The sequence below is a fragment of the Takifugu rubripes genome, chromosome 18 (assembly GCF_901000725.2).
Source record: "Takifugu rubripes chromosome 18, fTakRub1.2, whole genome shotgun sequence".
Classification (NCBI taxonomy): domain Eukaryota; kingdom Metazoa; phylum Chordata; class Actinopteri; order Tetraodontiformes; family Tetraodontidae; genus Takifugu; species Takifugu rubripes.
Window position 1 is genome coordinate 2183548 of NC_042302.1, and position 60948 is coordinate 2244495.

General features: G+C 46.0%; 8 protein-coding genes and 1 non-coding gene across 12 annotated transcripts in view; 6 read left to right on the forward strand and 3 right to left on the reverse strand.

Annotated features, from left to right (window-relative positions):
- The window catches only part of il22 (interleukin 22), a 2038-nt gene extending 132 nt beyond the window's left edge, over positions 1–1906 (forward strand). The window contains exons 1-5 of the mRNA XM_011613185.2: positions 1–234; positions 387–446; positions 516–671; positions 1106–1165; positions 1314–1906. The exon at positions 1–234 is cut by the window's left edge and continues 132 nt beyond it. Coding sequence (XP_011611487.1) covers positions 64–234; positions 387–446; positions 516–671; positions 1106–1165; positions 1314–1415 — 549 coding nt within the window. The 5' untranslated portion in view covers positions 1–63 and the 3' untranslated portion in view covers positions 1416–1906. The remainder of the gene's footprint in view (positions 235–386; positions 447–515; positions 672–1105; positions 1166–1313) is intronic.
- Positions 1907–8150: 6244 nt separating this feature from the next.
- il26 (interleukin 26) lies at positions 8151–9859 on the forward strand. Its single transcript, XM_029825618.1, has 5 exons — positions 8151–8577; positions 8856–8912; positions 9063–9203; positions 9326–9391; positions 9477–9859. Exons 1-5 carry the CDS (start codon positions 8290–8292, stop codon positions 9558–9560), a joined length of 636 nt encoding a protein of 211 aa, XP_029681478.1. The 5' UTR covers positions 8151–8289; the 3' UTR covers positions 9561–9859.
- Positions 9860–13469: 3610 nt separating this feature from the next.
- Positions 13470–16747, forward strand: LOC115246621 (uncharacterized). The gene is made up of 4 exons (XM_029825554.1): positions 13470–13839; positions 14226–14285; positions 14425–14673; positions 15922–16747. The coding sequence occupies exons 1-4, from the start codon at positions 13714–13716 to the stop codon at positions 16030–16032; spliced, it is 546 nt and encodes a 181-aa protein (XP_029681414.1). The 5' UTR covers positions 13470–13713; the 3' UTR covers positions 16033–16747.
- Positions 16748–18534: 1787 nt separating this feature from the next.
- ifng1 (interferon gamma 1) lies at positions 18535–21525 on the forward strand. 2 transcript variants are annotated; one of them, XM_029825482.1, is made up of 5 exons: positions 18535–18746; positions 18862–19173; positions 19408–19479; positions 20308–20544; positions 20962–21525. In XM_029825482.1, exons 2-5 carry the CDS (start codon positions 19054–19056, stop codon positions 21100–21102), a joined length of 570 nt encoding a protein of 189 aa, XP_029681342.1. In that variant the 5' UTR covers positions 18535–18746; positions 18862–19053; the 3' UTR covers positions 21103–21525. The 2 variants fall into 2 exon arrangements, with proteins under 2 accessions (XP_029681342.1, XP_029681341.1); XM_029825481.1 differs by having other exon boundaries at positions 18885–19173.
- Positions 21526–29209: 7684 nt separating this feature from the next.
- Positions 29210–37201, reverse strand: dyrk2 (dual-specificity tyrosine-(Y)-phosphorylation regulated kinase 2). The gene is made up of 7 exons (XM_003972673.3): positions 36940–37201; positions 34620–34720; positions 33734–34064; positions 33486–33649; positions 33020–33409; positions 32860–32950; positions 29210–32782 (listed from the first exon to the last, which is right to left on the reverse strand). The coding sequence occupies exons 1-7, from the start codon at positions 37121–37123 to the stop codon at positions 32133–32135; spliced, it is 1911 nt and encodes a 636-aa protein (XP_003972722.2). The 5' UTR covers positions 37124–37201; the 3' UTR covers positions 29210–32132.
- A 1959-nt stretch (positions 37202–39160) lies between these two features.
- Positions 39161–42178, reverse strand: LOC101074141 (E3 ubiquitin-protein ligase TRIM21-like). Of its 3 annotated transcripts, none has more exons than XM_011613186.2 (4): positions 42041–42178; positions 41894–41953; positions 41282–41552; positions 39161–41081 (listed from the first exon to the last, which is right to left on the reverse strand). In XM_011613186.2, the coding sequence occupies exons 3-4, from the start codon at positions 41550–41552 to the stop codon at positions 40030–40032; spliced, it is 1323 nt and encodes a 440-aa protein (XP_011611488.2). In that variant the 5' UTR covers positions 41894–41953; positions 42041–42178; the 3' UTR covers positions 39161–40029. The 3 variants fall into 3 exon arrangements, with proteins under 3 accessions (XP_011611488.2, XP_029681315.1, XP_029681316.1); XM_029825455.1 differs by having other exon boundaries at positions 41282–41556; XM_029825456.1 differs by having other exon boundaries at positions 41282–41556; positions 41894–42178.
- A 2780-nt stretch (positions 42179–44958) lies between these two features.
- LOC101074366 (tetraspanin-8) lies at positions 44959–51460 on the forward strand. Its single transcript, XM_003972675.3, has 8 exons — positions 44959–45110; positions 48285–48347; positions 48558–48677; positions 48777–48851; positions 50025–50123; positions 50238–50348; positions 50431–50514; positions 51034–51460. Exons 1-8 carry the CDS (start codon positions 45054–45056, stop codon positions 51103–51105), a joined length of 681 nt encoding a protein of 226 aa, XP_003972724.2. The 5' UTR covers positions 44959–45053; the 3' UTR covers positions 51106–51460.
- Positions 50462–52125, reverse strand: LOC115246686 (protein FAM169B-like). The gene is made up of 3 exons (XM_029825783.1): positions 51987–52125; positions 51724–51894; positions 50462–50582 (listed from the first exon to the last, which is right to left on the reverse strand). Exons 1-3 carry the CDS (start codon positions 52002–52004, stop codon positions 50529–50531), a joined length of 243 nt encoding a protein of 80 aa, XP_029681643.1. The 5' UTR covers positions 52005–52125; the 3' UTR covers positions 50462–50528.
- Positions 52126–53687: 1562 nt separating this feature from the next.
- trnag-gcc (transfer RNA glycine (anticodon GCC)) lies at positions 53688–53758 on the forward strand. Its single transcript has one exon. It is a non-coding gene; the product is annotated as a tRNA-Gly (tRNA).
- Positions 53759–60948: the final 7190 nt, after the last annotated feature.

Here is a 60948-nt window from a genome sequence, read left to right on the forward strand (position 1 = left end):
CTCCTCTAGAAGCTCCTCACGAACCTTCTCATCTCTACATCTGAAGATTAGCTGATCTCCGCCATGCTCGCCTCCACACTCCGCTGCTCCCGCTGTCCGGCCGTCGCCCTGCTCGCCCTCTCACTCCTGATTGGCTGGAGCGAGCAGGCGGCGGTGCAGCATCTCCACAGGGTGCTCAGCCCGCCGCTGGTGGATGAGGACACGTACGTGGCGGTCGACGAGGTGGCCAAACAGGTGAGCTTTTTCAATGGGGACCTTTCCAAACACAACCTGAAGAACCCCAACTCCTCTGGTGGAGTTCCACACAGATCCACACCCAGACCTCTTTTGTTTGCCTCCTAATGACCTTTCTATGGATCGTTGATGGTTTGTTTCTCCGTGTTCAGGCTCAGCGGGAGCAGGATGACCCCAGCGTCCGTCTGCTGCCCAACATCAAGCCAAATCAGGTGAGTGTCAGTCCCACCATCACTGAAACGCCACAGCAGACCCCTGCTCTGACCTCTGACCTTCTCCAGGAGACACGAGACTTGGAGATCTGCTGCATCCACGCCAACATCCTCGACTTCTACCTGAACAACGTGCTGCCTCATCACAGCAGCAACAATGCGCACGCGCACAGACTGCAGACCGACCTGAGCCGGATCAGCCAGGACCTGGAGACGCACGGCTGCGTAAGTGTTCTGCTGCTGCTGTGCGTTAGCCTGTCTATGCTAGCCTCCCAGAGAGCGGGACGTTTTCGCTTTAACGCCTCAGTCGCTTCGATATTTTCCTTTGATCTGAAATTTAAGAGCTTTTTGCTCTGTCAAGATTTAGCCAGCCAGTCACTGATGATGTAAAAGTCGAAAACATATCAACAAGATCTTATAATGACGCATTTTTAAATGATTGATTTAAATAATTTAGCTTTGCTTCCTTTTTTTTTTTTTTTCATTATTAGTATTGTGTGTAAAGATACAGAGTCTCTGTGGTTGATGCAACAATCGATAACAACTTTCTGTGGTTTCACACACACATGCACGCGTGCGTGCGTGCACACACACACACACACACACGCACACACACACACTTTCTCACAGCAGTTAACGCTTCTTCTTTGCTTCTCCAGAGCATTAATCGGTACCGAGACCATCAGCACGCAGAGGAGTTCAGTCGGAGGTTCTTCGCGGTGAGATTATGATTTTAAACTTTAGAATAAAGAAAAAAAATTGTCATCTGAAACTTGTTTTAAGAAAATGCCCAGTGGAACGGGGCATAATTAATACCAACAACAACAACAACAACAATAATAATAATTATTATTATTTCCTTTCCAGCTGGACGGCCGACACCGTTTGAACAAAGCTTTGGGCGAGATTGACATCCTGTTCTCGTACCTGCAGGATTACTGCATCCAGACCAACGTTACCGTGGCCTGAGGAACGCCCTCACTTTTCTATCCAACTTTTATACCTTTATTTATCTATTTAATTTGACAAGCTATTTAACATTTTTTATTCAAAGCTGATATTTATATGGACCCATGTGACTGATGTATTATTGATCTATTTATTGATCAGAATGTTGAACACTTTGGTGTCTTCACAGTTGCCATTTTATGGCTCCTTTATTTTTTAAATTGTTATATTTAAATTTGACGTGTTATAAAAACTTGAAAATAAATAAAGTTTGGTTTGAAAGCAGAAATTCACTTATCTGTCTTTACTGTGCATTGTGGGTAATTTCAAGGCGCTCTTATTATTTAGCATAGATTAGCATTAACATGTCAACATTTATACAGTTAGCATCATCAGTTATTCTGAGCTAAAAGATATCATACATGTTGTCCAATGCTAAAGTTAATCATTTTCATACTAACAAAATAAATTCCAATGATAATGAATGATAATGCACACACACACACACACACACACACACACACACACGCATGCACACGAGTGCGCAGACTATGATGCAGTGCTGTTCAGGTTGTGTTTTCTAGGCTCTGTATTCTCCAGGACCTCTGTTCTCCAGGCCCTGTGTTCTCCAGGCTCTGTATTCTCCAGGACCTCTGTTCTCCAGGCCCTGTGTTCTCCAGGCTCTGTATTCTCCAGGCCCTCTGTTCTCCAGGTCCTGTGTTCTCCAGGCTCTGTATTTTCCAGGCCCTCTGTTCTCCAGGCCCTCTGTTCTCCAGGCCCTGTGTTATCCAGGCCCTGTGTTATCCAGGCTCTGTATTCTCCAGGACCTCTGTTCTCCAGGCTCTGTATTCTCCAGGACCTCTGTTCTCCAGGCCCTCTGTTCTCCAGGTCCTGTGTTCTCCAGGCTCTGTATTCTCCAGGACCTCTGTTCTCCAGGCCCTGTGTTCTCTAGGCTCTGTATTCTCCAGGACCTCTGTTCTCCATGCTCTGTATTCTCCTGGCCCTGTGTTCTCTATGCCCTCTGTTCTCCAGGCCCTGTGTTCTCCAGGCCCTGTGTTCTGCAGGCTCTGTATTCCCCAGGACCTCTGTATTCTCCAGGCCCTGTGTTCTCCAGGCCCTGTGTTCTCTAGGCCCTGTGTTCTCCAGGCCCTGTGTTCTCTAGGCCCTGTGTTCTCTAGGCCCTGTGTTCTCCAGGCCCTGTGTTCTCCAGGCCCTGTGTTCTCCAGGCTCTGTATTCTCCAGGCCCTGTGTTCTCCAGGCCCTCTGTTCTCCAGGCCCTGTGTTCTCCAGGCTCTATATTCTCCAGGACCTCTGTTCTCCAGGCCCTCTGTTCTCCAGGTCCTGTGTTCTCTAGGCTCTGTATTGTCCAGGACCTCTGTTCTCCAGGCCCTGTGTTCTCCAGGCTCTGTATTCTCCAGGACCTCTGTTCTCCAGGCCCTCTGTTCTCCAGGTCCTGTGTTCTCCAGGCTCTGTATTCTCCAGGCCCTCTGTTCTCCAGGTCCTGTGTTCTCCAGGCTCTGTATTCTCCAGGCCCTCTGTTCTCCAGGCCCTCTGTTCTCCAGGCCCTGTGTTCTCCAGGTTCTATGTTCCCCAGCCTTCGTTGACATAACCTTTGAGGCTGCGCAACCAGACACCGTGACCCAGCTCAGTTCCACACATGGAAGGATTCGGGCCAGGCGACCCTCACCTCCCGTCATGGGGCGGCTGTCCCAGGCACATGCCAGACCACAGATGCTGCTGCCTACATTGCAGCAGTGAGGTTGCGCCTGACCCGGGCCCAGGGTGACTTCTTCCCTAGAGAGCTAAAGGTGCTCAAGGTGGCCAGTGAATCAGTTCCTTGATCGGGCTGTAGCCCAAATACGACAAGGAGCCAAGTCTACTCTGCGTTGGAGGGAGGCTGTGTCACGCAGACATGGAGGCAGGGATGACCCAGCCCATCATCCTCGACCAGACTTCAACAGGGAGCTGCATCGTCCGGCGCCGGAGCAGGTGCTGGCCGAGATCCAACATCAGTACTGGATCCTCCATGTCCAGATTGTATGGAGGCACCAGCATGGCTGCCACGATTGCCAACTCCTGTTCTCCAGGCTCTGTGTTCTCCAGGCCCTGTGTTCTCCAGGCCCTGTGTTCTCCAGGCTCTGTGTTCTCCAGGCTCTGTGTTCTCCAGGCTCTGTGTTCTCCAGGCTCTGTGTTCTCCAGGCCCTGTGTTCTCCAGGCTCTGTATTCTCCAGGACCTCTGTTCTCCAGGCCCTCTGTTCTCCAGGTCCTGTGTTCTCTAGGCTCTGTATTGTCCAGGACCTCTGTTCTCCAGGTCCTGTGTTCTCCAGGCTCTGTATTCTCCAGGCCCTCTGTTCTCCAGGCTCTGTGTTCTCCAGGCTCTGTGTTCTCCAGGCCCTGTGTTCTCCAGGCTCTGTATTCTCCAGGACCTCTGTTCTCCAGGCCCTCTGTTCCCCAGGTCCTGTGTTCTCCAGGCTCTGTATTCTCCAGGCCCTCTGTTCTCCAGGTCCTGTGTTCTCCAGGCCCTCTGTTCTCCAGGTCTTGTGTTCTCCAGGCTCTGTGTTCTCCAGGCCCTGTGTTCTCCAGGCCCTGTGTTCTCCAGGCTCTGTGTTCTCCAGGCCCTGTGTTCTCCAGGCTCTGTGTTCTCCAGGCTCTGTGTTCTCCAGGCTCTGTGTTCTCCAGGCCCTGTGTTCTCCAGGCCCTGTGTTCTCCAGGCTCTGTATTCTCCAGGACCTCTGTTCTCCAGGCCCTCTGTTCTCCAGGTCCTGTGTTCTCTAGGCTCTGTATTGTCCAGGACCTCTGTTCTCCAGGCCCTGTGTTCTCCAGGCTCTGTATTCTCCAGGACCTCTGTTCTCCAGGCCCTCTGTTCCCCAGGTCCTGTGTTCTCCAGGCTCTGTATTCTCCAGGCCCTCTGTTCTCCAGGTCCTGTGTTCTCCAGGCTCTGTATTTTCCAGGCCCTCTGTTCTCCAGGCCCTCTGTTCTCCAGGCCCTGTGTTATCCAGGCCCTGTGTTATCCAGGCTCTGTATTCTCCAGGACCTCTGTTCTCCAGGCTCTGTATTCTCCAGGACCTCTGTTCTCCAGGTCCTGTGTTCTCCAGGCTCTGTATTCTCCAGGACCTCTGTTCTCCAGGCCCTGTGTTCTCTAGGCTCTGTATTCTCCAGGCCCTCTGTTCTCCAGGTCCTGTGTTCTCTAGGCTCTGTATTCTCCAGGACCTCTGTTCTCCAGGCTCTGTATTCTCCTGGCCCTGTGTTCTCTATGCCCTGTGTTCTCCAGGCCCTGTGTTCTCCAGGCCCTGTGTTCTGCAGGCTCTGTATTCCCCAGGACCTCTGTATTCTCCAGGCCCTGTGTTCTCCAGGCCCTGTGTTCTCTAGGCCCTGTGTTCTCTAGGCCCTGTGTTCTCCAGGCCCTGTGTTCTCCAGGCCCTGTGTTCTCCAGGCTCTGTATTCTCCAGGCCCTGTGTTCTCCAGGCCCTCTGTTCTCCAGGCCCTGTGTTCTCCAGGCTCTATATTCTCCAGGACCTCTGTTCTCCAGGCCCTCTGTTCTCCAGGTCCTGTGTTCTCTAGGCTCTGTATTGTCCAGGCCCTCTGTTCTCCAGGCCCTGTGTTCTCCAGGCTCTATATTCTCCAGGACCTCTGTTCTCCAGGCCCTCTGTTCTCCAGGTCCTGTGTTCTCTAGGCTCTGTATTGTCCAGGACCTCTGTTCTCCAGGCCCTGTGTTCTCCAGGCTCTGTATTCTCCAGGACCTCTGTTCTCCAGGCCCTCTGTTCTCCAGGTCCTGTGTTCTCCAGGCTCTGTATTCTCCAGGCCCTCTGTTCTTCAGGTCCTGTGTTCTCCAGGCTCTGTATTCTCCAGGCCCTCTGTTCTCCAGGCCCTCTGTTCTCCAGGCCCTGTGTTCTCCAGGTTCTATGTTCCCCAGCCTTCGTTGACATAACCTTTGAGGCTGCGCAACCAGACACCGTGACCCAGCTCAGTTCCACACATGGAAGGATTCGGGCCAGGCGACCCTCACCTCCCGTCATGGGGCGGCTGTCCCAGGCACATGCCAGACCACAGATGCTGCTGCCTACATTGCAGCAGTGAGGTTGCGCCTGACCCGGGCCCAGGGTGACTTCTTCCCTAGAGAGCTAAAGGTGCTCAAGGTGGCCAGTGAATCAGTTCCTTGATCGGGCTGTAGCCCAAATACGACAAGGAGCCAAGTCTACTCTGCGTTGGAGGGAGGCTGTGTCACGCAGACATGGAGGCAGGGATGACCCAGCCCATCATCCTCGACCAGACTTCAACAGGGAGCTGCATCGTCCGGCGCCGGAGCAGGTGCTGGCCGAGATCCAACATCAGTACTGGATCCTCCATGTCCAGATTGTATGGAGGCACCAGCATGGCTGCCACGATTGCCAACTCCTGTTCTCCAGGCCCTGTGTTCTCCAGGCCCTCCTTTCTCCAGGCCCTGTGTTCTCCAGGCTCTGTATTCTCCAGGCCCTGTGTTCTCCAGGCCCTGTGTTCTCCAGGCCCTCCTTTCTCCAGGCCCTGTGTTCTCCAGGCTCTGTATTCTCCAAGCCCTGTGCTCTCCAGGCTCTGTGTTCTCCAGGCCCTGTGTTCTCCAAGCCCTGTGTTCTCCAAGCCCTGTGTTCTCCAGGCTCTGTATTCTCCAGGCCCTCCTTTCTCCAGGCCCTGTGTTCTCCAGGCCCTCCGTTCTCCAGGCCCTGTGTTCTCCAGGCCCTGTGTTCTCCAGGCTCTGTGTTCTCCAGGCTCTGTATTCTCCAGGCTCTGTGTTCTCCAGGCTCTGTGTTCTCCAGGCCCTCTGTTCTCCAGGCCCGGTTTTCTCCATGCACTGTGTTTTCCAGGCCTCCCTCCTTTGTCCTACACACACACACACACACACACACACACACACACACACACACACACACACACACACACACACCTCAAAGCAAGGGGGTGTGGTCAGCTGGGCTTTACCTGTGTGATGACATCAGGGGGATTTCTCAAATTAGTGATTCCAGGAAGTCGAGACAGCTGTAAACTTCCGTGAGTGTGTTTGTGTGTTTGACCAGCAGGAAGTCTGTCCACCTACTTTTGACCGCATGACACACATTTCTAATCTCTATTTGCATTAAAGGTAATCAAACTATAAAAAAATGTTTTTTTTTAGCATATTTGTCTGCTGCTCTGGCAGATTAGAATGTTCAGGCTAATTTATTAGTATTTTCTTTTCTGTTAGCATTTCTGTTAGCATTTATTAGCCTCTGCTGCAAAACACAGTATTACCTTTTATTTAGGTTTTGTGCTCACGTTTAAGTGATGATGCAACCACAGAGAGGACTTTCCTGAAAAGTCAAGTCACATGACCTCTGGAGAACCCTGAGGATCTGCTTTACTTCCTCTGAAGCATCATTGTTTTAACGTCCTGCAAGAATAATCCTGGAATCGTCGCCTGGATCCTTTAATGCATCCGTGTTAGAATTTCTTCTGGAATTTACCCACAATCCAACAGAACCTTTATTTTAGTTTACAGAACAACATAAACATATTATCATTTTGGCAGTTAACAGGATGGGCGGCTAACAGATTTATCCTTGCTGGTTGCGTTTGCTAGCTTGGTTAAAATGCTTTCCAATGTTAAATTAGCAGTTCTCAGCTAAATTCCCTGGAGTTTTGTTTCTGTCCTTTGAAATTTCTTAATAAACCAGATTCGGGTGGTTTGAGCCTCGGAAACAAGTGGTTGACCAGAAGAAATAAAGGCTTCAGCTTTGGGGTCAAACGGTGGCTCCAAAATCGCCGTGTGGGAATCGAAGCTGCGTCATCACTGTTTCTCGTAAGATCGACCCAACCACAACCTACATTTTTTCCGACTACGTCTTGCAAATATAATTGATTTTCGGGGGGGGGATATTATCAGAGAAAAAAAACCTTTTTGTCAAATTTGACAAATTATTTACTTTTTATTTTTTGCATCCTGACTAACCAGCAGTGACATTTTCTGCAAAATCAGGCAAAAACTTTTTATTGGTTAAGTTCAAACTGTAAAACTTTACATTTAGAAATAATCCAAGCATTTTATTTACAGAAATAAAGTGACAAATAAAAAGCTGGGTTTGAAGCTGAAACACGATCAGACAAAGATTTCAACGCAAACCTTGTTAGCATGTTCACAGTTGTTGACATTTGCATTTAAAAAAACAATTTAAATTATTCAATCATTTCGCTTTGTGTTCAGATCTTTTATTTCTTGTGGTATTCCTTCTTGAAAGACATGCAGTGATGAACTTGGTCGACCTGGTTAATTTTTGACTTCCAAGAACAATTGTTTCTCTGTCGGCTGTGTTGTTGTGTTATTTTGTCTTAAATCTGGGTCAAGTCATCATTTTCAGAAACCTGCTGAGGTGGATTCTAAACATGCGTTGCATCTCCTCACTGGCTTTGCTGCCTTCGCTGTGATGTGGCGACCTGTTTTAATATGACTGTGCATCTAAACACCAACAAAGCTTCAGGAAGTGATGTCATCTGCTGTGAAGAACAGTTTTACCGCAAAATGTGAACGACTTTAACGGGAAATTAGAGAAATGTTTTAGCTTTAGCAGTACGCTTCCTTTGTGTTTGCGCAGTTACTTTAGCAACCGGACTAGCGCCAGCTAGTGTTGGTCACATTGTTATTATTGCCTCTGCAGCCCCCTACTGGCCAAATCTTCAGGATTTTAAATCCGAAGCTTTTTAAGCCAACGCTAAATTAAGTCGTATTGGCTTTTTATTATTTTATTTTTTTTCCAGAGGTTTGTATTGACACTTTATTAAAACGGTTGAAACTATCGGCCAAAAGAAAAAAGAATCGAAGAAAAGAAAAATGAGAAAATGATATAAAGAATGAAAATTTTGAAGGAAAAAGGAGGACGAGGAAGTAGCGATGACGTCAGCCGTGAGATTCCAGGGAAAATTCAATGATGAAAGAGGAGAAAACAAAGTGGAGCGAGGGAGTGTCGATGGAGGGTGGGGGAGGACATATAAGAGCAGCAGAGATGAGCTCCATCTGCACTCAAACATGACCCTCCTCCTCTTCAGGACGGCTGCTCTCCCTCTTCTCATGGCTGCTGCTGTGGCGTCCCAACGAGGCATCACCTGCAGGGAGGAGATCCCCGCGGGGCTGATCCGGGATCTGTGGAGCCGCACCACAGAGCTGATCGACAGGCTGCCGGTAAGATCGACAACTGATCCCAAAAGAGATCCATTCAGTGGTCAATAACAGGAAACTTCGATCTGAGCTCAGTCAACCAAAACACTACAGTTCAGAGGTCAAATAGGCCTGGTGTTGCCATAGCGACCAGTTTAGGTATCTTTTCTGGAGTTCCTCAGGGTTCTGATCTCGGACCGGACATTTTTCTCATTTTTTTCTCATTTTTTCTCAAGTGTTTTTGTGTCTTTATTTCTGTCGTGGTCCGTCATCCATCAGCTGTTTGATGCTTTGATCTGCAGAAAGAAGACAAGGTTCCAACCCGCTTGCTGCCCAAGTTCTGCACCGGCTGCTCGAAGGTCCGTCGGCTCCTTTGCTTGGATTGTGATGACATCACACAATATTGGACTCACTGGTTGATGCTGATCAAATGAAACGATTGGTTTCGGACCAGTGTTGGCTCATTATGCAATGGCAGCTGTCACTCACCCATCATCTTCCCTCCTCAGCATGTGATTGGCTGGCGGGAGCTGCAGGCACTGATGGACGTCTACCAGAACGGCGTGTTCAGCCACCACGCCATTCAGAAGATCCTCCCGCTTCACTACAATGAGCTGCTGTACCGACTCCAGCAGACACTGCACCACTGCGTGAGTACACAAACGCACTGCAGTACTGAGCAGTACTGCGCAGTACTGCGTAGTACTGCGCAGTACTGCGTAGTACCGGTCGTACTCCACAGGTGACATGATTTGGTGTTTCACCTTTTCAGGTTTCTGCGTCTGAACCGTCGAAATTGTTAAAACTTATCAAGAAGGTGGAGCGAAAGATTAAAAAGGTGAATATTTCCACGACGTTTAATCTACTAGTGTTTGTCCTGATGTTAGTACTTCATTAGTACTAAAGTACTCTGATTACTACAGAGGAAAGCTAAGAGCCATCTGAAGGCTGTCAGAGAATTCATCTTCATCCTAAGATGGATGGACGAGCTCACACAGAACCTGTAGATCATCATCGTCATCATCATCATCATCGTCACCATCATCGTTTTCAGCATTATTGCCTCCATCATCGTCATCATCATCATCATCATCATCATCATCATCTCCATCATCATCGTTTTCAGCATTATTGCCTCCATCATCATCATCTTCTTCATCATTCTCTCCTTCATTTCCATCAGGAGACGGATGGATAGAACAGCATCCTTTCATCATCATCACAATTGTAATTTAATTTATACATTTAATTTATTTGTATATATATATATATATATATTATTTATTTATTTGTACTTCAGTAGATATACATGAATTTATTTTATATCAAGTATTTTGTCTACGTGTAAATTAAATTTAGATTTAAAAAAAAAAATAGAAATAAATGCTTTATGACGCCACTGTCGTACTTAGGTGAGTTTAGAATGTTGTCGCCCCCTGGCGGCCATCACCAATACTGCAGCACAACAGGAGCCCTGGTCATTTAACTTTATTATCATTATATAGGTTATAATTACAACAATACAACAATTATGGTTATAACAACTGAAATACCAACTGAAATAACAACAGCAATAATAATAATAATAATAACAACAACAAGAACAGCAACAACAGCAGCAACAACAACAACAACAACACTGGGGGACTCCTTCAGGGATGTACCCTGCCCTCACCCATATGTAGCTGGGATAAGCCCCAACACCCTCCCCTGACCCCACTGGGGCCCCTCAGGGCTCGGTGCTGGGGCCACTGCCTTTTGCCATAGACACATACACCACTGCTACGCAGATGACGCCCAGCTGTGCCTGATGTGTCCCTCAGATTAACCCTCAGTCTCAGACAACGTCTCAAACTGTCTCTCAAACTGTCCACGAGGATGAGGACCACCACCTCCAACTTAGCCTTGCTAAACTTCAGCTCCATTTTCCCCAGTAAACCAACCCATTCACAATATTGACATCCAAGTTTGATGTCAGATGATCCAGACGACAGGGGTGCATCTGGTCCGCCCCCTCCTGATCACTAGTTACCTGTAGCGGCCGGCATTAGGGTCGACTTATGCTGACAACAGATCACTAGCTGGATCTACTTCCTCTACATTGAACAATCTTCTTGCTCCCTCGTTCACTGTGTTCTGCACAGTGAGCATCATCTGGCACGGCAGTCCAGACTATTCTCACACCCTCCTGAGCCCTGTCAGAGTGGGGGGACCCCGTTTTCCTTCCAAAAGATCTCGAAAACACAGCTTTTCTGAGATCACCGGCTCTCCTTACAGCCCCTATTCTCCTCCTCCCTCTACTCACCACCCCTCTTCACTCCCTCTCCACAACTGTGCACTGTTAGCTTAGCTTAGTCAGTAGCACTTGTACTAAGGAGTTTAGCACCGGAAGGTAGTAGTTGATTCAAACAGGTTTCGGTTGCATAGTGGCTGGATTGTTTCTCTCCCTGTTGGTCACTTTTAACAAAAGTTTCTGCTAAATGACCAAAATACAAAATGTAAATGTGAGAAAAGAAGGACTGGAGCATTTTCAGCATCGGCGGTAGGGAGAGTTCTTGATTCAAGCCTTGGTGCGGACTCGTCCTGGCACTGCGCAATACTCCAGGAACACCTTCAAGGTGCCCTTGAGCAAGGCACCGAGCCTCCAAATGCTCCCATAGGGCCCTGGATGAGCTAGCAGCTCCTTCAGAGGTGTACCAAATGTAGTTGGGATAGGCCCCAAGAAGAAAAAGAAGAAAATATTCACTCAAGTGCTAAATGAAGTCATGCTAATTTGGTCACAGCACCCCAAGGCTCCGGCCAAACACGGTGACACAATCTGAGCTTTATTATTGGTGCAGAACCATTAAGAATTATTTGTTTTATAATTGTGACGCTTCAATCAATTTACCAAAGAGCAACAAGTTTATTTTTGGCTATCGGCACATATCCTTAAATTGATAGCTAGCAGCATTAAAAGATTGAAAATCGTACTTTAAAATATTTAACTCTTGCTAGCTGTGTGCTAGCTGTCTGATCTGGCTGTGTTAACCATACACATCAGAGGAAAAACCTGCAGCAACTTTCTAGGAAACTCAAGCACCACATCCTCCTGGAGGGAGGGCAAGGATCATTTTACTGGCTTTTTTTTTTAGCTTTCTGCTACAAAATGTAGCTGCACGTATTTAGTTTTCTGTAAAATTTGGTCAACGTTTTTCCCATCTTATTTTTTTTTTCTGTAAAAATATGGTCTGGATTTGCAGCAGAGGGGAAATGTTGCTCCTCTTCCTGCTCTACCTATGGTTGCTTCTGAAACTCCGGCGATTCAAAGAAAACTGTTGCTTTGTGGTTTTTCTTACCTTCGCGGTGTTTTTTGGTATTGCCATTATTCAGAGAAGCAGCCACAATGCTTATAATCAGTCTTGCTAATGCTGTTTTAGCATCATTTTTTGGTGTAGTGACAGACGATCCAACCAGGATGCTAAAGCGGAAGATTCCTCAACAGGCGCCGCTGAATTGGAATCAACTGAACTTCATCATGGAGGGAAATTTGAGCGGATTTCTTTACTCAGCGTTCTGACATTTTTAGCTATTCCGATGACTCAGGTTTCGTTGAAAACTCTGCGGTCGTGTTTCCACCTTCAGCAGGGATCCTGCTTTCGGCCGCAGGCCCCACGATGGCGATGATGTCACCACATGCTGTCCAATGAAGATGTCCAGCGATCAAACCGCCGTAACCCACGTTAGCTTAGATCAGCTCACACCCAAAACTTGAGAAACGTGAACTGATGCAACACAACAAACGGAAATATTTTAATAAATGAATCAACCATTCAAACAAATCCAACTCTAGCCAGCGATGTTAGCTCTCATGCTAACTTTGCTGTTCTTGGGAACTCTTTCTTATGGTCAATAAATAGCCCTCATTGGTTGGAACTTTTCCGCGCTTCTAGTTTAAACAGAATCTCCTCTGTGGGGCTTTTTGAAGAACTCGTAGAGAGAAAGCCTATATTAACCTCAGGTGGAGGGTGGGGTGGGGGGGGGAGTCGACACACACTTTCAGTTTCCATGAAAACGAGAGTCTTCTCATGATGACGTCATCGTCCAGGCAATGGTGGGAAACAAAGTCCAACCAAGCAAACAGTGTTTGAGTTGATAAAAGATGAAAAAAAACAAGAAAAACGTAGGTGCTCCTTCAAATCACAGACAGATCTAGCAAAGGATTGTGGGAGTTTTGCATAAATGGACAGATTACCACAAACTTAGCACAACTTTACATGTTGGACTCGACAGCCGGCATCACAGGTTCATGGTGGGTCCACCTCAAGCTCCAGAAGGTTGGAGATTGATCACGAGAGGGTGGGTCCACACAACCTCAGGGTCGTCTTCAGTCCTGTTCTCAGGGTTCACTCTCGCCTCAGGCTCGTGGCCAAAACCACCTTCTTTCACCTTAAGAACATCTTCTTTCTCAGATCTACACCTTTCAGAAACTCCCATGTGAGTGCAACAGAATCCAGGATGGAAATCCAGCAAAGACCTGCAGCTGCACATCTAAACCCTCTTCACTCTTCACGACCAACCTGTTCTCATCCTTCATACGTCTCCAAAGCTCATCATGTTGGCCTGAAACGGCCTGAAACTGTTGAACGAATGAGCACAACGATGGAGAATATTGATCCGACCGGATTCAGGATCTTTAATCACATTTAAGAATGGGCGTAAAACCGAAATGTAGTGTTTGGGTTAGCATAGATGTTGATATAGATAGTTGGTAAAGTTCAGAGTTTTACCGACATGACTTGTCAACCACATAGCTGTAGGTTGGCTGGTCGCCCTCCAGTGTGTGTGTGTGTGTGTGTGTGTGTGTGTGTGTGTGTGTGTTTGCGTGCGTGTGTGTGTGCATGTGTGTGGAATTGTGTGGGACCTGACCAGGGATTCTCCTCCGAGAGCATTTAGCAGCAGCAACTCAAGTTTTAGAGGAAAATCATTGTTGATGTTGCTGCTTCGTGCACTTCTGCTGCAAGCCCACAGACCACAGCTACACACACACACACACACACACACACACACACATAGACAATGAGGGCTATATATATGGACCAACAGGTAAACGAGCATCAGTAATTAGACAAAACGACTCGACCAACTTTGAGCCAATTGAAGCTACGAGCAAGAAACGCTATGCCTTCCCACTTTGTTACCATTTGTCTACTGGTCTTACTGGGAGCTGTGATGACTCTTGGGGCTCCATGCCAGTACATCTCTAAGAACCTGAAGCAGAATCACGACAGCGTTGCACGTGGGCTGGTAAGTTGGCATCCCGCAGGGCACCTCTTTCGCTCCTTGTTGTTTAGCGTGTAGCTAATGCGTAAAACTATGCTATGGAATATGCTTTAAAAGCTTCTACTTGACAGTTTTAATTGCCTTCGCTGACACCTCAAGATGCTACATGCTACGTCATGATAGCATCATTTACACCACTTTATCTAGATTGTATAGCTTCGTCAGCGTAACATCACGACTACAGGAGACCAACACTGTCACAGATCTAAGTCACACAGTTGACACATCATTAATAAGACAAATGACATTAAAATAACACATTAGAATTGATGTTTTAAACATGTTTAGTATAATTAGATTATAATATTTGATAATAAATACGATTTAATCATTCTAATTGTGTGGTTCAGAAACTGACGCAGGTGGACCTCATCACCGATCCGCTCTTCATCTCCAACAACTCCTGTCAGGTAAAAATCCCTCATTGTTTATGGGGACTATTAATCTGGGTTAATCTCTAAGGGAACAAGGATGGAACCTTGAGGAACTCCACCGCTGCCTGTGGGTTCGTTAACTAAAACGTCTTTTTCATTCATTTATTACCTTTAGCGGTACAATGACGTGCGGCTGATGAGCGCCACCCTGGAGGTCTACGCTCACATTTTCTCCAGCATTCTGCAGCAGAACCAGCAGCCGGACCAGACCGACACGCTGCTGGACCAGGTGCCCGAGTCCCAGCGGTCCAGTTTGGAGGACAAGCTCCGAGCTCTGCAGCAGATGATGGAGCATTTGAAGAGACACCTGAGGCAGGTGAACCAGGAGCGGGAGGAGGTGATGGTCAAGCTGAAGGCCATTAAGGTGAGAACCACTAACATTAGCATGCCTGCTCAGGCTGACTCCTATTAGCATCACGTTTACCTTTTACTCCTTTTCTATCTCTGAACCAAAGCTGATTTTTTTTAACTTAATCTAAAATTCTGCTGTGTTCCTCATCAGCCAAGTCTTAAGAGACATTCAGGCAACATCAGGGGAAACACGCTCGTCTCAGCGAGATCCTCATAAAAAGACGAGGATCAATAAAGCCAGATGCTGATTATCAGCTAAAAACCAGCTACAAATTAAAATTAAAATCTGATCAGATCAGCTAAAATCATGTTCAAATAAGATAATATGTGCTTAGCTAAAAAAAAAAAAGCTAAAAAATAATTGTAATTCAGCTAGTAATCAGGTACAATCACGTCATAATAAGTTATCTTCAGATAAAATGCTTATACGAATTTTAAATGATCTAAAATCAGTTAATAATCAGTTAAACAAAACCAACAATCATGCCAAAACAGGTTATTTAAAACCAGCTAGTAATCAAATAAAATGAGCTAATAATCCGCTAAAATACCTATTAATAAGCTACAATCAGCCAAATATGCTAATAATGATCTTAAATCATCTCAAATCAGAGAATAAACAGATAAAATCAGGTTTAAAAAAATCAGTTAATAAGTGGCTAAGATGGGCCAATAAAGGTAGGTAACGTTTCTAAGCAGCTAAACTCAGCTAATATCAGCTAAACTCAGCCAAACTCAGCTAATATCAGCTAAACTCAGCTAATATCAGCTAAACTCAGCTAAACTCAGCTAAACTCAGCCAAACTCAGCTAAACTCAGCTAAACTCAGCCAAACTCAGCTAAACTCAGCTAAACTCAGCTAATATCAGCTAAACTCAGCCAAACTCAGCTAAACTCAGCTAAACTCAGCTAATATCAGCTAAACTTAGCTAAACTCAGCCAAACTCAGCTAAACTCAGCCAAACTCAGCTAATATCAGCTAAACTCAGCTAATATCAGCCAAACTCAGCTAAACTCAGCTAATATCAGCTAAACTCAGCCAAACTCAGCTAATATCAGCTAAACTCAGCTAAACTCAGCCAAACTCAGCTAATATCAGCCAAACTCAGCTAATATCAGCCACCCTCAGCTAAACTCAGCTAAACTCAGCCAAACTCAGCTAATATCAGCTAAACTCAGCTAAACTCAGCTAAACTCAGCTAACATCAGCTAACATCAGCTAAAGCCTAGCGTCTTAAGTGTTTTTGTGATGTATCTGCAGGTGGACGACATCATGGTCCAGAGAAGAGCTCTGGCTGAGTTCAAAGAGATCTTCCAGGCCGCTTCTTTGATTGGCAGCTGTGGCTCCGCCCACTGTTCATCCTCGGAGTGATGCCCAGTCAGCGCCACATTGCTCTCGTAGTCCTTTAAGGTCATTTCTTATTCTTTATTTAAAATAACTTAAGGTTTTCACAATGTCACAACACGTTTACAGTCAGCATATTTATTTATTTAAGGTTCACTTAGCTTATTTCTAAACCCACAGTTTTCCCCATCTAAATGTATTTTATTTATAATTAACTTATTTGATTTTTTAAAATTATTTTGTTGATTTCAATAATGATAATAATAAAAAAAATGATCAGCATCAAAAACGTTTGTCTTATTTCAGCCAGTCCAAACTATAAAAACTGAATCAGCGGAAGAGCCAAAAACACTTTTGATACCTTTTGCATTGTGAATGTTTCATGACTAAAACAAAAATGAAACTTCTTTTTTCTGTGAGGTATTTGGGATTTTACCCAACACGAGAATGCCCCCCTGATGATGTCATCAAAGGGCGACAGGCGGAATGACATCACCAGTTCATTTTCCATATCAAATTCTATTCACATCTAAATTTATGGAAATCAGCTCAAAGCTCCAATATTAGCATCCATAATATTGATAGCATTAATATAAATCATAAATCATATAGATCCTAAACACTCTCTCACATGGCTGGTTGGCTTGACCTTCGTGGGGACGGAAGGTTTCGTGCTCCCACTTATGTCAGCCGGGGAAAACAGTTCTGGTTCTGCTCCAAAGTTTAGAAACTCTGAGTCACCTCTGGGAGGAAGTGAAGCAGGAAGTTGTCCGCAGGTCCTTCTTGATTCCTGATTTCAGTTCTGAGCTAAGTTCTGAACTGATTTGAGGATGAACGTGTTCATCAAACGTTGTGAGATGAAACCAAACACTTGTTGCTTCTTCTAAACCCATCAGGGGTTTAAGCCCCGCCCCCACAAGCCACAGCCTCAGCAAGCATCAAAGCTCTTGCGCGGTTGTCAAGGAGATCTGGACGATGCTAACATTTAATCCTGAATGTTGTTATTAGCATGATGTTATTAATATGTTTCTAAAGTGCATCTGGGGTCATTGTTGATCCGAGCCGCACAGACATGCTCAGAACTTCCTGTTTGATGCGGGGATACCCACTGCACCACTTCCTGCTTCCTGTTTCTGCTCAGCTCAACTTTGAACTGTTAATGCGTGGTGTTGCACGAGGTAGATGCCCCCACCCCCCCAGTAGCTGATGAGCTCCTTCCTGTTCCTGACCACTTTGCTTTTGAATAATCTAATGATGATGACTGACAGCTGTACGTTTAACGTCACCCAATTATTTAGCTAACAGTTTCATATTTTGTCCTAAAATATTAAATAAAATATTGTCCTAAAATGTTTTTTTCTATTACAAAAACAATGATTTTTGAGTAAAACATTTTAAGAGTTGCTACTTTTAGAGCGTTCTGATGATCCAGAAGCTAAAGCTACTGCAGGATCATTAGCTTTATTAGCTTCACTGCTAACGTGGATTCAGTGGACCAGTAAAATCCTCTGCTGTGAAATTACAAGTTACTTTTTATCGTTAAAGCTAATTAGCACAACCTGGACAGTAATTAGCAGAACCTGGACAGTAATTAGCAGAACCTGGACCCACCTGTCGTTTTACTTTCGCTCAGCCTGTTTTATGCGATGGGGTTTTTTTTTCCACTTCTCAGGAATTCTGATTAAGTCATTGTGAGTGTAAATGTAAAAAAAAAGGTTTCGCATTTGAAGTTTCTTTTAAATGCAACTCTCTTCTTGACACCCAGGCAGACGAACTGTCGGGTGACTTCACTTCCTGTCCCTGTTTGATGTTTGAGCATGACAACATTCATACAGAACAGAGGAAATCCAGCAGCAGATGTAATGCTCACGACCCGTGTGTCCACATGCTATCCATGTTAGCACTTGTTAGCTCAGTTTGTTGCCTTGTGTTTGACTCATCCTGACCAACCCCAAATAGTCTAATATCAGCCTGAGCAAAGTTTGACTGCTATTTAGATAATTCTTCACGTTTAGCAAAATTAACAATACTTTATGGTAACTAGCAACCATCACTCATTATGGTTTAGTTTATTTTTGGGTTTTATGGTTTCCTCGTTAGCATTAAGGTCACCACACCTGTCTGAACTCTAGCTTCTCCTGCATGGACGACAGGCTACTTCTCTTTAGAAGTTCTCAGCGCATTTTGACGTGCTTTTATTATCATTATTATTATCTTTTTTTTTTTTTTTCTCAGTGAATTTCTTTCTGGAATGTGGTGAGATTTTTATGACCTGCTGATATCTGAGTGTTCTTTATCAAAGCCAAGATGGACTGAAACGGGGGGTTCAGGGTCGCGAGCCCAACGCTGTGTCCGTGTGCTGGTTGAGCATTTTGCACCGTGAACCTGGACCTGCTCTGAGGAGCCTCCGGTCATGTGCTAGCGTAGCTCAGCGATACATTCGAGAATGGTTCGACGAAACATGTTTCCCCCAGTGACGTTAGCGTGTGTCATTCAGAACTTTTCCTCTACGTTTGGGATCCTCGACGACGTTAGCGTGTGTCATCAGAACTTTTCCTCTACGTTTGGGATCCTTGACGACGTTAGCGTGTGTCATTCAGAACTTTTCCTCTACGTTTGGGATCCTCGACGGCCACCATATTTCAGGTAGACGTCGTCGGTGGAGCCCCACGCTCCCGGGACATTCATCGGAAAAAGCTCCCAGTGTGACCAGTCATCTTCCACTGAAGCCAGTGTGTGAGGTGAGGTGAGAGGAGCTGGTGACTGACATGTGTGCAGGACCCCCCACCCACTTCTGTGAACTTTGATGTTTTAGAGGAAACAGCACAACCACAGTTTTCACACCTCCATCACCAGCTTCTCTCTCTCTCCACTCTCAGTCGAAGCCACTTGCTTCCACCGCTTATAAACGAATGGGTTCCTCACAGGCTGAGCAGTTTCAGCAAACTTCAGACGGACGACCGACCCGCGCCTTCGCCATCAGAAACGACTCGCACAACCTCTGGGATTTGAGCCCGCCGCCGGCAGAAGTACTACAAGCGTGAGAGGATGGTTACCATGGCAACGGCAGTGGTGGGGTGGTGTCTGTGTTTGGCCGTGTGTCACGTCAGAGGTTCCTACATCCCAGTAGAAATGAACAAAACCATCCAGAACCTCCTGGGCCATTATGTGAGTACGGGTTAAGTGGTTTGGGGTGCGTTTAAGGACGTCCGTTGACTCAAAGATTTGTCTGATTTTACTTTGGTTCATCTGACTCAAACTCCAGACAAAAATCATTGATCAATCAATCGGTCAATCATAAACAGAAACTAATCAACTTTGAATCAACAACTTTATCCCAGTATTTATTAGCACCCTGCAAACAAAAATGTGCAATTTCTGTTTTTTTGTGTTTCTTTGCAGACGATTACGAATAAAGAACTATTTGACGGAAAGCCCATCTTCTCCAAAGAGCCGCTTTCTGGAAACCTGCAGGTAAAACACGCCCACATTATAGGTGCGATGGAACAAACTCCGCCCACATGTCAGGGCTCCAGCAGTTAGCCTAGCTTAGTATCGGAAGACCTGAATCAGAGTAGATGAAACAGGACAGTAAACATGAAAATGTTATATGTGAACATTGAAGTTTAATGAGATTCGTTGACTATCGTGGTCAGCCTTTTTTGTTACCATGCTTTCTATTTTTTGCGTGGTTCAGACACATTTTAGCCACAGACGTTGCTTTGTTTCCCTTTTCGAGAGGTTTCAGTGTCGCTGTGGTGTCAGCAGGTAGTTTCCTTGATGATGCTCGAGTTTTACTTTGAAACTTTCACTTTTTCACACTTGTGCTCGCTGCCAGCCCGGCAGTGTTTCCAGAGACCCTCGGCAAAGTTTCCTCCACACGCAGACGTTTTACCCACTTTGACTCATCTGAAATTACCCTTTAAATATTTCCTTTTAAAAGTTTTCAAATTTTGTCCTTTGACTCCAAGTGCAGAAATGACCGCTAATAATCAATATTTGGCATGAATACGTGAAGATGATGCAAACCATCTTCATCAAAGCTTCAGAATCAATCAGAATGTAATCAAATTAAGCGTAAGCTGGTTGTCTTTTTGATCTTATTCTGTTAAGATAAAGTTTAAGATAAAGGATTAAACTTTGTTCAGCGACGGTGTGACAGAGTCAAAGTAGCGTGATGGTACCAACATGCTAACTGCTGACTCACTGTTCAGCTGTTAAGAGATTGTTTTTTTGATTTGTTTTTTGAGCTGAGATCAAACATTTCCGGAATCTATACATCATCTATACATGTCCCCACAGGCAGAGATGATCTACATGAGCGCCATTTTGCAAACCTACGACAAGATACTCAACCAGATGCTGAAGGAGCTGCCAACTCCGGGTCCCACCACCGCCCAGAGCTCCGGGGATAAGGGCACCGCCGAGCTCAGGTCGCAGCTGAACTACATCCTGAAGAAGATCACAAATCTGAGGATACAACATTACAACAAACCTGAGCAGCTCCTGAAGATGCTTCAACCTCTGAGAGAAGTCCAGGTGAGAACGTACTTCACGGAGATGCTGATGGACGTCAGGCAATGAGAAGAGAGAGGGGGCCAAAAATGTCCACGCGGAAGGTCAACACTTTTAGGTCGAAAGATTGATGGAGAGAGTGATGGAGACACTCAAGGAACAAGAGTGAGGAGACAGAGAGGGACAGAGCAAGGGAGGACAGAAGGAGAGGGGAGAGAGAGACAAGGACAGAGAAGAGATCTGTTCATGTACGACTTGGCTTTCTATGACTCTTCAGCCATTTATTCCTTTACAAAAGTGATTTCCCCCCCAGAATTACCAGCAGCTTTATCTTAAGTTCATAAACACCTTCATCTTACATTTAAGAAAGATTTAGACTAAAAACTTTTCAACTGAAATGTTCAGACTTAAATTTGAGCTCGATTTCCCTCTTTCTTCCAGTTTAACAACGCAGTCATTCAGAGCAAAGCATTGTGGGAGCTCATCAAGGTCTACAGGGAGGCGAGCTCCCTGCCCAACAAGCTGGAGAAGCGGCGGCGACGACGGCGGCGGCAAACGCAGATGTCGATTCGAGGTCATTAGAGTGGAAGAATCAAAGAGAAAAATGATGAAATTTAAATTTATAGCTGTTTAATGAAGATTTATTGGAGCAATAATGAAAATCTTGTAAATGTATTTTTACAATCTCTTCAATTGTTGACAGATGATTGAGATATATATATATATATATATAATCACAAGAAATTATATATATTTATATATACCAAAGTACAAAAAAGTTCCAAGTTGACATGTTATTGTTTTTACTATTTATGTCTTAATTTAACTTTTATTTAATTCTGAAGTGTTCCTTCTTACATGTATTATCTTATTTTGTTTATTTATTACTAATTTATTAATTTGGCACCTACAGAGAACTACAAATTAAGAAAACTGGCCAACAAAATGACTTTTGTTATGTGTCTTAGACATTTTCAAATAAAAAAGTGGTTCAATTTTTGTAAAACATCAGCTCATTTTTTTTAACCACACTGAAATCTTACATTGTACATTGTAATCTGATTACTTCGTTGAATTGTGATGATCCAAGGAAATGTACAAAAGATATTTTATGAATGAAAATACAGAATCATTAAGTCTCAGTAATCTAGCTAGAGTTATCAGATTACATTTGCGGGTATATTTAATATATTTGTTAATTTATCTTAAATATTTAAATGCAAACTCCAGAGATGATTAAATTAACTGTATTAATTATCTTTACGTAAATCTTCTAAAGTGTTGATCTTAAACATTTGAAGTTGTAAAAAGTCGTGGAAACATTGAAGAAATTGTAGCTGTAATCAAATTATCATCTTTACAGTATTTGAGAGTAATCAGTTTATCAACCAAACCCATATGTATGGAAATATGTTTAGACTTTCAGGAGACAAATAACTTCTTGTCGACGTGTTTACTGCTATTAAAGTAAACGGACCGGAGTCATCTCCAAGGTTACATTTCTGGTGAGGAAGACCACCGCAGCCTCTGTGCTGCTGTCAGACCCTGCAGCTCCAATGCCGTGATGTCACATCCTGTGTCATCCCTTCTGGTAAAGACTTTACTTTTACTGTAACTGAAGCTCTTACCCACAATGCATCCTGACTCCTCGGTGACTTTGCAGCATTGTGATTTCTAAGAAATCAAGCTGTGTTCCACTGTGTGTGCATGTGTGTGGTCAGAAAACACTGAGAACTTCAGCTTCAGATTTGTTGTTGTTGATCTGTTATCATCTATGTTCAAAGAAGACTGTGACAGGAACTTAAACGGGCCAGTGGTGATGGTTTGATCAACAACACCTGGGAAATATAAAACTTCCTGTCTGGCTTTCAATGTCATGACTGATGATGGCAACATTCTTTAGTTCTTTTAGCAATATACCAATAGAAAGTTCTGAAAACTTCCCAATAGAAATACACGATTGTAGGAAAACAACAGAGTTGTTTAGGGTTTGTCACGCATATGTGTATGTATGTATGTATGTGTGTGTGTGTGTGTGCGTGCGTGCGTGCGTGCGTGCGTGCGTGCGTGCGTATGTATGTATGTATGTATGTGTGTGTATGTATGTATGTATGTATGTATGTATGCGTGTGTATGTATGTATGTATTTATGTGTGTGTGTGTGTGTGTGGCAAGGCATCAAAACTATTAATTACCCCATCTGTAATTACAGTAAGTAGTAAACAAAAATTGTGAAATAACTCAAAACACATTTTAAATTCGAGATTCTGGACACATTCTCTCCATAAGTTTCATGTATCAATCATCTGAAATGGTTTTCCAGCAGCCATGATGGAGTCCTGGTTGGCCCCTTTGCCTTCACTCTGGGGTTCATCTCATCCCAGACCATCTCCATTGGGGGAGTTAGGTCATGTCACCATGGAGGCCTGGTCATCTGACACGGAGCCCCCATCACATGTCTGGCATTACCATCTGTGGTGTCGGTTATCTACCACAAGTATGCAAGTTAAACTAGCACAGAAAAGGAGGGTGTAGAGACATAAAACTGAGCAGTTAAAAATAATCTGTGGAACTAAAGTTGATGGGCGCAGACAGGAACGTTGCAGCGACCTGTTAGCCTCCTCACTCTCTCTTCAGACTGGCCCACACTCACACTTTGACTTTTCTCCCTCTTGCTATTTTTTAACATCATGGGTGTGAAACTCTTCAAGAATTAGTGCCGATCTAACTCAATTAGACTCAAGAGACTCCAAGAGATTTATTGATATATAAAAGGAAAACGGGGGGGCGGGGTTGTTACTCATGCAAACTTTCCCATCATGCAACTGTCCTCTCTTGGATCAGTTTTGAATTACATGCATTACTGATTTGACTCTGGACAATCAAAGGTTCCCATGAGTGTTTTTATAGAAGATGTACGTGTCGATAAACCATCAAGGTCTGAAGACCAATTTCAGTGCAGGAAAAGGCATAGAGAACAACTCCAGGTGAGAGGTCATGTGATGAATTAGTTGTGTAGGCAACAGTTGTTTGAAGATTTTAGTTTTACCCCTGCAGAGATTTCAGGATGTGGAAGACGTCCCATCGATAAAGTTCAGCAATCCGAATCCATCTCTGAAGCAAAACTTCCCCCTTAACAGGACAGAACCTCAAGCAGGACCAGGCTCATATGGGGGACCCTCCTGTAGAAAGATCAGGGAAGGACAGATAGAGGAGAGAATAGTCACACATTATACAGGCAAATATATTAATTTGACTGAGCTATCAAAGATCAATGCTCCTCTAAAGGTGCACCATCGTTACTGCAAGGTGGTGGAGAGCTCAAACATCTCAGGCCATGGTTTCCCTTCCACAGCTCATTTAGGACAAGAAGGATCACAGGAGGACTTTGGATAAGCTGCAGGCATTGGGTGATGAAGAGGAAACCAACGACCTGAGGGAGGTTCATCTTCTGCTATAGTTCTCAAGATGACTGCCAGGCACTTGCAGCCTCATATTTGTAGGTTCTGTACCTTGCTCAAGGGTACCTGGGTAGTGCTCTGAAGGTGTTCTGGCACCTCCCTCTACTAACAGAACACCTTCCATGATTTGTCTGCCCTGGGGCTGTCAGCTGAGTCCCCAACGGACTGAGCTACCCCTGACCCAAGTTCTGGACGAATTCCAGAAAGTTCCTTCCAACATTGTAAATCAGCCTTTTCGTTCTTCAGTGAGATCCAAATCAGCAGCTCGGACAGAACAATAGAACCAATTAAAACAAGATTAAAAAATATGACAAAACTGTCCTTCAAAAGTTTCGCTTTCTCTTAAATTGATGTTCTAAGGCAGTGGTTTCCAAACTACGGCCCGTGGGCTGGATACGGCCCGCCTCCACATTTTGTCTGGCCCCCTGAACAATACCAGAAAGCATTTTGATTTTTTTTCATATATGTGTATTTGTATTTGATAATAAAGTTGGACTTTAGAGACTGCTCATATGAGTCATTTAAGTACAAATAAGCTGAACTTGGACCTGTTAAGATTGTGCACGGCACAACAGAAAGTTTCTGTTTAATGGACTTTTTAATGTGAACAAACCAGAGAGGGTAATTTGGTTATTATTTATTTCATTAATAGTGTTATTGTTTATTTCCTGACTTTTGTTCTGTGAAGAATCCAGAAAGGGTTATTTGATTGTGCTTTCTTGAAAACAATACATTTTTACGTTTAGGCACTCCTGCAATCCTCACACTTTTTCTGTTCCAAACTGACCCCGGCCCCTTATCAGAGAAGGGAAAAGTTATGGGGCCCTCACAGTAAAAAGTTTGGGGACCCCTGTTCTAAGGTACTATGAATAATTTATATAATCCATATTCACAGTCATGTAGTCCGAAGCCCGTGAACAAGTCAAATGCAATAGGTGGTGCCTGACATCCACACGTGGTCCAACGTTTGGTGGGCAATCGTCCTGTTGAGCCTTGAAACCATGACGCATATCTGGTTGGAAAAAAACGCTGAGAGCGAGGAAAAGTGAAAAAGAGTGAGGGCGAGCAAGTCAGAGGAGCGGGCGAGCAGGCTGAGACATCACGTCAGATTTCATAACTGCGATCCGTCCCAACAACCCAGATCTCGAATTTGGACTTATCGCCCCGAACATCCCTGGTCTAATGTCCTTGCATTCCTTTTATTTCTTACCCCTGAAAAATCTCTTCTGCATGTTGCGTTTTCCTAATCATGGTTTCATAGACTCATAAAGGCCTCAAAGCTCAAATAGTAGCAGACACATCTTCACCTCGAGTTCCGCGTGGCGTTTATCTGGGCTCTGATCTGAGGTGACGCGATCTGGTGACACAGATAAACTCATCCTCATGTCTTTGAGGCTACACTTGAGGATACATCTAAAGGACTGTCTGACCCTCTGCTCTTAAAGTAATGCTGGACGTTCATTTCTCCTAAATCAGCTGATGGATTCTCCATAAGATGGAGGCTAAGTAGGGCTGTCAACTGACTTCTGCACAACGAAAGTTGAAACGTTGGACGAAAGAAGGTCCACAAATTCCCTTTGATCAGGCACAAGTGTGAAGTGAAAACCACTTCAGGTGAAGCTCGGTGAGGTTGCGAATGGTGGCTACTTTGTAGATCGTAAAACATGGAAACAGAATTGTTTCACAAGTGTTTTGCTCTGTAATTGCATGCAGCTTGTTTCATAGTTCTGCCGTCTTCAGTACAGCAATGTAGAAAGTAGTAAAAATAAAGAAAAAACTTCGAATGAGAAGCTGTGTTTGGCTGGTGGTGTGAGTGTATGTGCATGTACATCATTCACACCCATATAAATTATTTATTGTTTACATTTTTTTCCCCTTTTTAAAAATAAAAATGCATAGATTCAAACGTTTAAAAAAAGAAATCCCAACATTTCAAGAATGACGAGCATACAAATATGTAAATGCAGATGATGAAACGAGTCCCATTTTTCAGCTTTCATGCAAATGCACTTTGAGTTTCTCATTTCCCATTTAAATAAACTCTTTTGTTGCCGAGCTCTTGCCGTTCTTCCTCGTGAATCGCTCTCAACAGTTTATGTTCACCTCCTCTGGTCACATGGTCCCGTGGGCCGATGTAAAGGGCACATCAGTGACGGAAACTCTGCAAAAATGCCCAGATCATTTATTTAGTTTCAGTGGTTGCTCTGTCTCTCTCTGTCTGTCCCCGTGTGTGTGTGTGTGTTTCACTGTTAGTCAGCATGTTGCTTGGAGGAAATGTGTCGTTGCAAATCATTAAATGTCAGTGCTGCAGACCTGCTGCACAGCTTCAAAGCTCATCTGCATCTCCTCAACAACATTCGGTTTTTATATTCTGCAGCAGAAGCTCATGAAGGTAAAGATCCCACAGTGAAGTCGAGCTTCAGCGTTTCCAGGTGTTGATTAAAGGCCGACCTCATGGTGGCGCTAGAACGACCCAAACCTGTGTTAGCAGGAGGGAACATCAGTTACATCACTTTGGTTGTTGTGCAGCAGCAGAAGAAAAAGCTGTGAAATACGAAAATGCATGTGTAATTTAGCGATTTAAGAAACATTAAAGAGAAATGGTGTCTTTACCACTGTTATATTCCATGAACAAAAATAAATAAAGAACTCGAAAAAAGAAAACAAAGAGTGTGCGCCAAGATGCTCATCCCCCCACACATAGTGACTTACCCCCGTAGTTTACAGGTTAGTTTATTTTATAAAGTTTATCAAAATCCGTTCATGACCAATCAATCCCAACTGTCACATAACCTAATTATTTATTATGTGTCGCCATCTGTTGGACAAGATGCGTTACTACAATAATGATATAAATAATAATGTCATATTTTCACATTACATTATTAATGTTAATGTGATGTGATAATATTAATGAGCTGTTCATGACCAGCCTAAAAAAAACAAAAAACTTCACTTGTAATGACGCGATTTAACCACCTGGCGGGGGCAGAAAATAAAGATCTGATTTCTGCTTCTGTGAATCCTGGAGAATTGGCGATTTGGAACAGTGAGAGTTCATTATAAATTTGATTAACATTGAAATTGAACATTGAACATTGAAATTCCCAGGAAATCATTAAGAATTTCGACAGCAAAGGCGTGAAAATTAAATGACCTCAACAGTCGACAGGAACACAGAGATGGAGAGATATAGTTTGAGATGAAGAGAAAAGACTATTTATCCTAAATCTGTTTTGTTATGTCTACTATATGTGTGTGTGTGTGTGTGTGTGTGTGTGTGTGTGTGTGTGTGTGTGTGTGTGTGAGTGTGAGAGAGAGAGAGGGAGACAGTGAGAGAGAGGCTAGAAATAAATTGACCTCCAGCCTGACAAATTACCACCTGACACTAATTCTGTCACACACACACACACACACACACACACACACACACACACACACACACATGTTATTTTATTTTTTTTGGATGTTCAGAATCTTAATTGAGTGAGTTCAAGGTTCCACAGCTCTGATTGGTCTGTTCTGAAGCTTCAGACAACAGAACAGAGGAAGTGACATCATCATCTAAAGTAACCAACCGGTCACCCTTGGACCGACCCTTTAATCCCAAAGATTATCATCCGAGTAAAACTCTTCGCAGCATCAGAAACTGGTGGGGCAGGAGGAGGAGCCTCAACAAAGTATCCAATCAGGAGCCGCCTTCAATCCAGACTTTCCACTGAGGTCCAATGTGCACGAGGGGTCAGATGAGCCGTAATCTGGATTCTGGACAGTGAGAATTGTACTCAGATATTCTGACCTGATGAAACAATCAAAGTCAGAGGTTCATCAGGTTCAATGCTCCTTCCAGACCCACAATCCTCTGCAGCTAGTCACACATTATCAGGTTACATACGTGTTATAATCTGCTGCGGTTTTAAATAGATAAAACACACCCACACACACACACACACACACACACACACACAAGACCGATCCAAGTGCAGAAAGAGGATGACCAAATGTCATGATCATCCTGCTTAAGATGAATAAAGATTTTAGAAAAGTAAAAAATTTGTGACTGAATGAGGACGTTTGGGCTCCTCCCACTCAACCCCTCCCCCTGTCTTTGATTGGCTGCGAAGGCCGTGTGGGCGGGGCTATTACTTGTCCCGAAGGTTACTCCATAGACATTAATGTCTCCCCCAATATGACGGGGACCGAGGCATCTACATATTATTGATGGGTTAACGACAGATTCATCTGAAATTAAGGTTCACCTGAAAACTAAGGGAGACGTTTATGTGAAAGCAAAATTCTTTTTAAAAGAGTTTTAAAAAAAAATGATTTCAAAAACTTTGATTCAGTAAAAATCAGGAATATTTAGGAGCCACAAACCAAATCAATCTTAATCCCAATAATGGAGGCCTCATGATGTCATCACACCCCCAGATCAAGATTCCACAGGTGTTCAAGGTGTTGCATCACCTGTTTCTCTGATTGGTGAACAATTAGCGCATTAGCATCATGCTACATCTGAAATCTCACAGCTGGTGTTCTTTGGTTAATCTGCTGCCTAATATGGAACACAGCTGCTCCAATGACGGTGCTCGTTTCCACGGCAACCTCATTCATGTATGGTCAAAGAGTGTGTTTCCACAGCCAGTATGATCCCTGTCAGAAAACTGTGAACTCACTGTATTTAATTAGCACCTGTTGTCATGGTAACCTGCCTGTAACCACCGATTTAACATTGACTTGGATCAAACCATTTGATCTGATTTGGGATGAAGGAACCAAGAAAAAGAAAATCTAATGCTAAATGTTAAAAAGTGCGTTTGCTTTTGTCAGGATTGAAAAAAAAAACCCAGCGTTGAATAAAAGTTTTATTCTTAAGATTTCCACCACAATAAAATTTAACAAAGGTTCACTAGAAAAAGTGTCAACTTTAGTTTTGTACAGTAAATACAGTACATTGTTTAACTCTGCGTAATGGCAGAGCCCCCCCCCCAAAAAAAAGATATTTACAGACTGAATCACTATAAAAACCAACTGGCAAACATCACTTAAATACAGCGCAGCTTCATGCTAGCAGAGCTAACCCTTCGAGGATAACAGCTGAGTTTAAGGTGATACTACTGACCTGATGGCAGCTCCTTCAGATATTTACCTATATAGTGTTTCTTTGACAGGCAGCTGCTGCTTTTTGTTCTGTTCCCCCCATTTCTTGCTTTCTGTATATTCTTTTACTCCCCTACCTGCCTGAGTAAGCAGCTAGCATTCTGCTAGCCTTGTAAAGGAATGCACTTTGGTAGTTTCAACCAAATGCCCTGTGTTAGTCGCAACAACAGTAATAATATAGAAATCTGAGCAGTCTGAGGTACTGATGTAAAAAAAAAAAAAAAAAAAAAAAAAAAGAAGATCTAAATGATGCTAAGCTTGCATCTCTACCAGAAGTTTCGTGCTCCATGTAGTGGAGATTCAACACTGCAGGTTGATACTAGCAGTTATTACACAGTTGAGTAGTGTGCTTAAAGAGTAACTAAACCCCCAAACCAAAAAACAAATGTAATTGGATAAGAAGTTTTCTTAATTCGGTTGCAACTCTTGACAGTTTAGTCAAAGCATTTCAATTTTGTAAATTTCCTCCCTGCAGATTAGCCAAAACTTTGGGGTTTAGTTACTTTTAAATGTAGAGGAAACATCAGTGCAGCAGCTAGCAAAGGAATGCTAGCAGTGAATCAGCTAGTGTTAGTTTAGCCCTGGTGTCAGCAGGCTTCACCCATGGGTCCTGATAAAATTGGCCACACACACGCGCACGCACACACTCGAGCTATGACGTTAGCTGGTGCACTGCCAGTACTGTAAACACTTCAGAACTGCGGAAGCCCCTTTCCATCTCAATGATAAAGTTTTTGACCTCGTTTGTCTTAAACATCTTTTTTTAAACACACCAAAAGTTTCATCATAACAAAATTTTGACAATTTAGTCTCAATTTTTTTTTTTTTCATAAAACAGTAAAAAGACTTCAGGTCATTTGTAAAAAAAAATGTATGAAAAATTTTGACTGGTCTGAAAAAGTATTGCAACACAAATTGTCGAACGTGGTGGTAATCCTGCGCTTAAAAATAACTTTACTTCAAATTTTCAGTTAAAAAATGTTCTTTTTGTCAGAGGGCTTCCGTCAAATGTAGCAGCTGCCAACAGCAACACATATCCTCCTGCTAACAAAAGGAACCAGACAAGGACGTTCCTACGGTCACAAACTACACACTATGACCACGTGTTGCTAATATTACAAAATTTCTGGCACAGTTTAGGATCAGCGCTTTAGCGTCAATCTTCAGGAAGTTGGTTTTAAAGCCAAACTGAGCCTGGCGGATGACACTCGGGACTAACCACGACCCGACGACCTTTAGCCTGTGAAACTGTAACCGTGTGGGCGCTGGCATGCTGGGTGGGCGTGGCCAGGGGATACTGAAGGCACAAAATTACCGCCGTCAACTCGCGTCTCACTAAAAATGAAAATAAAACATAAAAAGGAAACAACCGATCAAATCCTTAGGAAATAAACTTACATCAGAGAGGACCGCCCCTTCCTGGTTACTAGGTACTTCCTAGTAATAGGTCAGGAGGGGGCGGAGCTTCACCTGAGATGGGCGGAGAAGGTAGTGTCTGTGTTAGCGTTAGCGTCCACTCAGCCATGTGCTACATGTGATGGTGCGCACACCTCTTCATCCTCCTCCTCCTCCCTGAAGGAGTCCATAAACAGCAAGGTGCGTTTGTTTCCATACACGCTCAGAAAACTGCATTGTCAGCATACAGACGCGCCGCTACATACAACACAAACATTCAAGTATAGCGCAAGTTTCCCATCAATAAATAATGATTCAGCTGTAGCAAATAAATAACAATCACACACCCCCCCCCCCCCTCCATACTGACAATATTTTATCAATATTACCAGGTCCAAGCGAGAAAACGGGAACTTTCGGCCTTGTGGAAGGAAAATAAATCGGGTTTGAAACGGCGGTTTCTTTGAAATAATCGTGCGCTCTGATTGGTGCGTCTGAGCAGGTGAGTCCAGAGATCCACCAATCGCCGAAACGTTCACTCCATTGGGGGGGGACTTAATTACCCACCTGTGCTTTAGTTCTACTGTGAGTCGGAAGGCATTTGAATTAAAATCGGTGTTAAATTTCAATTAAACTTCCAATTAATCTTTTTCTGTTTGTTTGCATTTTTTGGTCTTCACTCTCCCTTTTTTTTAACTTTATAAAAATCTACTTTGGGAAAAAAAAACATCTTCCTCTCTATCCCCCAGATTTAAAACTTTGTAATTCATCAAAAGAGTTTTTTTAAAATCTTTCTAATTGTTTAAACAATGCTTGAATGATTAAACCCTTGTATGCGCGTGGCTAAATCGAACAGGCTAAATTAGCCGTTTGTTGAACCAGCAAAGACTTTGGTTTTGAAAAGCGCCTGTTTTTCAACGCTAATTTGACCCTTCGTATCCGCGCAGCTACGTAAGGCAGTGGGCAGCAGTCAGACCACCGGCAGGAAGGCTAATTTTTACCACCAAACCGCCAAAAAAAGGCCAAAATAATCAGCCAGCCAGAACTTGCTGACTGATTCACATCGACTAGGCTCACTTTTCTGCACAGTAAAAGCTAAGTAATGGCTAACTATTAGTTCCAAACCACCTGGAGTAATTAGCCACTTGACAGGCACAAAGCTAACAAAGGCTAGCCGTTCATTGTGGAAAAAGCAGCTAGCTGAGAGAATTGAGCAGCTCAGAGAGTTTGATATTCATACTGATCCAAATGTGAAGAAAGTTAACGTAAAACTAAATCTGGAACGCTAAAAGGGCAGAGCGTGGGGGTTTTGTGTCGAGTTGACTTGCGGCCAAGCTAAAAAGCATCTTCAGTGATAAAAAGCCTTGTTCCCTCCATCAGCACCATGTTTGGATCAGAGCTACAGCGTGCTACGATTGTCAGAGCAGCGCGTCGGTCAGAGCATCGTGTCGGTCACCCGGGGTCACTTCCTGTCTGCTCAAAATTCAAAAGCACAATCCTGATTCCTTCAGCTAGCTTACGCGCCGGCCTCATCATCTCTAAAAAGCTACACACTCATCAAAACAGGACAGACAGATTCACGAGAGCGGGTCGCTCTCAGCTAACCAGCTTTGGTAGAACCGTCCTCGGCTGGATATTCCCGTTAGTGTCCGTGATTGCTGCCAAGTTAGTCCTGGTTTTGGAGGAGGAGGAGGACATGGTTGCTGAGGAGGCGGTGGCAATTTTGGAGATGGAGGTGATGGCGCCGTCCGTGGCGGTGGTGCCGATTCGCCTGGAGGTCTTTTCCGTTGTGGTGGTCCCGCCCGGAGGCTTGGGGAGTCGTTTCTTCAGCCACGGGTGCCGCAGCGCCTGGCTGGGTGTCATCCTGAGGCCCGGGTCCCACTCCAAACACTGCTTGAGGAAGTCCAGGAACAGAGGCTCGTCGCAGCCCTTCAGCGCCGCGCTCCAGTCTTTGCTGCCCGGCGGGCCGCGCGCCTTCCCCCGCCTCGACCGGCCGCCGTTCAGCACGGTGGTGCCGTCGGGCAACGTGGTGACGGTGCAGTACCGCGGGTATCCTTTGGAGGACACAAAGTTCTTGGACCTTTTGGAGGCGTCGAGCAGCTTCTGACCGGGCATGCCCAGCAGCTCCATAGTGCAGGCCAGCTGGTCGCCTTCGTCCTCGCCAGGGAGCAGCGGGTAACCCGTCAGCAGCTCGGCCAGGATGCAGCCCAGAGACCACATGTCGATCGGCATCCCGTATCTGGAACCTGAAGAAATCCACACGAAACCAGTCAGAGCACCGTCTTGGCCCGTTCCCAGAAAGGAACCTCGTATGGAAACTCACCTAAAATGACCTCTGGCGCTCTATAGAACCTGGACTGGATGTAGGTGTAGACTCTCTGATGTTCATAACAGCTGGATCCAAAGTCAATTACCTGGACAGAGATGGAGATCAGGACAAAGGAACCCCTGAACCGGGTCCGACTCCGGCCCTGATGTCTCACCTTGATGCCGCTGCGTCCCTGCTGCTTGAGCAGGATGTTCTCCGGCTTCAGGTCGCAGTGGATGATGCGGTTCTTGTGCAGCGAGTCCAGACACTGGAGGATGGAGTAGGCGAACTTCCGGACCAGCGGCAGGCTGAAGCCCTGGAACTTGTTCTTCTTGATGAGCTCGTAGAGGTTCATGCTGAGCAGCTCGAAGGTCATGCAGATGTGGTTGCGGAAGGTGAAGTTCTCCAGCATGTGGATGACGTTCATGCCCGAGTCCTTGTCCTGCTTCCTCAGGTGCTCCAGGATGCGGATCTCCTCCGCCGCCTGCCGGTGGAAGCGCTTCTCGTTGCGGACCATCTTCAGCGCCACGTGGGTCTGGCACTTGTGGTCGTAGGCTTTTACCACCTGCAGAGACAGGAGGGTCACGTGATCAGCCGGGGGGCGTCGGCGTCCGAGGTGTTCTCCTGCTGCGGCGGGTTACCTGTCCAAAACTGCCCTTGCCGATGACCTTCAGCACCTCGTAGCGGTAGGATATGTGGTCGTGCGGAACGTGGATATATGACCCCTGATCGTCGTCGTAACCTCCGTTATTGGCTCCGCCCATAATCCCCAACCTCTTCTTGGCATTTGGACCAACAAAGTACACTGAGGAGACAAGAGAAGTTTTAAAGTTTGGGACAGGCTGGTGGTGACCTCCCCTCCCTCCTGCGGGGTCAAACAGGAACCCACCCTCGGGGTAGTTGAACACCTCGTGGTGCTCAAAGGTCGACAGTTTGGACATGAACTGCTTCATGGCCTGCTCCGGGCTCAGGAAGCCGGGCTTTGGCTTGCTGTCCATTAACTTGTTGGAGGTGGCGCTGCCCTGCCGGCTGTGGTGGGGGGACTCGGTGGCGGCGGCGGCGTGGTGGTCCGGCAGCGATAACCCCGACCGGGCCTGGCCGTTGAGCTGGGAGGCGAGGACTGGACGCTTGTTGGTGTTCTCCTCGAACAGCTGGGTGATGTGGACCTGCGAGTGCGACGACAGCTGGACGGGATCCGTCATTGCGACTTTAGCGCCCCCCTGAGGAGGAAGCGCAGGAAATCAGGTTCACCGATTGATAGGCTTCGATCACACCTCCGAGTCTTCTGTTGCCGTGGAGACCAGCATGCATGTGTCAGACAATAGAGGTATGTTTGGTTTCCCCCCCCCCCCCCCACACACACACACACACTCTTCTTCAGGGCTCAGAACCTGTTTTTGTTTATTGATTCTTGACTGGAGGCTTTAAATCTACAAGCCATTTGAAGCTAAACCACTTCCCGATTATGTTGATACCCGATTAATGACTTTAAGACACTTGGTTTAAACGTTTCCTCATCACTGATGTCAAGATCGTGCGTGTGTGCGAGAGCTTCATTCCGTTCTATAAACCAATCAGCTGCTTTAAGCACCCGTCTATTAATAGCTGCGGCTGAGCGCTTCAGTGAACTGCTGCTCAGGGTAGCGCCATGCTAACATGCTAACTGTGCTGTGCTACATGATGAGTTGACATGTATATTCATTTAAATCTAAGCTCCTATAGCTGATAAACACTCTGAGGACATTTAGGCGGATCAGTGCATCAGCTCCTCGTACCGTCAGCGGGTTGAGGTTAGCGCGGAGCCGCGGCAGGGCGGCGGGCGATGTCGTCTGGGAGCCACTGTGACCGGAAGAGTAGCCCGGCTCGCCCGCTTTGCCTGAAAGCAGAGAGACATTTGTATTTAACGTCAAAACAACCAGGAAGCTACTTCAGCGCTTCCAAACAGCCGCCATGTTGGATCCGGTGTAGGGAAAAGGAAGGGGCCCTCACAGGCCACCGTCCTGACCTAATCCAGGCTAATCTGAACGCTCTATAATCCCGATAATGACGGTGAGTCACAGCGAGACGACGCACAACCGGTTCCGCCGCTTCTTACCTGTGGCACCGCGGCTCAGTCGCTTCACCAATAACCGATACTGCGATCAATACATCCCCACTCGAACCCGCTGGAAAACGTCGGAGATTTCCGAACTTCAACCAGAAAGGCTAGCGAGGCGTACTTTAGAAAAACAAAGGTCTATTTTTTGGAATCGTCAATGCGGATTTTTAGAAACCCGTGAAGAAGCGAATATTTCATCAACATATTCTCCAGGGAGTCAAAATTCCGGGGGGGGGGGGGTGCACGTCCATCCTGGATCCAACCCCGTACGCCGGACGGCCGTCGACACTTTTGCGCTGGCACAGTGGAAAAGTGGCGTGCGGAACATGACACCGAGCTGGAGATTCCAAAGCTCCAGGCGAGCACACTTGGCATGCCGCCCGACAGGACCCGTGAGGGGACTCCGAGACGCCGTGACCTCGCTCGCTGCTCCAATGCAACACGGGTGCCGAGACAAAATCCCTGCGCACAAACCAGCACGGGTTAACGACAGTGAAGCTGCTGCGTACGACCACGTTACCAAGACGACGGCCCCTGATCAATAGGGGACAGAAAGGGGCAACGCAGTCTACAGTGATCGGGTCTACAGTGATCGGGTCTACGGTGATCGAGTCTACGGTGATCCATTCATACATTATTTTAATAGAAGAAATAGAGAGACAAGAACAAATCAGAGGGTCAAACTAGCGCCCGGCGCCTGACCTGCGGCGCCAACTAGTTCAGCCTGTTTAACGGGCAAACTTAAGTCCAGTCAAGGACACCATTATGTACACCAGCAGTAGTTGTAGCGTTTCCTACAGACATAAACACAGCACAAACCCGGGAGAATAAAACAAACAGACTAAAGACTCTTAGTAGCACTGATGTCAAGGTTCTAGGATAGTTCGGAAAAACAGGCAGAACAGACCCCAAAAGAGCCAGAACAGACCTAAAACAGGCAGAATGGAACCCCAAAAAAAGACAGAACAGACCCCAAAGAGCCAGAACAGACCTAAAACAGGCAGATTGGACCAAAAAACAGACAGCACAGACCCCAAAACAGGCAGAACAGACCCCAAGACAGGCAGAACAGACCTAAAACAGGCAGAATGGACCCCAAAAACAGACAGCACAGACCCCAAAACAGGCAGAACAGACCTAAAACAGGCCGAATGGACCCCAAAAACAGACAGCACAGACCCCAAAACAGGCAGAACAGACATAAAACAGACAGAACAGACCTAAAACAGACAGAACAGACCCACAACAGGCAGAACAGAACTTAAAACAGACAGAACAGACCCCGAAACGGACGGAACAGACCCCGAAACGGACGGAACCGACCCTAAAACAGAGGTAACAGCACGAACAGCCAGAACAGATCTTGAAGGAGTCTTTTCGAGCATTAAATGGACCAAAGCAACACGTTTTTTCTTCTTGTGACAGCGTCATTAAAGTGTTTTAGAGACGGTAAATATCAGAGGGGAACCAGCTGACCCCTGTCTGATCCGAACCCAGGCTGGCTGGTCTGCGGAGCCGGAGGCCAAATATCACCCAGCAACCGAAAACAAACACCGCTCCGGAGCTCCGCGTCTGCCCGGAGAGCCGGGGAACCGACCCGAAACCACCGTGGAGTCCCTCCGAACAGCCGAACCAGAGGGGAAACCAGGCAGTAAACAGAAAATCTCGTTCCCCCGCGGCTGTCACTTCTCAGCTAACGCTAGCTAAAAATAAACCCCCGCCGGGAGGAAGCTGTCTGGAGCCGCGGTCGGTGCCGATTCCTCCATTTTACCTCCCGGTTTCTGACCTTCTCGCCGCAGCTTCTTCTGCCCACATCTGATGAGATTAAATCGAATTTAGGGGCAGAGAAGGAACAGAAGGACCTGTGTTTGTCAGCCAGCCCCCAGCCTCCCTCGGGCTTTCCCTCCGTGGTCAAGGCGTAGGAACTCGGCGGTCACTCCGGGCCACGCTGGCCAGGCTCAGGTGCCCGGGCAGCGGTTACAGGGGGTCGTACTCACCCGTCGGGTGGACCGAGACTCCGGGCTTCTTCGTTAACATGGCGGCCGCTCCTCTCCTGTGGACACAGACGGGGAGGACACCACCTCTTCCTCCACCGACGGCTCCTCCTTTTCCTCCGCCCTCCCTTCCCCTCTCCACCACCCTTTCACTCCCCCTGGCACCCCCTGCTGAGCGTCCCCTCATTCTGACGTCCGCCTGCAAACGTACCACAGATTAAATCAATATACTGGTTGATTTTACGACCACCCTGCACTAAATACAGGGCACGTTAGTTTAATTGTAACTCAGAGGTTGAACGGCCAAAATATAAATAATACGAGATCTAAGCAATAACAATATCAAAAGCACGATAACCACACGTACTGATGCGGATCAAAGCTTTTAAGTGAGGATGATTACTTTAGTGCCCGTGTGATGACGTCATCAGCATAGCGGGTGTGCTCGTTTGTTTAGAACAAATTGCATTTTCCGTCAGATCGATCAATCAAACGGGACTCAATGAATAAATTGATCTGACCGGAAGTGTCCTCCAGGCGAGCGAATTTTATACCGTACCGTTCTTCGAGGTGTGGAGCGGACATCCACGCAAGCCTCCACAGCCCGACAGGCGAGCCCGGGGCCACCCTAGCCGCCCGGGGCCACCCTAGCCGCCCGGGGCCACGCTAGCCGCCCGGGGCCACGCTAGCCACCCGGGGCCACCCTAGCCACCCGGGGCCACCCAAAAGGCCGCGGCGGCGGGAGCGATCCCAGGTGATCCCGGGCAGCGTGATCGACCCACAGACCCCGTTTTTTGAGTGCTTTTATTTAGTTTTATTTTTACATTTATGTTAAATGAATTTAACTTAAATGACATGCGTCCCAGCATGTCATTTAAATGAGGAAATCTGCACTAATCTAAATGCAAAAAATGTTTCTGTGAATATGCTTGCTTCTAACATAAAGGTCAGAGAGTAAATCTAACCTCTGAAAACATCGTTATCGTTTCTAATAACTTCAAAATACAGTTAAGTGCAGCAGATTCTTTGCTCCATTTCTATTTTTTTTTTTTTTTAGTCACGTCTTTGCATTCACATTAAAGCCGCCAATGGCCGTTCCTATTTAGTATCAGCCAATCAGTGAGTCGCACCGCTGTCACAACGTTTTATTGCCTATTTCTCAGCCCAGCAACTCGGCCTCTGATTGGCTGTCGATGAAGAACCCTGATGGAGACTAAAAAGCTTGGTCCAAGCCTCATGACCTTGAACAGGGTAATCAAAAAGCCTTCGCAGTTCTGCCATGAATCCGTCATAACTGACCAACGCTGGAGCGCGGTTCTCAATAACCAGGGTCCATTGTGCCACTTGGTCGGACAAGAGATTAACAAAACCAATCTTTGCCGTGTCTGAGTAATACATTAACGTTGGAAGTGAAATACCAATGAAAACTGTAACAAAGCTACCGTAACGACTTACCTCACCTGAGAAGCATTTAGGGATGGCAGGCTCACGAGGTGCAGCAGAAGACGGTGATGCCGGTAACGGGGGGGCCAAGGAGGGCGCCCGGCCTGACCAAGGAGGACTGTGACATAGGCAGAGAGTTCCTAGAGGGAACTCAAAACTTGACCTGGGAGGTCAACGCCTGACGAAGTGCTTCACTGTCTGCTGGGTCCATTTTGGTCAGATCGTTCTGTTCCGACTTCCGGGCCAAAATTCAAGAATGCAGACAGGTGAGACAGCTTACACTGAAAAACTGAAAAAAAATAAAAGTTTATTTACACAATATTTCCAGCAGTGTGCCTGCCGCTCATGCCTATGGTGGTGAATGGAGTGCGAAGCAGACAAAAGGTGCAGTGCTCATCACAAAGGGAACCATTGTGAGCTCAGGAAAGGTTGACAAAAGGTAAAGTTAGTCAACAGCTAAATCCCAAGAACTGGATGTCTGGAAAGCTCGTTTTTCCACTGGCAAAGATGAAACGATGTGACGCTGGACAGCTGCTGTTGGCTGCCAAAGAGGCTTCTAATCGGTTTGCTGCAACTTTAGAAGCAGCCAGCAGGAGCGATGGGTCGACCACTCCCCCTAGTGGAACACACAGAATAGCACAAGCCCAAACAGACCAAAACCAGGATCAGAACACACAAGGCTCATTTTCTGGACGCAGCTCTTCAGTCTTGACTGTATTTGTTATGAACCGCAGACAAGAACTGAACCCCCAAGGCAGACACGAACACACACATGATTAGGTTGGATTTAAACCAAGCAATCTTTATTTTACAAAGAACTTAAGTTGGAAAAACTCTGCAATGTAGTCGGACTGGGCGGAACAAGCAGGCGTTGGATGGAAGATCTGAAGGTAAGAACAGGCAATGAGTATAAGAACCAGGAATGAACAAACACACAAACTGTCATCTGCCCTCAGCTCAGATCCAGGACGTGCTGATGGAGCTGACGGTGATCGACGGCAGCGACTTGTAGCAGCACCGCTTGTTGTCGGGCAGCGTCAGGCTGCCGCGGAGGACAGGCTCCCTGGAGGGATCCATCCAGGTAGCCCCAACCTGCCGAGCAATCCAGCAGCTCCGCCCTTCTGCCTCGCAGCGGAAGATAACGTGATCTGAAGTTTTATTTTGTTGCGTATGTTCACGCCATCAGAGTTATGGCTAAATGAGATTAAAGAATCGGATCCAGTTGGATAGGGTAAAACTGCTGCGTCATGACTCTGATGCCCCTGGAGGAGTCCCAGAAACCCTTGCGGTGCATCAGCGTGCCCAGGAGCCCGTCGTGCCACTACAGCAGCGAGCACTTGCTGATGGAGCAGTGGGACGTGGAGGGTAATCAATCAATCTTTATATATAGAGCGTCTGTTACAGTCAAAATTGTCTCTAGGTGCTTTACAGTATCCCAGGGCCGGACCCCCAACAAGTGCAAGTGTGTAGCCTTGGTAACGGAGGGCGGGGCCAGACCACGAATCGGGAAATCCAGAATAACAGATCACGTAAACTCCCCACGGTAACATCGTTGACTTTTGATCGCCGCACACCTGCTTGCTGTCTCTCCTCAGTCAGGTTGCTGTGTCCTGTAAACCTGTCCTGGACAAATGTCCTGGTGCGTCTTCGTCAGAAGTCGTAGTCGACGGGACAGATGGCCAGAGAATGCGAGGGGCTGTTGGGGACAAGACGCCCAGGGCTGAAGAAAGGACACAGCTGCTCAGAGAAAGAGCACTGGGTAAACTGGTGGATTAGGTCCGCAGAGTCCACATCGAAGAAAGACACGCAAGCGTCCTCGTAGTCCACAAACACACCCACCTTCTTGGGTGGGAGCTTGGGGCAGAGCCTCTGTCCATGAGCTCCATAATTGGAATTGTCTCTGAGACGGATGGTCCAGAATCCGTTATGCGGGCTGGCGGTGATGGACCCGGTTCTTTGTACCGACTCTCTAACCATTCCCAAGTCCCAGGAAGCCAGCCCTTCCACCTGGACCTGGAAGTAGAACCTCCCTGAGGAACAGCTGGGTCTGCCCAGGACGTTGCAGGTCTTCTCAAATCTCCTGGGGTTCTCCGGAAGTTTCTGAGGGATGCTTCCGGAGCGAACCTGTTTTTTGTCATCTGATAGAACAAGGAATTCATTGGCTGTGTCGGGATCCAGCGTCACGTCTTTGGAAAACTCCTGTACCCGGAACAGCTTGGCCTTGGCAATCAGCTTCTCCTTCTCGTTGCTTAACCTCTCCTCTAGTGCTTTGAGGGTGGACGCAACCTCCCGTCCATAAGAGGGCAGATCGATGGAGACACCCTCACACTCTCCCATGGTCGGGACGCTCGGCAACAGTCGCCGGGAGCCGGCGGGAGCTGAAGGTCGCTCCACCTCCTGGCAGGTGTTTGTGAGCAGCTGGATCTCCTGCTCCAGCTTCTGGATCAACCCATCCGCCTGCCTCTGTGTCGACCTTTGCTTCTTCCCAATATCTTCGACCAGACTGTCCTGGCTCCTCTTGATGTTCTCCAGCAGAACCCGGAAGGTTCTCTCACTGTCAGAGATGTGTCGCTCTGCTGATTTTTTGCTGATTGCAGCTGAACATCTGATCTCTTCAATCTTCATTCGTCTGTCCTGGATCATCTGCTCCATTTTCTCCTTCAGCTCTGCCTTTGTCCTCTCGTACTCGTTTTGGGGATTTTCTAAACAAGAGAAGACAAGAACAACAGTTAATCTGGCCCACATCAGAACCTTCTGACGGCAGCAGGTCGGTCGTCTGGTTTCTGGTTCAGCACCTCGGACCGCTTGATCTTCCGTCTCCTGAGTTCCTGAAGAACTTCCTTGAATCATAGATGTTTTTGTCAGAGACTCCAGATGGAGTGAACCTTTGAACCAGATTTACCTTTGAAATGTTTGGTTTCCTCCAAAAGGTCCTCCACCAGGTCGTTCCTGCTGACCTTTCTCAAAACTTCCAAGGTGACCTCCAGAGCTCCAGAGTCCTGATACTTCTGGACCATCAGATCCACCGTCTCTGTCCTTTCCGCTGTCTCCAGCTGAGCCACTGGGATGCCTGAAAAACTTCGCAGGACTTTTTTTTGTTTCAGGAACCACTTGAACGTCTTGAATTCTTTTCCGTTTAATTCTAGCAGGGTTTTCAACAGCTTCTCTTCCATCTGCCTGATTCAACAGAGACAATAGAGATCACAACAAAAGCTCTCTGAAGAACCTCAGGTATTATGGGCTCTGTGCACAGATCAGAATCCTCGGTGACACTTCCAGTTTACATTACATGGACAGAAACAGTTTCACCAGCGAGTCTGAGGGAATGTTGGCAGCTTTTTACATGCTAGCTAGAAGCACAACTATCTGTGGTAGGTTCCCTGTAGTAGATACTAGTTAACATTTACAGATGTTACACGTGGTAGATGCTAGCTAAAATTAACAGATGTTACCTGTGGTAGATGCTAGTTATCATTTACAAATCTGTGATGTTGGTGATCATCAAAGATTTTACCTTTGATTAACAGTTGCTTGTGGTTGTAGCTGTTGGCTGTCAAAGGGTTAGCTGGCTTCACTAGGAAGTAAACCAAAAGTTAACATATCAGTAGAATCAACAATTATCTGATTGAATAATCCTTTGTTTAATAAATGGATTATTTACAGAAATGAGCCAAAATGGATCAGAACAGTAAAACATTCCTTATGTTGGATCTGACCCGAGTCCGGTTTTCTGCACAGGATCTTGTCTAGATGAGGAAGTGTAGTGACGTGTAGTGACATGAAGTTTTGAAAAGTAACTGCTGATACCACGGCAAGGGTGTACATTCACGAAACCCCGCCCCTGAAGTGCTGTTTAACCCTTCGCTGGTCTCCATGTTCTCACCAAGTCAATCGGCAGGTTTGATGGTAGATTTTTCCCTTTTTCAGCCGCCTCTGGACAGAAAATCTTTATTTATTATGGTTATTAATGTTCAATTGATACGCTCAAAGAACCTGATTAAACAAAATGTACAACAGCATCCAGCTAAACTGTTAGCCTTTGATTGGGCTGTGATTCCACAGCTCAGCCACTAGAGGGTTGTAATGATGCGTGAATCATGTCTATGGGGCAGATGAAGATTGAAGGGGCAGTACTGTAATCACATGCAAACCACAATAATGTGGTAGAGGTTGACAGTCATGGTTCTGGATCCAGCTAGAACGTCTACTATGGAAACTTACTTTGTAAGTTCATCTGCTCATTATGCTTCACACCTGAGAGTCCATGTCTACATTATATGTATGTAAGAAATGTATTAAAATTAATCATTTAGATGCCCTGATATGTCAACAGGCACCATGTTAATCTGAAATGTTTATATCACTGACAAAAGTTGTCCAGCCAGAATATTTTCATTTCAAAAGTGAAGCGCCAGCACGCAAATACCGATGTTGTTTACGTGTCTGGGGCTGTAGCTCCGCCCTCCTGTCTCCTGACTCCTGTCTTCACAGACATCTTCAACTCCTCCCTGGAGTCGTGCCAGGTGCCAGCCTGCCTCAAAACCTCAACCATCGTCCCTGTCCCCAAGAAGCCACGGATCAACGGGCTTAACGACTACAGACCTGTGGCGCTCACCTCTGTAGTCATGAAGTCCTTAGAGCGCCTGATCCTGCCACACCTCAAGTCCATCACCACCCCCCTCCTGGATGCACTGCAGTTCGCCTACAGAGCCAACAGATCTGTGGACGACGCGGTCAACCTGGCCCTTCACTCCACCCTGCAGCATCTGGACTCCCCGGGAACCTACGCGAGGATCCTGTTCGTGGACTTCAGCTCTGGGTTCAACACCATCCGCCCCGCTCTGCTACAGGACAAGCTGTCCCAGCTTAGTGTGCCTGCCTCCCTCTGCAGGTGGATCACTCACTTCCTGACGGATCGGAGGCAGCATGTGCGGCTGGGGAAGACTGTCTCAGACTCTATCTCCATCAGCACTGGATCACCCCAGGGCTGTGTACTTTCCCCCCTCCTCTTCTCCCTGTACACTAACTGCTGCACCTCAAGCCACCAGTCTGTCAAGCTGATCAAGTCTGCGGATGACACCATCCTCATCGGGCTCATCTCCAATGGAGACGAGACTGCCTACAGGAGGGAGGTGGCTCGACTGGTGTCCTGGTGCGGACACAACAACCTGCAGCTGAATGCTCAGAAGACAGTGGAGATGATTGTGGACTTCAGGAAAGTCACAGCCCCTTTGCCCCCCCTTGCCCTCATGGACTCCCCCATCACCATCGCGGACTCCTTCCGCTTCCTGGGCACCACCATCACCCGGGACCTTAAGTGGGAGCCAACCATCAGCTCCCTCATCAAGAAGGCCCAGCAAAGGATGTTCTTTCTACGGCAGCTGAGGAAGCTCAAACTGCCTCCCAGGATGTTGGCGCAGTTTTATACGGCCATCATCGAGTCCATCCTCACCTCCTCCATCACCGTGTGGTTTGCTGGTGCCACCGCCAGGGACAGACTGAGGCTGCAGCGCGTCGTGCGCGCTGCCGAGAAGGTGATCGGCTGCAGGCTTCCATCCATCCAGGACCTGTATATCTCCAGGACCCGGAGGTGTGCAGGTCGGATCACGGCCGACCCTTCCCACCCTGGTCACGGACTGTTTTCCCCCCTCCCCTCAGGCAGGAGACTACGGTCCATTCGGACCAAAACCTCCCGCTACACAAACAGCTTCTTCCCCTCTGCCATCAGGCTGCTGAACACCAAGTGACTTATCACTTAAGCACCATGTACAGCAGCCAGTCGGACTCACGAACAATACATCACATTACTCCTGCATGGACCTGCACTATTTCTTACCACTTACCTCTTACCACTTACTATTTATGTATATACTGTATATATGTCTTATTTTTATTTTATTTATCTTATTCTAGTGTGGTCTTCTTTATGTTGAATGTCGCAGCGTCTCATCAAGACAAATTCCTAGTTTGTGTAATACTGTGTATTACATGAACAATGGCAATAAATCTGCTTCTGATTCTGATTCTGATCTACCACTCAGAAAGACGGGAACGTTTCAGCATCCAGGTTGTCGTTGAGCTTCGGCTACAAACCTAAAAGGCCTCGTTGTGATTCCCAAGAACGACAAAGTCGGAAACAAAACAGGGATCAGTATAGGACGGGGGGCCCAAATCCAGTCCTCGAGGGCCACAGTTGACTCCTACCAGACAAAAACGCTTCCTCCAAGAATGTGGTATCCCAAGTGGAAGCGATGTCTACCTGTTAGGACTTGGACCCCTATTTGAGAGACTTGAAGATAACTCCTCATTTGTGGCTGGACTGTTCCTTTAATGGGGCCAGAGCAGGTGTGCAGAGGAGGGGGTGGGGGTGTCTTGGGAGGGTCATACAATTGTCACAGTTTGGAGATCTGATGAATAAAGTTGAATCTCTATTCGGTTGTCATGGTGCATCAGAGGCATTTACACAGACAATAATGTCTCTCAAAGTTTGCTACCCACCCCCCAACACATAGAAAATGCCCTGTTTATTGTCCCTCCCCCATTTCGAAATAAGGGCTCCGCCCTCAGGGAGCAGGCCGGCCAATCAGAGGGCAGCAGGGCTGAAACAGGTAAAACAGGCTGGTTGGGTTTGAGCAGCCCAGTTTCTGCTTTATCTCACAGGACACGGAACCACGATGGCGGTCAACAACTGCGTCAAGTATCTTCTCTTCTTCTTCAACCTGCTCTTCTGGGTGAGTGTCACACCTGCGGCCTGTTTGTGCGGCGGTGCTCATGGTGGGTCTGACCTGGAGAAGTTTCAGGACACCACATGCCTTCATTATCTTCAGCCTAAACTACAAATGCTTTTGTTTCTAAAAATGCGGAATCAACCAGAAATCCTGAATTTGGGGTTTAAGTTTCTGAATCTGGAATTAAAGATCTGTGGAGTCTGAGTGTGAAGCTGCTCCTTCACTGTGGATGTTAATTTTCTTCCATAAACCAGAGATTCATTCATAATTCAGAGTTGAGATGTCAGCAGGGTCATGTGACATGAGTCAACAAAGTTTCCTGAAATGAGGATTTGTGTGTTTCATAATTTTGCTGGGAGTTTCCCCTTGTGTTGCTTCATTGATTTTAGAAAAAAAAAAAGATTGTTTCTCAATGTTGTTGCAATCAAACCAGATACAACACATGTGTTTCTGTTCATGCTAACACTAGGCGTGGTCCAATCAATTTTTGACACTGAAAAGGTCTCCCCATTAGCATCAACCTCAACTTTTGCTTTTCTGTATTTTTGCTATGCTATATTCTATAGATATAGAACAGTCCGATGCAACGATGGCAAAGCTGTTGAAACAAACACTGCTAGCATTGCTAGCTGGTAACTCCAGTGGACTTGTGTTTGAAACACCCAGGTGAGCTAAGAAGGTGAGGCTAAAGACCCAGCTCAAAGCTAACAGCTCATGGCACCAGTCCAAGAGATACCAGTTCATGATACCATCCAAACATACCAAATCTAAAGCCAACAGTTCATGCTACCACAATAACAGACCAAAGCTAAAGCTAACAGGCCATGCTACCACCCTAACAGACCAAAGCTAAAGCTAACAGGTCACGCTACCACCCTCACACAGTGGTTTCCAACCTTTTTTCCTTAAAGCCAACACCCTGCTTCCATCCAAGACAAGCCAACCCCTCCCCTGAGGTGCAACCCCTGCCTACCCACTTACTTGGAGGAAAAGTCTGTCTTCCTCTTCCCTTTCTTCCTTGAGTTTATGACCTTAAAATATGTGTCTCTTTTCGAGAGATGATGAAATGAACACACTTTATGGAAGGTGTTCTTTACACACACACACACACACACACACACACACACACACACACACACACACACACATACATTCAACGTGAGGGATATCCCATTCTTGACCCAATGGGTCGGGTATAATGTTGGTCCAGCCTGTCTACAGCGCTTCTGGAAAAGTTTTCCACAGGGATTCAGAGGATGTCCTGTGGGACTTTTGACCTGCTTCCAGAAGAACATTTGTGAGTCCAGACTCTGATCTCCTGCTCATAGTCTGCTCTAATTCATCCCACAGGTGTTCTATCGGGTTGAGGCCAAGTTCTTCCAGGTCTTTATGGACCTTGTTTTGTACACTGGTGTGTATTCCTGTTAGAAATGGAAGAAGTCGTCCCTAAACTGTCCAGAGCATGAAATTGTCCAAAATGCCGGGGGGCTGAAGCACTAAGGGAACCTGGGGGCCAAACCCACCTCCTGAACAACTACTGTTCACCTGGCAACTGCCAAACAGAGAGACGGGAGTCGTCCCGCAGCCTAAATTTTTCTTTCTGTCTCTCAGCAGGTGTATAATATAGAAACACAAATAACTTTAATGTTTAACTAACACATTACTAATCTTTTTACAATTAGTAGCTAATGATTTAAGAAATGTAAATGCGGTCCAAAAATGTTTTGTTTTTTGGGGGTTTTTTTTAGAAAGAATTTCAATTATCGATGCTGAATTAGATGCTGAACACGTCATGTGTCCTTTTATTTGTTGTCTCCTGACAAAAGGACGTTTCCGTCCTTGTCCTTGTTCCTATAAATTACGTGTCTGTCACAGCTGTCGCTCATGTGAAACCAGACACGAGCTGCTTTTAGCCGCAGGCTCATCAACTCCACCAATAACTGTTGTGGTCAGGGACCGCTTCTGCATTGGAAACAGAAGTTAAAGCCTAAAAGGTGGAAAAACGTGGGTGGGGTGCTGCTGCCGTTTGTCAGTCACCAGTGCCAGATTAGCCTCAACACACCCGTCTGTTTTTAGTTGCACCAGTTGTGATTTTGAAATAAACATGAGGTGAAGGATTAGCTTGAAGCCTGGACGCACCCGCTACTGAGTCATCAATAAGGAATGATCAGCCCCTCCCCCACTGACGGAATAATAAACAGTCTCAGGTATAACAATGACTTAAAAAACAAGGAACTCCAGTGGTTCGTCACCAAGTCAAGCTTCACCAGAACCTAGAGATCAATAGCCTTTATAATCATCTGACGCTAATTAGCCTAGCGTGAGCTAGCTGCTGTCAACTTCGGCTGGATCTGAGTTTTGAAATGCGTTAAATTAAAACACTTTGAAAATTTACTTGAAAGCTCTTAAAATCCCCCAATTATGGAGAGAAGAGTTCTGCCGGGAACGTTTGCTTGGGCCACGCCCACTGAAGGGTTAGGAACATTTGTTGTTGTCAAACATTAGCCAGTTTAACCAGATTATTTAGTTGTCCTGACAACAGACCCACCTGGGTCAGCTGGCTTTTCTCTGAGGCGACCAAGTCGCAGCTTTTGTCTTTGATCTTCAAAGCAGTCAAGTTTAGATTAAGTGTTTACGTCGTTGGAATAGTCGTATTTCTCAGATTCTGGATCTAGAATCTGTGGAGCTCAAACCTGCTTCGAGTCAACAACAGGTGTGAGGTCGTCCTCCAGACTGATCACACTGGTTCTGCAGCTCCTGCAGGTGTGACACACACTGACACTCAGGCATGCTGTTCTTTGTTCGTGTCGCTGTTAGCCATAAAGCAATTCATGCTAGCAAGAGTCAACACTAATGACATGGTGCTAGCGGTTCTGCCTGTTCTGAGGATGAAATATTGATGTGGACAGTTAAGGCAGCGTCCGACTGAGACGGCTGAATTAAATGTTCTCATGGTTTCTGCCTTTGTTCCTCCAGATTTACTGTAGTTCAGATGTTATTGATCGAGTTGTCGTTAGCTTGAATCGGCGAGTTGGACATCGGAACAGAAGCGTTCCTGATGACTCGGGATGTTTCAACTTCAGGGTTAAACACTTCAGCGTCCTGATGTTCTCTCACTTGTTTTATCTGATGTTCCTCACGTTCTCCTGACGTTCCTTCGTGCTTCTCCCTCTGCAGATCAGTGGTTGCATCATTCTGGGCGTCGCCATCTACCTGAAGGTCAACAAAGATGGACACTCGGTGAGGGACACGCTGGGGGACGTTCTGTGGACGTTGTCAGTTGTGGTTCTTTCCTTCAGGATTTGGAGGAAAAAGATTTCTTACGTTTCTCACAGCTCCATTTAAAAACATCTGATCTTTCGACAAACCGGAACATCAAAGAACCCAATGTTGAGATCAAACGTTTACGGAAAAATTTATTTTGAAAATCTGGGTATTGTTCGTCTTCAGATTGCAACTGAAGCTCTGCCGGGCGTCGACCTGATGATCGCCATCGGCGTCATCATCTTGGTACTCGGCTTCCTGGGCTGCTGCGGCGCCATCAGAGAGAACCGCTGCATGCTGCTGCTGGTGAGATCAAAGCCCTCCTTTGATCCTGCTAACACTCTAATGAAGCTCTACAGGCCACCAGACGCTTTCTGTCCCAATTAAACGTTTGTTCTCCATCAGTTCTTCATCAGCCTTCTCATCATCTTCATCCTCCTGGTGGCGGCGGGCATCGTGGGAGCCGTTGGCGAGAGCAAGGTAAATTAAGGAGCGCTGAGCTAGTGATGGGACGATGATACCTCAAGGAGTGTATTGACACACTACACAAACTGTGTCGGCACTGTATTGAGACTGTTGGTCACCCACTAGTGACCCCTGCAGTAGTTATAAAATGATTGCAGGTAAAGGAATTCCTTGTTTGCTAAACTGAGTTGGTGTGTAAAATATAGCAAATTTGAGTTACAATTTTTTACTTATGTACACATTTTTGTTAACTGGTAAATCATATGAAATAAGACAAAGTGATTAGTTTATGAATTTTTATTGAGGAACAAAAGTTTTTGGAGTGTCTTTGCTCCAAGGCGATGTCTCCTCTTAAACACCAGCTCCCCAGCCTTAGAAAATACTCTTTCACACGGTGCAGATGACGATGGTGAGCAGAGAGTTTTAAGTGCAAGTTGATGCAGATGTGGAGATGTTTTCTGGTTCTCACGAGTATCTGCCAATTCTTCACTGCCATGCCGAGCTCTATAATGCCTCAGCATTGATGAAGTGCTCTTATTGATGTAAGAGAGCTCTGTGGAGCAGAGCCGACACTTCACCTACAATAACATAAAAAGTTACAAACAATTCAAACCTCTTACTAGAACAGAGTAAAAACGAAGGTGGCGCATTGCATTCACTTGCTAAAAAAATAAACACCCTATCTCATGATTTTGAGATCAGGATCTCGTAATTACGAGATAAAATGAATAAAGCAACTGTAAGGCTCTTTAACTGACTATCATATGTATCACAGGTCATTCACTTGATAAAGTGAGTGCAATGCGCCACCGTTAAAAATTGTATACAACAGTAAACAATGCTCAAAGGAGAAAAAGATTTCCCTTGTTTGGAGATCAAAATTATTCCACACTGGAGAAAACTTCTTAGAACGATCCATAATTACGCAACTGCAAAACTCCATCCAACAAACCCACGACATGTCGATACAGTTTGTTTCCTTATAAACACACTTTGGCGCGGCACATCCAAACGATACAATTCCTGTATCGGTCACGTGATTCTTTCTTAAAGCGATACACGCACCGATACAGGGTTTCACTCTTGAGCTCTCGCACCAGCTGACGCACCAGTGTCGCTCGTCCCATCACTACGCTGAGCTGGGCCTGCTGCTGTGACCGGTGGGTCATGTGACTCCTCTGTGCGCAGGTGCAGGACTTCTTGAAGAAACATCTGGAGGAGAAGTTCGTCCCTCTGTCAGACAAGTCCGAAAGCGTGAAGCAGGACCTGGAGAACCTGCAGCGTGAGGTAGCCCCACAGCGCCCCCTGCTGGACGCTCCTGCTCAGCTGACCTGTTGATCACTGATCAATAATCAGACCTGAAGCTTCAGTGGACCTGATGGTCAATGTTCTTCCCTCCAGCTCAAGTGCTGCGGTCTCTTCAAGGGTCCAGCCGACTGGACCAAAATCCCCGACTCCTGCCGCTGCAACGCCACGGAGCCGGACTGCTCCAGCTCCAAGCTTTATTCCACGGTGAGAACGGTCACGCCGTCAGAACGCCGTCTGGTTCTCTGACACGTGTCTGACCGGTGTGATGTCATCGTGTGTCCCACAGAACTGCTACGAGAAGAGCGTGGAATGGATGAGGAATAATCTGGAGGTGGTGCTGGGCATCGCCTTCGCCATCGCCATCCTGCTGGTCAGTATCGCACACTAACCGGAACGCCATGTTCCTTCTCCCCTGTGATAACTGAGGAGAACGCAGACCTGCGGAACACCACAGCACTAAAGCTCAACCTCTGACCTCAGACGTTCTCTGACCTCAGACGTCCTCTCTGACCTCAGACTTACTCTCTGATTTCGGATGTTCTGTCTACCCTCAGATGTTCTCCCTGACTGCAAATGCTCTCTGACGTTCTCTGACCTCCTCTCTGACCTCGGACCTCCTCTCTGACCTCGGACCTCCTCTCTGACCTCGGACCTTCTCTCTGAACTCCTCTCTGACCTCGGACCTCCTCTCTGACCTCGGACCTTCTCTCTGACCTCCTCTCTGACCTCGGACCTTCTCTCTGACCTCGGACCTCCTCTCTAACCTCCTCTGACCTAGGACCTTCTCTCTGACCTCCTCGCTGACCTAGGACCTTCTCTCGGACCTTCTCTCTGACCTCGGACCTTCTCTCTGACCTTCTCTCTGACCTTTATTGTGTTTTTCCTGCAGATTTTCGGGATGGTCATGGCCATGATGCTCTACTGTCAGATTGGCCGGAAGGATGGCGCCACCACAGCCTGAGTTTGGCCACGCCCCTCCCTGCCTGCAACAGCCAATCAGCAATGTTTAATGGTCCTGTCGTGTTTTTACTGTGAAGGAACTGATGGTATTGATTACTTGTCTTGCTGTTTTGAAGAGGTTTGAGATGTTAAGAGTCTGAATATACTGAAGAGATCACAGAATATCAAATCTGTTCCTGACACTAAAATCTGATTTTTGATTAGGATTTAAAAACCTTAAAATCAGTGAATTTCCTGTTTTGTTTCCATTCTTGAGTTTTTTTTTTTGTCATTTTGTAGGTTTTTTCCCCCCGCTCATTCAAACTGAATTCGATTAATTTTGCATTTAAATAAAATAAATTAAAAATTTGAATAAATTGTGGAAAACTGATTTTTTTTTTTTTTAATTCAACAGAAAAATCAGGTTGCTGCAGCTCTTGTGGCCACCAGGTGTCAGTGTTGGGCAATTTATCATGAAATGCAAATAATGATCAATTTTTAACCAGTGGACGAGTGATCGAATGATGAGAAGGTTTAAAGTTGAAACCGTTCATCATCAGAGCGCATCAAAGACAGTGTTCTGTAGAACCAATGTAACAGCAACGCTAGTGGGAAACTGCCGCTTCCCTCCCACACCCACCTTCACACCTTTGTGTTTGACGGTGTAGAAACCGATCGCCTGACCGTCTCTCCACAACAGGCTGCAGCTTTCGGTGCGGGGGTGCAGGGAGAAACACACGCTCTCATCCAAAGTTCTGTCCACAACCCGACTGAGCAGGAACAGTATCACCCTCTCCACAATCGACTGGACCTGGAGAGGAAAAAACACTGATTTAGGAGGACCAACTGTTCCCACAAGTCATATATTTACCAAAAAAGACTAAAGCTAATATAGACACTTACAGCATGTGTTGCCTTCATTATAAGGCATTTCAGTTTTTGCGGCTCCAGACGGATTTGTTATTGTTTTCTTGGTCCAATATGGCTCTTTCAACAGTTTGCGTTGCCAACCCCTGGTCTACGGGATACATGGTGATCTCGCCTGTGTACAGGTCACTTTCTTACACCTGTACATGTAATCAATAACCTGAAAAAAATGATTTTAATAATCCCATGACAGGACTGGATGGAGAATCCCCACAGTGCATCATGTCTCACATTTGAAAAGCTACTAATATTAGTTGGGTTAAAGTCACTTACGCAAGATGGCGTAACCGTCACGTTAAATGCACTAGTAATAATAAATCCTTCGTGAGAACTGATTCAAATTTAATAAAAACAAAAGGATATACAGTATGACAAAGGTACTGCTGCTTTTTAAGACCATGATTTTAAGATAATTCGGAACAAGATTTCGCTGAACCGAAACTTGGCTACTTCCAAGCGCTGCTCAACGAGCAATGTTCACATTAGCAAGAAGGGTCGTTTTACAAAAGTACTGCCCGACTTAAAACAGAAGTCGTGCGTATAACATGCAGTCGTTGTCTTACTGTTCCGGTCCATAAATACTTGCGCAGACCCAGAACTTGTAGTGTGTAAATAGGGGCCGGTCACGAAATGCCCAAGGTTGACATATGTCGTGGACTTCAGCGCCCCCGTGTGTCCATAGAGGGGTATGACACCCCCCAGCGTCAGTGTACTACGATCTGTTGATTCTCCTAATCTCTCCTAATCCACTGATGTGTACAATAACTGTTGGATGAACACAACATCAACTGTTATGGTCTTAAAAAAAGGCACACTCGGACGGAACTCTCAAAATATCATCAAAGCCAAACGGGAGCTTTCTGAGCTGTAGTACATGTTTTCCGCAGTACTTAAGCCTTCATAACGCTACAGTAGACGTCTTATTAAATAAAGGAAACGATGGGAATTTTGTTCTCAATCCACAATCTACACAAGCATACAGCGTTAGTTATTATTCTTTATGCCAGAAATTTGTGTTTTATTGGGAAAGAGGGATGATAAATAGTTGTCAGCTTGCACAGGGGTAATGGAGGTAATAATGCAGCAATACCAGGGTCACAGCAAGGAAAACAAGGGTCACAGCCTGAGCGCATGCGCAGTGAGGGGCGCTGAGCGCGCCACACTGGTCAGCGTTAATTGGGAGCGCGTCAGAGCGGAGCCAGTTGTCTTCATCGCCTGAAGAGACGGCCCAGATGAAGTTCGGACGGTATTGTTTATCACAGACGAATTTTAAGCCATTTTCCTGACTGTGTCGTATTTATAGTTTGGTTAGTGGCTATTGCTTTATGTTGTTATGTTTGGTAGTTGGGTTTCTGCTTGTTAATTGGGTGGTTGCATTGCGATGGTTGTTCTGAGGATTATACCCTTTATTTAGTGTCACACGACGTTATTGTGGTCGTATTTAAGATGTTAAGTGTGTGACAATTTCTGTCCAAGCTTTATATCGTTAATTACCACGTGAAGTGCGTGTTAATTTATGCGTGTAGATACCTGTATTTGACCACTAGATGGCAGCATAGTTATTCAAAAGACGCCATTATTCGGAACGCTTTTGTTCTCGTTTATAGTTTAGAATTAAGTCTGGTTAAGTATTAAGTTAAGTTTCTTTAAAAACTTCATTTTTTTGCTCCTATTTATGCATTGGTGGTTCAGTGGTAGAATTCTCGCCTGCCACGCGGGAGGCCCGGGTTCGATTCCCGGCCAATGCAAATAGTTTTTATCTTATTCTTATGTTTTATTGAATTTGATCATATGAGAACCCTCTGGGCTTCGATCCGATTGTCTGGTTCTCCGTTACAACTATTCTCGACTGGCCCCCGCGTGGTAGAGAGAGAGAGAGAGAGAGTTTTAGCTAAACGGCCCTAAACCGTTTCCCATTCATTTTCAATGGTAGTGCTAAACCACTACGGACGCAATATATTTCCGGCCGCTATCATCCTGTGGCGCTGTTCTGCCGTTTCTATGAAGAGCGGCTCCTCTCCGGAAAGTTCCTTCTTTGGTAAACTTCGCTGAAGGTAAGTTTGGGCTTGATTTCCTTCTAAATTAATGAGGAAACTTTTCGTAATTGTGCATAGGCTGTGGTCAATTTTGTCCTAAATTAGCAAGGAACATGCTATAATTGGCCCTAAATTATAATGTACTGTATTTGTCATGCTACAATATACTCATATCTTGTCAAGCTAGTTTTTCCTATTGTATTACGGTCATATCTCGTCGCCAACTTAAAGACAAATTACACACACACACACACACATACACACACACACACACACACACACACAGAGCTTTACACATGGTACCACACTTTATCTTTTACTGGCCTAAGATTCCTTTGATCACATTTATCAGGTGTGATTTGAAAAATGGGTGGAACTGTTTTATGAGTGTCTAATAAAAATGAGAAAATTAATAGACATTTTTCCTTTATGTCAGCTCAACATGCAGAAGCAAGTCGCCTTTTTTCCTGGGAAACTTCAGGTCGTGTTCCTCAAGGGGCCTCTTGGGTTTCTCCTCCAGGAGCCATCTGATGAAGCCAAACAGGTGAGTTCCACTCCTCAGGACAAGTCTGGGGCCATGAGGGAGGACCTCGTACGGCAGAACGCTTTGGCCGTCATCCGACAAAGAGGGGGGGGGGGGTCCCTCAGATAAGATGGAGGTGGTGGGAGACTATGTCCTGCAGTTTGGTAAATATAAAGGGAAGTCATTCTGATGGCTTTTGCAGAATGACGTAGGATACACCGTGTATCTTATCAAGAACGTGCAGAACGAGGAGGCAGCAGGTCTCTGTATGGCTCACAGCCACAGTAAGGACAGCCTCCAGTCATTTGTGAGTTATGCCCTCAGTTTCCAATAAATCCAGGCTCTTCTCACTTATAACGGCGGAAGAGGGGATGGAGTGACTGCCTCGTCTGAAGACGACCAGCTGGTTGGATTTGGTGCCCGAGCCAAGAGCAGGTGGAAGGAGATCTGGGACAGCAGAGGTGATGGCTATGCCCATTTTGTCACAGGCAGGCGCTGCGTTCCAGGTACACGAATGTTCAGGTTGCAGCAGAACCTGCTGAAGAGGCAGCAGCCCACCACATCTTCCACACCTGCTGAGCATCCCATGAAGGCCCCAGCTGAGCCCCTGGGTATGCTAATTCCTTCATGTGACAAGTTCAACTTTGGGAAAAGGTTTTTTTCTTTTCTACTAACAACCTTTAGCCGGTATTTTTGTCTTTAACACAGCCATGGAGGAGGACGTGGAGATGGAAAGGGAGATGCTGAGCATCCATAACGCTGATCTGCAAGTCCAGAGCTGTAAATACACCGTTACCACATTTATTTCATGTCAGACAAACAAAGTCCATGTCGTATCTGATTTCTGTTGTTTTTCTTTTCACCTGTGTGCAGATGCTATGCCAGTAGCAGCAGCCGCCCTGCCCACGCCTCTGACGCAGGACTCCATTGAAAAAATTGTGCAGGGTATTCTAGAGATGCAGCAGCAGCAGCAGACAAAACTTCCCCACAAGCTCCAGCTCTTTTCCCGCCAGAGAGGTGACGTTCCATGTTCCAAAAGCCAATTTCCATAACCGAGGATCGGACCGCCAAGGCCCCCACCTTGGTCCGCCGCGCAATCCACACTGCACCGGACCCTTCATGCTCCTCCTGCGGGTGGTGGGTCCACTGGAGACGGGAGTATCCACATAGCTGGTTCGGGCTCGGCCCGACCCGGCCTCATGGACGTAGGCCCGGCCACCAAGCGCTCGCCATCGAGCCCCGGCCCCAGGCCTGGCTCCAGGGTGGGGCCCCGGTAAACCTCCGGGCCGGGTACGCAGCTTCCCTTTTAGATGTTCCATGATGGGTCTTCTGAACCACCGCAGCATGATGCTGAAAAGTTAATTCATGCTTTTGTTACTTCCAGGCTGGACTATTGTAATTCTTTATTATCAGGGTGTCCAAACAACTCTTTAGGAAGCCTCCAGTTGATCCAAAATGCTGCAGCCAGAGTTCTGACAGGTATTGACAAAAGAGATCACATCTCCTGTAATGGCGTCGCTTCATTGGCTGCCTGTTAAATTTAGAATAATTTTTAAAACCCTTCTTTTGACCTAAAGGGTCCTCAGAGGCCTAGCTCCATCCTACCTGGAGGAGCTAGTGATACCTTACCAGCCCAATAGACCGCTCCGCTCTCAGAATGCTGGTCTACTTGTGGTTCCCAGAGTTTCCAGGAGTAGAATGGGGGGCCGAGCATTTAGCTACCAGGCCCCCCTGCTTTGGAACCAGCTCCCTGTCCAGGTACAGGAGGCTGACTCCATCGCTACTTTTAAGATCAGACTTAAAACCTACCTCTTTGAAAAAGCTTATTGTTACTAATTCTGTAGTTCCAGTTACTATCATAGACAGACAAATTATCATACTTAGGGGGTCGTCTAATCGTTAGGTCACATCTTAGCTATGCTGCTATAGGCCAAGGCTGCCGGGGTCCAGAAACATGATCACCTGACAGGCCTCTGTCACCCCACTGGGTCATGGTTTCCTCTCCTCTCCTCTCCTCTCCTCTCCTCTCCTCTCCTCTCCTCTCCTCTCCTCTCCTCTCCTCTCCTCTCCTCTCCTCTCCTCCCCTTCTCCTCTCTCTCTACCCAGCTCCCCCATCAGCAGGAGGGTCCCCCTACATGAGCCTGGTCCTGCTCAAGGTTTCTTCCTGTTAAAGGGAAGAAACCTTCCTTGCCACTGTTGCTTGTCTGGGGTCAGGCCCTGGGATTCTGGAAAGCGCCTTGAAACAATTTTGATTGTATAAAGATTGATTTGATTTGATTCTTTGTCTGACCCTTCACCTTGGACCAATCTGCCTTGGGAGACCCTACCAGGGGCAAACTGCCCCGGAAAGCAGAGCTCCCAGGCTCATTAGGGTACGCAAACTCCTCCACCACGATAAGGTGATGGTTCACGGAGGAGTATAGAGGGTTCTCATATGATCAAATTCAATAAAACATAAGAATAAGATAAAAGCAATTTGCATTGGCCGGGAATCGAACCCGGGCCTCCCGCGTGGCAGGCGAGAATAGGTGTAACGGAGAACCAGCCAATCAGATCGAAGCTGCCCGAAGACCTCAGAGGGAGAGTTAGAATCCAGCTTTGGGCATAATCACGTCGAAGATATGTGTTTGAAAAATTCACGTTAATAAAAATGTTTAAAGAGCATCGCAGTTTCTGGGTTTCTGTGAGTTTAATGAGCCACAAATGCTTGCTGCTCTTTTTAGGAGCACAGCAGTCTATTAAAGTGTAGTTTGTATCATAGCATAGTTTTAGTGACAAATTCTAAATTGCAAGTAGCAGATATGAACAGGGAAATGCTACGTTATCCCCTTATTCTGCTACAAATAATCTGATGAGATAGGTGGGGAACAAATTCAGTTGGGGATAGACAGATAATATATTAGTGTTGATAGTATTATACTTGAGTTCTTTAGATATTGTTTTCAATTCAGGACTCTGCCGCTTTTAGTTGGCTTTTGCAAAGACAGAAATGTTGACAACAGTATGGACCAAAGTGGGAAATTCAATTTTATTTAAACACAAACACACTCATAAAACATTAAATCTCAAACTATGTACAGGAATTAAATATTAAATGTAAAACGATGTACAATAGTGCAACATTAAATCTCAGTGCAACATTAAATATCAAAGTGTGTACAGTAGTGCAAAATTAATTTCATAACTATGTCCAGTAGTGCAACATGCATTCCTGGCATGTAGTTCATTTTGTCCGTTCCTCCATCCATCTTCATCTCTCTGCCTCAAAGAAAGGAGTGGCCACAAACTCTTTCCAAGTCATCTCTCGGGCCATCCCCTTGTCCCGATATAGAGAATAGACTTTGGATGGGCAGTAAATGTATTTACCTGCCACTCCAGGGAACCCTGTATGTATATGTGGGCTGTTTGGTCCCTGTTTAAGAGTCAAATGGCAGAACCTGCAGAGGCGATCAGGTGGCTGAGAGTCGGGTCTCTGTCTCCGAGCTTTTTCCTCCACACGCTTTTTGGTGGCCTCCAGCTCCCTCTGGAAAAACTCTGACGCGGCAAATTGTTCAAAGGGCATTCTGGGGTCAGAGAGTCCCTCAGCAGCATAAGTCTGATGCACCTTCCTTGAGCAGTAGAAGTCGCGAACAGGACCCTGCTGATAGAAAAAGTGGATGGAAGATCCATCCGTCCCATACCGAGACTTGGGCTGTCCACAGGCGAGACAGGGTTTCGTCTGTCTCATCTTCTGCTCTGGTCGGTGCTGCTGCTGCTGCATCTCTAGAATACCCTGCACAATTTTTTCAATGGAGTCCTGCGTCAGAGGCGTGGGCAGGGCGGCTGCTGCTACTGGCATAGCATCTGCACACAGGTGAAAAGAAAAACAACAGAAATCAGATACGACATGGACTTTGTTTGTCTGACATGAAATAAATGTGGTAACGGTGTATTTACAGCTCTGGACTTGCAGATCAGAGTTATGGATGCTCAGCATCTCCCTTTCCATCTCCACGTCCTCCTCCATGGCTGTGTTAAAGACAAAAATACCGGCTAAAGGTTGTTAGTAGAAAAGAAAAAAACCTTTTCCCAAAGTTGAACTTGTCACATGAAGGAATTAGCATACCCAGGGGCTCAGCTGGGGCCTTCATGGGATGCTCAGCAGGTGTGGAAGATGTGGTGGGCTGCTGCCTCTTCAGCAGGTTCTGCTGCAACCTGAACATTCGTGTACCTGGAACGCAGCTCCTGCCTGTGACAAAATGGGCATAGCCATCACCTCTGCTGTCCCAGATCTCCTTCCACCTGCTCTTGGCTCGGGCACCAAATCCAACCAGCTGGTCGTCTTCAGACGAGGCAGTCACTCCATCCCCTCTTCCGCCGTCATAAGTGAGAAGAGCCTGGATTTATTGGAAACTGAGGGCATAACTCACAAATGACTGGAGGCTGTCCTTACTGTGGCTGTGAGCCATACAGAGACCTGCTGCCTCCTCGTTCTTGATAAGATACACGGTGTATCCTACGTCATTCTGCAAAAGCCATCTGAATGACTTCCCTTTATACAGGGAGTGCAGAATTATTAGGCAAGTTGTATTTTTGAGGATTAATTTTATCATTGAACAACCACCATGTTCTTAATGAACCAAAAAGACTCATTAATATCAAAGCTGAATATTTTTGGGAGTTGGAGTGGGGCTATTTTAGGAGGATATCTGTGTGCAGGTAACTTACTGTGCATAATTATTAGGCAACTTAACAAAACAAATATATACCCATTTCAATTATTTATTTTCACCAGGGAAACCAATATAACAGCTCAACATTCACAAATATACATTTCTGACATTCAAAAACAAATCAGTGACCAATATAGCCATCTTTCTTTGCAAGGACACTCAAAAGCCTGCATGGATTCTGTCGGTGTTTTGATCTGTTCCCGATCAACATTGCGTGCAGCAGCAACCACAGCCTCCCAGACACTGTTTTCCCTCCTTGTAAATCTCACATTTGATGAGGGACCACAGGTTCTCTGTGGGGTTCGGATCAGGTGAACAAGGAGGCCATGTCATTAGTTTTTCTTCTTTTAGGCCCTTTCTTGCCAGCCAGGCTGTGGAGCACTTGGATGCGTGTGATGGAGCATTGTCCTGCATGAAAATAATGTTTTTCTTGAAGGATGCAGACTTCTTCCTGTACCACTGCTTAAAGGTGTCTTCCAGAAACTGGCAGGAGGACTGGGAGTTGAGCTTTAATCCATCCTCAACCCGAAAAGGCCCCAAAAGCTCATCTTTGATGATACCAGCCCATACCAGTACCCCACCTCCACCTTGCTGGCGTCTGAGTCGGACTGGAGCTGTCTGCCCTTTACCAATCCAGCCACGGGCCCATCCATCTGGCCCATCAAGACTCACTCTCATTTCATCAGTCCATAAAACCTTAGAAAAATCAGTCTTGAGATATTTCTTGGCCCAGTCTTGACTTTTCAGCTTGTGTCTTGTTCAGTGGTGGTCGTTTTTTAGCCTTTCTTACCTTGGCCATGTCTCTGAGTATTGCTCACCTTGTGCTTTTGGGCACTCCAGTGATGTTGCAGCTCTGAAATATGGCAAAACTGGTGGCAAGTGGCATCTTGGCTGCATGCTTGACTCTTCTCAGTTCATGGGCAGTTATTTTGCGCCTTGGTTTTTCCACACGCTTCTTGCGACCCTGCTGACTATTTTGAATGAAACGCTTAATTGTTCGATGATCACACTTCAGAAGCGTGGCAATTTTAAGAGTGCTGCATCCCTCTGCAAGATATCTCACTATTTTTGACTTTTCGGAGCTTGTCAAGTCCCTCTTCTGACCCATTTTGCCAAAGGAAAAGAAGTTGCCTAACAATTATGCACACCTGATATAGGGTGTTGATTTCATTAGACCACACCCCTTCTCATTACAGAGATGCACATCACCTGATATGCTTAATTGGTAGTGGGCTTTCGAGCCTATACAGCTTGGAGTAAGACAACGTGCATAAAGAGGATGATGTGGTCAAAGTACTCATTTGCCTAATAATTCTGCACTCCCTGTATTTACCAAACTGCAGGACATAGTCTCCCACCACCTCCATCTTATCTGAGGGACCCCCCCCCCTCTTTGTCGGATGACGGCCAAAGCGTTCTGCCGTACGAGGTCCTCCCTCATGGCCCCAGACTTGTCCTGAGGAGTGGAACTCACCTGTTTGGCTTCATCAGATGGCTCCTGGAGGAGAAACCCAAGAGGCCCCTTGAGGAACACGACCTGAAGTTTCCCAGGAAAAAAGGCGACTTGCTTCTGCATGTTGAGCTGACATAAAGGAAAAATGTCTATTAATTTTCTCATTTTTATTAGACACTCATAAAACAGTTCCACCCATTTTTCAAATCACACC

What these genes read in the sequence shown, in the direction of transcription:
- LOC101074366 (XM_003972675.3), top strand. Translation starts at nt 45,054, where the DNA reads ATGGCGGTCAACAACTGCGTCAAGTATCTTCTCTTCTTCTTCAACCTG. An exon ending in GAGCCGTTGGCGAGAGCAAG is followed by an intron (nt 48,852 to 50,024) that starts GTAAATTAAGGA and finishes CTCTGTGCGCAG; the next exon opens with GTGCAGGACTTCTTGAAGAA. An exon ending in GCTCCAAGCTTTATTCCACG is followed by an intron (nt 50,349 to 50,430) that starts GTGAGAACGGTC and finishes TGTGTCCCACAG; the next exon opens with AACTGCTACGAGAAGAGCGT.
- ifng1 (XM_029825482.1), top strand. Translation starts at nt 19,054, where the DNA reads ATGGTTACCATGGCAACGGCAGTGGTGGGGTGGTGTCTGTGTTTGGCC. An exon ending in AGAACCTCCTGGGCCATTAT is followed by an intron (nt 19,174 to 19,407) that starts GTGAGTACGGGT and finishes GTTTCTTTGCAG; the next exon opens with ACGATTACGAATAAAGAACT. An exon ending in AACCTCTGAGAGAAGTCCAG is followed by an intron (nt 20,545 to 20,961) that starts GTGAGAACGTAC and finishes TCTTTCTTCCAG; the next exon opens with TTTAACAACGCAGTCATTCA.
- LOC115246686 (XM_029825783.1), bottom strand. An exon ending in TCAAACACAAAGGTGTGAAG is followed by an intron (nt 50,583 to 51,723) that starts GTGGGTGTGGGA and finishes GGTGTTCCGCAG; the next exon opens with GTCTGCGTTCTCCTCAGTTA.
- LOC115246621 (XM_029825554.1), top strand. Translation starts at nt 13,714, where the DNA reads ATGCCTTCCCACTTTGTTACCATTTGTCTACTGGTCTTACTGGGAGCT. An exon ending in ACAGCGTTGCACGTGGGCTG is followed by an intron (nt 13,840 to 14,225) that starts GTAAGTTGGCAT and finishes TGTGTGGTTCAG; the next exon opens with AAACTGACGCAGGTGGACCT. An exon ending in TCTCCAACAACTCCTGTCAG is followed by an intron (nt 14,286 to 14,424) that starts GTAAAAATCCCT and finishes TATTACCTTTAG; the next exon opens with CGGTACAATGACGTGCGGCT.
- LOC101074141 (XM_011613186.2), bottom strand. Translation starts at nt 41,552, where the DNA reads ATGGAAGAGAAGCTGTTGAAAACCCTGCTAGAATTAAACGGAAAAGAA. An exon ending in GGAAACCAAACATTTCAAAG is followed by an intron (nt 41,082 to 41,281) that starts GTAAATCTGGTT and finishes TCTCTTGTTTAG; the next exon opens with AAAATCCCCAAAACGAGTAC.
- dyrk2 (XM_003972673.3), bottom strand. Translation starts at nt 37,123, where the DNA reads ATGAGGGGACGCTCAGCAGGGGGTGCCAGGGGGAGTGAAAGGGTGGTG. An exon ending in AGTCTCGGTCCACCCGACGG is followed by an intron (nt 34,721 to 36,939) that starts GTGAGTACGACC and finishes CTCTGCTTTCAG; the next exon opens with GCAAAGCGGGCGAGCCGGGC. An exon ending in CTAACCTCAACCCGCTGACG is followed by an intron (nt 34,065 to 34,619) that starts GTACGAGGAGCT and finishes CTTCCTCCTCAG; the next exon opens with GGGGGCGCTAAAGTCGCAAT.
- il26 (XM_029825618.1), top strand. Translation starts at nt 8,290, where the DNA reads ATGACGTCAGCCGTGAGATTCCAGGGAAAATTCAATGATGAAAGAGGA. An exon ending in AGCTGATCGACAGGCTGCCG is followed by an intron (nt 8,578 to 8,855) that starts GTAAGATCGACA and finishes TTTGATCTGCAG; the next exon opens with AAAGAAGACAAGGTTCCAAC. An exon ending in TCTGCACCGGCTGCTCGAAG is followed by an intron (nt 8,913 to 9,062) that starts GTCCGTCGGCTC and finishes TTCCCTCCTCAG; the next exon opens with CATGTGATTGGCTGGCGGGA.